Source organism: Primulina tabacum, chromosome 5 (assembly GCF_025594145.1).
Source record: "Primulina tabacum isolate GXHZ01 chromosome 5, ASM2559414v2, whole genome shotgun sequence".
NCBI classification, from domain to species: domain Eukaryota; kingdom Viridiplantae; phylum Streptophyta; class Magnoliopsida; order Lamiales; family Gesneriaceae; genus Primulina; species Primulina tabacum.
In genome coordinates, this window is record NC_134554.1 from 35,660,913 (window position 1) to 35,721,860 (window position 60,948).

At 35.5% G+C, this 60,948-nt stretch overlaps 3 protein-coding genes across 4 annotated transcripts; 2 read left to right on the forward strand and 1 right to left on the reverse strand.

Annotated features, from left to right (window-relative positions):
• The first annotated feature begins 7,105 nt into the window (after positions 1-7,105).
• On the forward strand, positions 7,106-14,809 carry LOC142547479 (putative methylenetetrahydrofolate reductase (NADH)). Its single transcript, XM_075655801.1, has 11 exons — positions 7,106-7,722; positions 7,830-7,890; positions 8,201-8,280; positions 8,393-8,566; positions 10,117-10,290; positions 10,388-10,488; positions 10,601-10,712; positions 11,403-11,483; positions 11,564-11,741; positions 14,059-14,396; positions 14,484-14,809. The coding sequence occupies exons 1-11, from the start codon at positions 7,309-7,311 to the stop codon at positions 14,565-14,567; spliced, it is 1,797 nt and encodes a 598-aa protein (XP_075511916.1). The 5' UTR covers positions 7,106-7,308; the 3' UTR covers positions 14,568-14,809.
• Positions 14,810-35,524: 20,715 nt separating this feature from the next.
• Positions 35,525-40,594, forward strand: LOC142547480 (uncharacterized). 2 transcript variants are annotated; one of them, XM_075655802.1, is made up of 10 exons: positions 35,525-35,738; positions 35,923-36,097; positions 36,198-36,365; positions 36,474-36,567; positions 36,745-36,815; positions 39,053-39,104; positions 39,407-39,455; positions 39,547-39,684; positions 39,982-40,101; positions 40,189-40,594. In XM_075655802.1, exons 1-10 carry the CDS (start codon positions 35,542-35,544, stop codon positions 40,322-40,324), a joined length of 1,200 nt encoding a protein of 399 aa, XP_075511917.1. In that variant the 5' UTR covers positions 35,525-35,541; the 3' UTR covers positions 40,325-40,594. The 2 variants fall into 2 exon arrangements, with proteins under 2 accessions (XP_075511917.1, XP_075511918.1); XM_075655803.1 differs by having other exon boundaries at positions 35,559-35,790.
• Positions 40,595-50,609: 10,015 nt separating this feature from the next.
• Positions 50,610-60,518, reverse strand: LOC142547481 (uncharacterized). Its single transcript, XM_075655804.1, has 20 exons — positions 60,197-60,518; positions 60,040-60,074; positions 59,804-59,925; positions 59,086-59,175; positions 58,862-58,981; positions 58,577-58,660; positions 57,617-57,694; positions 57,289-57,414; positions 57,128-57,217; positions 56,434-56,469; positions 56,285-56,340; positions 55,954-56,101; positions 54,614-55,058; positions 54,410-54,501; positions 53,455-54,001; positions 53,095-53,230; positions 52,806-52,847; positions 51,166-51,316; positions 51,000-51,083; positions 50,610-50,912 (listed from the first exon to the last, which is right to left on the reverse strand). The coding sequence occupies exons 1-20, from the start codon at positions 60,457-60,459 to the stop codon at positions 50,814-50,816; spliced, it is 2,844 nt and encodes a 947-aa protein (XP_075511919.1). The 5' UTR covers positions 60,460-60,518; the 3' UTR covers positions 50,610-50,813.
• Positions 60,519-60,948: the final 430 nt, after the last annotated feature.

Here is a 60,948-nt window from a genome sequence, read left to right on the forward strand (position 1 = left end):
AATTTTATCGGTGTTGGTTTTTCAACAAAAATACGAATTTTTTGGCAACCCGGCTTAATAAATTCACAAATTTATTTAAACAAAAACTTTGATAATATTTTATTAAATCTTAATAAAGACTAATGGGCCTAAATTAGTGGCTTAAGAGGCCTAGGCCTAGTTAGTAATTTAATTAGCATATAATATGTTTAAACCACTTCAAACCCTACACATTGTGACTCAATAATCACACGCCACTTTCTGAAAAATCCCTCCAACCACACGGCACACACACATTCAATATTTGAAGAGGAAATTTTCGAGAAGCTTCAAGGGAAATCGAGTTTGGGCCCTCTTCGTCGCCGTTCTTCATCGTCAACGGTTTTTCTTGCGTTTAAAACGCAAAGGCACGCCTATATTTCTTTCTTTTCTCATCTTTCACACCATAGTATTTATTTTATTATGTTTTGAATGAAAACAAATAAAGCTTTCAAATAATTTCGTTTATGCATCAAAGATGAGTTTTTAAATCATGTTTGTTGATCCAAGATTATGTTTAACATGATCCTAAGGAGCTGCCATGACTAGGTAAGGTTTAAGGGAGGTTTATACATGTTTTAAAGGGTCCTAAGTCACACAACACAAGCTGCACACGTACACATCAGAAAGCTGGAACCAAGTGATCATGAAAGTAGATGGTGGGGCTCGGTTGAAGGGAATTTGATACATGGGGGCAGGTGGCTCGACCAGGACTTGTAGTTGGGACCTAGGGGTCATGTTTAGGTCCTAGGAAGGGTCATAGGGGGGCTAGGGCTCGATCCTTGGGCTGGGGAAGAGTCCACGTGAAGTGGGACTCCTCCCCAAAGCTTGCGCAGAAGTTGGACGGGAAGTATGGGGTGTGCGGCTGGCCTGGGTGCTAGCCAAGTGGGTCCTACGGGTCTAGGGAGGTGGTCTAGGGTCAAGCTAGGGGCTGGTGCGGCTGGGTCGCAGCTGGCTCGAAGGAGAAGTTGGAACCGTGAGTGAACAAAAGAAGCGCGCAGGCTGCTGTTCTCTTCAGGAGGTTTGTGCGCTGGTTCAAGGGGTTGGGCTGGTCTGGGTAGGGTCTGGGCACGGTCCAGGGATGGTGAGGGTCGTGTGGGCTCGGTGGTGGCTCGGTTGGGAGAGTCCTAGACTAGTTAGGAGTCCTATGGTTCAAGGGATCTCACGCACACAAGCAGAATCTGATAAGGGTCAAGTTCAGTAGGCTTTTTGAGCGGGTTAGGGTCATGTTCTTTGGCTGGGCTTGCACAGTAGGGTCCCTAGGTGAGTTGGCTAGGTTTTGGCTCAAGGTGGCTCGGGCGTGGCCCGAGTAAATTGGGAGATGGCTCGGTGTGTTCGTTAGTGTGTCAAAAACAAAAATTTAAGAAGGAAAAATTGATCAGTGGGTCCACGGGGGTGGCTCATGACTTGGAAGGGTAGAATAAATCTTAAAATTTTATGTTTAAAATTTGGAATCAAAATAACGTGTTTTGGATTTATTCGGGATTTAATCGCCGCACAAAACGCTAATTAACGAGTTAATCGAAACGCCTAGTTTTAAGCTTTATAAAATTATGAAAAATTAGGTTTAAGCTTAAATAATTATTATAAGTCTAAGTTTTTAATTTGGGAATTTTATATCAAGGTTTGATTTAATTCGGGATTAAAACGCATTAATATGTTATATTTAAATAATAAATTAAAAGTCATCAATTTAAGCCAAATAAAAATATGAGAAAATTCTTGTAAGCTTAAATAATTATTTGAGACATGTTAGAGTCAAGAAATCAAGAAAAAAGAAGTCAAAATCGTAAAGTGTCAAGTCCAGGGGTAAAACGGTCTTTTTACACCGGAAAAATTAGTAAACGTTATGGCAGTGCCCTAAATGCTATTTTATGATATTATGACTATTTATGAATGTTTATGAGATGTTCATGATTAATTATGATTTATTTAAATGTCCATGAATTTTTTAAAAGACATGTTGCATGCTTGGTTTCAAAAATAAAATGTTATTTTATGCATGATTTTTATAAAGTGATGAGAATGTTAAATGTTGAAGGAAGTGAAGTAATTGTGACTAATTCGTTAATGTTGGAGATGTCGTGAGGGTGGCGGTCCCAGTGGGAGCCCGACGATCGTGTTTCCATTATTACGAATATGAGGTTATGAGGTTTGAGGTAAGAATGGGAATACCGTGAGGGGAGAAGGCCCCAGAGGGAGCCCTGACGATCGTATTTCTATTCGAATCATGATAGACCAAGGCTCAGTTGACCGGTGAGAGTGTTGTTGATGTCCCCGCCGCCCAGTACTGTGGTTTCATGTAGATGGATCCATCGATTTTTCATGTTCATGTCATGTCAGGAAAGTCACAATTAACGATTTGAATTCAACAAAAGGAAAAAGAAAAAGAAAAGAAATTGTTCATGATCATGTTAAAGGTTTATGTCATGTTGAGGAAAAGGAAAAATGTTAAGGTTTATGTGATGCATGTCATGAAAATGTTTATGCTTAAAGTTGATGCATCATTTTGAAAATGCTTCTATTTAAAGTTCATGCATCATAAAGGTTTACGAAAATGTTCATGTTTGAAGTTTATGATGCATCTTCATGAAAACGATATTTTAAGTACAAATATTTTTCAATGTTATATGTTGACTGTATTACGTATTACTTGCTATAAAGATGATGGTGTGTTAAGTCTTTAGACTCACTAGGTGTGATAGATGCACGTGAGTTTGAGGGAGGTCTTGACGGATGATTTGACTGGACTGAAGGTGCACACAACCCGAGGACCAGCGCTTCTATTTTTCCGCATTTACGATTATGACTTATGATTTATGCTAAAGATTTTAAGACTATTTATTTATGCTTTGAGAGATTTTTGAGAGGTTTAGTATGAGCTATATTTTTCAAATTTATTGTTTTTTAGATTTGGTAAAACATGCAACGATTTCATTTTTATGACTATTTCACTTGATTTTTAAAATGCTAGTTGGATGATGTTTTATTTTAAAGGAGAAAATATTTTTATGTGTATGGCCGAAAATTGAGTGTTTATAAAAAAAATTTCTAGTACTTTTTAAGCAATAAAAGGGCAGACCGTTTCAGTAATAGTTGTCTGTGTTATGATAGCAATGAAAACATATGACGTTTGAACTGATATATTGTTTAATATTTGATTTACATTGTTAGCACCGACTATATATTTTTTGAATACGACAAATATTGAATCCTGACAAGAGCTTGTAAGTTACTAACATGTACTAATTTAAAACCGAATCAAGTCAAATTTATTACGGAAAATTTATAATTTTTGCCTCTTTGTCCATAAGAATCAAATCAAACAAAATATTAATATCTATATTATTACAATATAACGTATGAGTGGTATGGAGTTTACCATCTATATATCATGGTAGAATCATAAAATTAGTATGCCACCATAAATATATAAAAAAAAAAGCTATAAATTTTAAAAATATAACACATAGTTATTTTACTTAAATAGTATTACTAATTATTTAATTTTAATATGTTTTTTTAATTTATATTATTTTCTAAAATTCGCTTAAATAGGAAAAAAATTGATATGCATAAGACATGGGGGCAAATTCCTGTGGACATGTGTCTTCCAAGACCCCAATTGAAACTAATAAATATATACACATTCTAAAGTGTCATATTATTTATACACATTCTAAACTGTCATATTCACATGTAATTAGAAAACTATTTGTCTCTAAAACATGCATTCTATTATGGTCAAAGATTTATAGGAATATGGACATGTTAGAACATGACATCCAATTACAAAGAGAGCGTATCAATTACAATGCACAAACTCTTATTTAATTTATCACTGCACCGGATTTATCAAATCGTGATTGTAACGATCATGGACTATTCCGATCTTGGGCTCCTTCGAGGGCCTTGTACCATCTTGGATTCCCACTGGGGTAATTTCCTTCACGGGTTTTCTCATGCGTCATTACTCACAGGACTCTCCACACCAGGTTGGTGGAGTGATACCTCCCAGTCTCGAACCCATGACCTCTTTGGTTATCCCGATCTTAGGCTCCCTCGGGGGTCTTGTCCCATCTTGGGTTCCCACTGGATGCGTCATTACTCATAAGACTCTCCACACCAGGTTGGTGGAGTGATACCTCCCCAAGTCTCGAACCCATGACCTCCTGGCATAACCAGGTGTGGAGAGTCCTATAAATAATGACGTATGAGAAAGCCCGTAAGGGAAATGACCCCAGTTAAAACCCAAGATGGGACAACATACTCGAGGGAGCCCAAGATCTGGATAGCACATGATCGTTACAGTGATCCTTAGGCAGTATGAAAACAAATCACAGTCCATTGTTCGTCGAGTAGAGTTACAGTGGTGTATTGGGGGGTATTGAGGTTTAATCATGCACAACTATAATTATAAATTATCTACTTGATTATTCAGGATTAGTGTAGTTTAGCATACTTATCTTTTAAGTACTTATTAGACTGTGGATACCCATACATCCATTATAATGGCATACAACACATACACCATACTCGAGCGAACTTGTTAATATCTTTATTTTTTTAGAGTTCATCGACCAGAAACTAATAACATTTATTATGAAAAACAAGGATTCTAAAATAAAATAATCATTACTTGAATATTATATATGTATATATAAAAATTAACTTGAAATCTGATTGTTTAAATATAATATATATATATATATATATATATATAAACTTAAAAAATTATCCACATTTTATTATTTTCCTAATTAATTGACCAAATATCTCGTGATATGATTATCAATATTCATCTATACACATATTGAACAAAGAAGATATTTTATTTTTTAACACTCGGTCAACTCTTTTTTTAAGAAGATGACATCCTCAAGTATATTTCAAATACAATTGAGGAGATCATTTTTTTAAAAAAAAAGAGTTGACTGAGGTTATTTAACCAATTTCCGAAACAATAACAAAGTGTATGCATCATCTGTCTCACACGGAATATATAGTTGGTTAACCCAATTTTCAAAGACAATTAATTAACTTGACTAGTCACATTAATTGACATCGTGACACGTTTTATTAAATTGTGGAAGTCAATAAATGTTTAATTTCTCCGTTTTCATAATTGACGGGTAATAGCATTGCAAAATAAATAAACCATTAAACTAAGATGGGTTTATTTTGTAAAAATTATTAAAAGTCATAATATAAGCTCAATCGAGGTCCCACTTGCTTAAAAATCTCATAATTTATCGCAAAAAAATTCTGTAAATAAAGGAGCGAAATTAAAAACGTTCTGATTTACACTCAAAACTTTGTTTATTTCAATTGGTTTTAGGCAGCGTTGACTTGAGCGTTATATAGTTTCCGTAAGGTATTTTTCAGCGCCTCTAACATTTATGTTTGCGACTCAGGCAACGATCCACCATCTTTGTAAGGAATTTGCTTGTTCGGTTGACCCTACCCCTGCGGGCACTGCCTGCAGGGGTCGATCCAACGGCTCGGATTATTTCGAGCCAATTTTTTTTTTTTTACAGGGAGGTGGGCCGGATCACTCATATGGAGTGATCCGGGCCGTTCATTGCCCGTGCAGGCAGTGCCTGCAAGGGTAGGTTGAAACAAACCGTGTTATATTGTGTCATTACCACTATTCTAATAAATGAAATATTATCATAAAACAACATAAATTTTAAAATAACTAAAATATCTTACTTAAAATAAATATTTTTTTAAAAAAATATTATTTTAAAATTATTAATTCTCGTGTAATTTTTTTATTTCTTTTTTAAAAAATCACTTAATACTTAAAAAATTAAATACAAAACTTAACATATGTATAAATTACCAGTAAAACTAGCACTAATCAACAGAGTCAAGAAAAGTAGGCAGGGGTTGTTGGGATTAACCAAGTGGAAGTAAAATAATACAACTTATTTTTATATATAAAATTATTCTCCATTTAATTTCTGTCACTATTTTTCTATCTATTGCTTATTTGATTTTTCCTCTCATATCTCGATAAGTTTTTTTTTATAATAGTTTATTAATTCTAAATCTTTTAAAGTTTAATTTAAAGTGAGATATAATAAGAGTTTCCAAGAGTCCATTCTCCGTTCTATATATTTAGACTTATTTGTATTTTTCACATGCATTAAAAAAAATTATAAAATAAATAAGTTTTACGGAGAAAGTTCTCGTTTTACCATTTAATGAATGCGATAATATGATATAAAAACTTGCTGGATACTATATTATTAATAATTGTGAGATTCTTAGAATAACTATATCAAAGAACACAAAAATATTTAAATCTATAATTATTTTTTTTACAATACTAAAAACCTCCCTAAGTCACTCCATATTTTACATAAAAAAATATAAACAAAACTTTCATTTTGAATCGAACGTCTATTATAAATCGAAAATAATTTCGTGTTAATTGTTTAGTATTACTTGATCAAATTTAAAATGATGAAAAACGCATGTGCATCTTTTATTAATCTATACTATATTATTAAGTGTGACTGAGTTAGAAAAACTGCTTGAGTAGGACACCAAAATTTCTTCCTTTTTTACCCTCCTCTTCAACACCACCTATAATAATTCCAACCACGTCAATCTTACGCCTAAAATCTTCTCCAAAAATGGAAGCCTTAACCGTACCAACACATTTGAAAACTTCTCAATTTAAAAAAACCTTACGGTTAGTATTTTTAACACAAAAAACCTTTCTTTTTTCTATCATATTATTATTTTTTTATTGAAATTAAGTTTAATAGAAAAATAGATTTTTTGTCATACACAACAATGTGTACAAACATTATTAAATGTTATGTTATACGAAATGTGTGTGCCTCAGCCGCTAGTATATATAATGAATGTGGTTAGATTGGTAAAAGAGTAAAAAAAATATTGAATTATATATTTAAAATAAATGGAAAAAATAAGATTTTTATAAAATTAACACGAGGTTATTTTACTTAAATAATATTTTAAAAAACAGTAATTTTCCTAAGTAATTTTAATAATTTTTTTTTTTAAAAAAATTCCTTTAAATAGGTCAAAAGAAATGGTAGGCACATGAAAATTTATCCAACCTACCGACGCCTATGGATCTCAATTTTCTCGCACGAAGCACGTCGTCTGACCTCATCCCCCTGAATTCAGCACATATACGCTAGTTTGGTTGCTGATCGCTGTCCCACCTAACTCCATTCCCCCATATATACATACATTGAGCTCAAGATCCTTCATTCGTGTTGATTCGATCCGTTTTCTTGCTTTTTTGAGATGAAGGTGATCGAGAAGATCCGGGAGGCGATTCCCGAGAATGGGAACAGCGATAAGGTTGTTTTCTCGTTCGAGTTCTTCCCTCCGAAGACGGAGGATGGTGTGGACAACCTGTTCGAGCGGATGGAGCGAATGGTGGCCCACAACCCTGCGTTCTCCGACATTACCTGGGGGGCTGGCGGAACCACGGCGGATCTCACGCTTGAGATCTCCAATCGCATGCAGAACATGGTGTGCGTGGAGACAATGATGCATCTTACGTGTACCAACATGCCTGTGGAGAAGATCGATCACGCGCTGGCTACCATCAAGGCTAACGGCATTCAGAATGTCCTCGCGCTCCGTGGTGATCCTCCTCACGGCCAGGAAAAGTTCGTCCAAGTCGAGGGTGGTTTTGCCTGCGCTCTCGATCTCGTAATGTCCATCGTTGCTTTCAGTTATTGTCTTCTTGTGTTTTGAATTCTTTGGATCCGTCTATAGTTAATTGTCTTCTGTTTGTTGGCTGTTTCGTTTGTTTCCAGGTTAAGCATATTAGATCCAAATATGAGGACTACTTTGGGATTACTGTTGCCGGCTATCCAGGTTTCTCTCACTCCTCGACGTGATCGCTTTCCACAAATAGCTATCTATTCTTCTTTTACTCGTTGTCAAGACCAAATGTTTAATCAACTATCACTGTTTTAGTAAGTGCATTAAGTCACACTAGACCATTTAGAGCTCATTGATAAATTTACTTGAGTCCTGCTATGTTTGAATTTTGTACTGAGTGATACTACTACTCCGTTAATGGGAAAAAGATGACATTTGCTTGTGCTCTGAATCTCTGTAAGTTTATTAACCATCCTGCTGGATATTTATTCATGCCCCCGTGCCCTTTCTTTTATCTACTCAGAGGGACATCCTGATGTCATTGTCGATGGAATGGCACCTCTTGAGGCATATCGGAACGAACTTACTTATCTCAAGGAAAAGGTTCGAAACAAAAATATCATTTCTTACTAGTATGTATGATTGGATTTAGTTTATCTCAATATTATGATATTGGGGTCAAGTTGTCATGCAGATTGTGATGTTCCTTTTTCAGATTGACGCCGGGGGTGAAGTCATTGTAACTCAACTCTTCTATGACACGGATATCTTTCTCAAATTTGTCAATGACTGCCGTCAAATTGGAATAACATGTCCCATTGTGCCGGGTATCATGCCCATAAATAATTACAAGGGGTTCCTCCGCATGACTGGTTTCTGCAAAACTAAGGTATGTGATGCACAGTGGAAGAGTCTAAGATCTTTCTATTTGATTGCTTCATAGTTTGTGGATTCCTAAGTTGTTATCATCCATGCTTTGAACTTGGTTCTTGGGATTTGTATTTTTGGTTTTTTTTTCGAACTATGAAAATACTTAGTGAGTACCCACCAGGGCATAGAAACCAATTCTGCTCTATCTGAATTTTATCAGTGAATTCATAGATTGGAACCAACTTTACAGAGCGGAATATCTTGAACACAAACTGAAAAAAGTTGGCGCACACAAAGTCAAAAGCACAATTTTGATTGTAAAAATAATTTTCTCGATTAATCATTTATATAAGAACATAGACATGACATGTGATCAAGGTTCCTTTGAAAGCTTACATAACACTATAAGACTAAAATTTCATATCTAATTGGTGAAAGAGTACTACTCTTCCTCTTTATTTAAACTCGTCTCTATCCTAGCTGTTTACCACTAGTTAGACCTGACAGAAACTGTTATTTGCACCTAATGCACAAGGGATTTGCATAACACCAAGGTATCCGAGTATATGATGAATTATTTATTCATAATATATGCTCGTATGAATTGGGTTATGATCACTTAGAGCCCTAAAGATAGTCAATAAATCCTCTTATTTTCGTTGTTAAAAAAAGATTTTCTTGTACTGCAGTAAGAAAGGACTACATGGTACTTTATATACATAAATTTTATTGCGATAATAAAAATGGATTGTGTGGTACTTCATATACATAATATCTCAGAACTTACCTTGACATAACTTCTTTCTCCGACTCTCGAAGAAATATCCATCATTATTTAGAATTGTCTCCATCTTTTTGGATGATGAAAGATGATTTATTCATCATTGAATTACAGTTTAGCCTCTTAGGAAAGTGGGAATGAGAATGAATTAGTTATTTTACAACAATCACACCAATTTTATCTCGCCTCAAGATATGTGTACGTTTAAGAAATTGATTTTAAAAAAAACATGGTTTGTAGGTTTCTTAAGAAAATTAGAATTCTGATTAATGAAGTCAATCATGCCATAATGATAACTGGTTTATTCTTCTGTAAAATAGAGGCAATGCTAAAAAAGGACGTCACAAAGATATTGGAGGCTTCAAACCATATTGTAGCTAAATGTAGCATATTACTGCATGCTTTAATTAAAGAATTTGGAAATGTTCAAAACTCATAAAAGAAGTTTCAAATATTTATTTAGGGTAAAGGGTCGGGGATTGACATTTGCCTTGTCATTGGAACTCATCCAAAATCTTGTCAATATTGTCATCTTATTTGATTTTGTATATTGCGATCAAGCTACAACTTTAGGGATAAGCATCATCTATTGTCGTTAACTTTTGCAAAATATAAAGCGTTGAAACTGGATATATTTATATATCAAATAACTTTTTTGAAAATATAATTTTCTATATTAAACTCGTGGTTTCCTTATACAAATTTTTGGTTCTTTTCTGATATTATCATAAGCATCCTGCTCAGAACACTCGTTTAAGCATGATATTGTATTTTATGTTGTGCAACAGATTCCCCCTGAAATTATGGCCGCCTTGGAACCTATCAAGGACAATGAAGAAGCTGTCAGGGCATACGGAATTCACCTTGGTACGGAAATGTGCAAGAAGATTATGGCTACTGGGATCAGAACTTTGCATCTCTATACCTTAAATATGGAGAAATCTGCATTGGCGATATTGATGGTTTGTTTTGAGCTTATTTTTGCAGTTTCACCACATGAAAGTATCACTATTTTGATCGGGTAAATTGAATGAGGCTTGTTTAAACTTTCATGTACAGAATCTTGGGCTGATCGAGGAGTCCAAGATATCAAGATCCTTGCCGTGGAGACGTCCCGCAAATATTTTCCGTGTGAAAGAAGATGTTCGTCCAATATTCTGGTAAGTGTATCATATGGAGGCCTAATCCAGGCTCTTCCGTCTTTTTACCTTAACTCTGTAGTTTATAAATGCTGATTTATACTTTTCAACTGTTATGGCTGATACATGACAGGGCCAACCGTCCTAAAAGCTACATTACCCGAACTATTAGTTGGGACCAATACCCACATGGTCGATGGGGAGATTCCAGAAATGCCTCATATGGAGCACTCAGTGATTACCAGGCATGCACTTCTCATTTAGTTATAAGTTTTTTTTTCAGTTCTTGTCTAGATGCAAGTACAACCCATGGGTTCAGCTCATGTGAAGACTAACATCCAGTTGGGTTTTCATACTATTTTCCGCCGATATTCTGATTTTGGCTGGTAGTTTCATTCTTGATCGATAATTTTATCGATGCAGTATTTTTCTCAGGAGAAAGGTACGTTTGTTTGGTACTATTAGTGGATATATGCGATCAAGAACATCCACAGTTGAGATTTTGGTGTGTTTAATCTATAAAACAAGTGTGACTATGATGTGATCATTGTCTTCACATCTGATTTCTGAACTGTTGGGGCTATTTATGCTGAGGAATTGGTAGGAAATCAGAAAAATATGGCAAATGCTGGTCAAGGTTGAATATCTGCAATTTTGTAAACTCAGCCCTCAATCTTGTGTTATTGTCTTTACTTGTATAACGATCCTGATGAGAGACTTTGCTTGGGAAGAAAAATAGTTAAAACTTGAATGGATAAAACCTAAATTGATAAAGGAATGCACACTATGCAAAATCTCATTCGAAAGTTATCATTCATATTCTTGAGTGATATCTATGATGTTTCTTCATGCAATTTTATGATCTATGCTTTGAAATTCTGTTTTGCTTAAATGACGATACAATATCAAATGACAGCCTGTAACATTCTTGACAGTTCATGCGGCCACGTTCACGCGATAAGAAACTTTCTGAAGAATGGGCTGGTCCTTTGAATGATGTTGAAGATATTAATGAGGTAAGCCTTCTGCTTACAGCTCATTATCTCAAAGGCTCAGTTATTGAAAGCTCAGTCCTCGTGAACTTTTAAATAATCAGAAATTTGTGAAATTCTGCCTTGGGAAGCTGAGGAGTAGTCCATGGTCTGAATTAGATGGACTTCAGCCAGAGACAAAAACCATTAATGAACAGCTTGGAAGCATTAACATGAATGGTTTTCTAACTATCAACAGCCAACCAGCTGTTAATGGAGCTAAATCAGATTCCCCTTCTGTAGGTAATCTCAAGTCTTTTACCTGTCACTTTGACTACGTGAATTTTTAGTTTCTAGGAGTTAATGGATGTGAACATACATTCCTGAAAAAACATCAATCATTTTTACATGTACTCTGGTCGCATGTGGTTAGGGAGGCGACAATAGGTTACAAGCCCAGGGAGGCTCAGACTAGGGATGCAAATGAATTGGATCATGTAGAATAACAGCCATTTTTTCATATTTGATCCTGACCTTGAATTTTATTTGTCAGCTTGAGCTTAACAAGCTGACTTGGGTTCAATTTGGCTTGAATCGTCGTTCAAAATCAAGCTCTATTCATTTGGTTTGAACTCAATTATCGAGCTCTATTAAGTAATTGCTTGAACTTCGGCTCGACCTCGTTGCTTGTTAAAATTTTCATATAATTTATAACAAACTGATATATATATTACAATTCATAAATGGTACAGAAGTTATCGAACGAATAGTTAGAGATCAAATTCGGCTCGAAATTATATTCGAACACGTTCTAGCTTGGCTCTAGTTTGATAATTTTTGGTATTGATTAAATAGTATTATATATGACTCAATTTGATTTCGTCCTTAGCTGAGATGAAGATGCTGTCATTGGTGTGGGATTTGTAATTTTTGAACATGGTGTCATCGTAATAAAAAATATGACTTTTCCTAAAGATGTCCATCCTTTGATGCATCTGACATCTACTAGGGCTTTAATATTCCTCTTTCTTTGTTTAAGCGTTAATACTTCCCTTAGAATTTTTCGAGATAGTTCCGGAATGTCCTACAGTATTTGGGTGTTTCTGTGTAGGAGAATGTATCAATTTGCTCACCATGCTCGTTGCAAAGATTCCAGTTAGTGAGTGATAGACAAATAAGCGTCAAACTAGCCATCAGTATTTTTTTAACTACTGGAGGATCATTTTCATTGAACTCCCACTTCCTGTTTTACATCATGGGGGTTTCCGAGTTTAATTTCTCGGTCTCTTTAAACAAGTCAAATAATATATTCTTGTTGACAAACGATACCACTTTAACTTCTCTCAATCTCCTAAGGATGTACTTAAATTCTCATAAATCTCTTACCATGAATTTTGTTTTCATGTTTATGGAGCTTCTGGATTTAGTATGATTCGTCTTTATTTATGATAATATCATCAACATAGACAATCATGATGAATAATTTCCATTTTCCCATTTTGATGGAAATAGTATAATCTGCTTGTACCTATGGAACATGGGTTTGCAGATTTTGAGATCATAGAGCGATTTTTTAAATCCACGCTCTTTTCTTTATCTTTTATGATCTAAATCCAAGAGAAATTCTCATTAACACTTACTCCTCCAATAACCATTCATTAAGTTTACATCAAGCCGATGGACTTCGCATGTAAATTTGTTGCTAAAGATGAGAGAACCATAGTTGCGTATAGCTTTTCCATTGATGTGAAAAATTTCTCTATGGTAAATATTTTATATTTGAGTGTGCATTCAGTCATGCCTTCTATAACTCAATGTCTCCATTTGCTTTGTATTCAATTTTAAACACCCCTACTCTCTGCAACTCTCTGATTTTCTGGACGATCTATAAAATTTCAAGTTCTATTCTCTAATAGGGCCCGCATCTCCTCCAAACTGTCTTTTCTGCTCCAGATTTGTTAGTTTTCGTGAATATTATAATGTATCTCTCCCCTGACAACCTAAATTTATGCCTCTAATCGTGGAGACTGTTTCAAGTATATCATTCCATGCCAAAGCTCCCTGAGTGTATTGTAGTACTTAGTGATAGTCATGTTGCCTTGACAAGTGTTTATAATCTTGTACTTGTAAGTCTGCCTTGATGAGTGTTTTTAATTTTGTACTTGAACTCAAAGCATTTGGATGTATCTTTTATGTTCATTTATATACACCTGTAGCTCAACTACCCATATTTCTCTTTCCATTTCTGAACCGTAAAGTTCTTCCGATGTTTGGCTCCATAAAATTTATTAGTCAACACATCCGTATTGACTTCTTCCGATGTTCTCAATTTATTGTAATCTGGTGATGTATCTAAGGTGGTTAACTAGCATAAGTTGAGTTGCCTCACCTCTTCCGCAAAATATAGGCTGCACATTTTTTCGTTCTTTAGAATATAATTCACTTCTGTTCATTTTACATTGAGTGATTTGTTAGGACAGTTTTTCAACTTTGAGTGATTTTGATTGGGTTTTGGAATTGGTGGATGTATGTTAGGTAGTGCATGATTCTCCTGTTCAGGTCATGTTTCTACGCAGACATGTACTTCTTTCTGTTCATTTGATTGTCATTTTACTTCCAGGATGGGGTGGCCCTGGTGGGTATGTTTACCAGAAGGCCTACTTGGAATTTTTTTGTTCCCCGAAAAAGTTGAATGCTCTGGTTGACAGATGCAAAGACTTCCCATCTCTTACCTACATGGCTGTAAATAAAGATGGAAGTAGTTGGATTTCTAATATCGAAAAAATTGACGTGAATGCGGTGACATGGGGTGTTTTTCCTGCAAAGGAGATTATTCAACCAACTGTTGTGGATCCCGCAAGCTTTATAGTGTGGAAGGATGAAGCATTTGAAATATGGTCAAGGGGATGGGCTAGACACTATCCAGAAGCCGATCCATCTAGAAAATTGCTTGAAGAGGTCTATGTTCATTATAGCATACCTTGTTTGAATCCGAAATAGTTTTGGTACTTAATTTTTCTAATCCTTTGTGGATGGTAAATGCAGGTCCAAAGCACTTATTACTTGGTCAGCTTGGTTGATAACGATTACATCCAAGGAGATTTGTTTGCTGTTTTTAAAGATATCTGAACTAATATAGTATGATGCAGTGATATTTGCTCTTTCTTCAATAAATTGAGTTAATGGAATCCCTGTTTTCTGATCACATTCTCAAAAGAGTAGGTGATTGTATTATTAGTTTGTTTTCCTATGTTGAACCTATAATATTATTTATCGGCATGTAATAGCATCTTTTATATTTTGGGATTTATGAGTTCCATGATTATGTTGTAAACTAAAACCTAACAATTCTATCGGATGTCTTGAGTTGTGTTCATTTTGTTTGATCATCACATTAGTTTCACTACTGTTTTCACTTTGATGTTAAAAATTAGTACTTGTTCAAATAAGTGTGGATAAAGAGCATTGTTTTCCAACTGTACAATGACAAAATTAACCTTCTATATGCACTTCAAAAATAGAATGTAACTCCTATATTAATTTTATCAAATAGCTCATCTTTATATTACATTTAAATGTTTTATCTTTTTAATTTTCTCTCTACATTTTTTCAATGATTTTATTATAATTATATTTTTAGTGCAATTTCTAATTAAGTAATAATTATAGTATCACAAAAAGATATATGAAAAATTTATAACTATATGTGCAACAGTAAAACAACTACCATATTTTATGGGTTTTTTAACAAAGAATTGAAAGTAAATAGTTTAATTTTGATTTTAAAAGATGGTACGATTTCAAAAAAATTTGAAAAAAAATCATTTATAACGAATATATATGTTACAGGCATAATTATTTTATTAAATTGTATAACTAAAAAATTACATGTATTATTTGTAAAATCAATCATGAATCAAAACTTTGAATATTCAGTTCATGAAAATAGATTTAATGAGCAATACCTATAAAAGTGTGGATAAAGAGCATTGTTTTCCAATTGTGCAATGACAAAATTAACCTTCTATACACACTTGAAGAATAAAATGTAACTCCTATATTAATTTTATCAAATAACTCATCTTTATACTACATTTAAATGTTTTATCCTTTTAATCTTCTCTCTACATTTTTTTCCAATGATTTTATTGTAATTTTGTAATTATATTTTTAATGCAATTTCTAATTAAGTAATAAATTATAGTATCACAAAAAGATATATGAAAAATTTATAACTATATGTGCAATAGTAGAATAACTAACATATTTTATGTGGTTTTTAACAAAAAATTGAAAGTAAAGAGTTTAATTTTGATTTTAAAAGATGGTACGATTTCAAAAAAATATGAAAAAAATCATTTATGACGAATATATATGTTATAAGCATAATTATTTTATTAAATTGTATCACTAAAAAGTTACATGTATTGCTTGTAAAATCAATCATCAATCAAAATTTTGAATATGTAATTCATGAAAAGAGATTTAATGAGCAATAAAAAGATTTTAAGTTATTTTCTACTGTAAAAACAATGTAAGATATAATCCTTATAAAAAATATAATTATAATGATCACTGATTAACATTTGTCAAAGTATCAGAATTTTTACATATGATATTTAATATCTTTATTTAATTATTTTGAAATCAAACTAATTAATTCAATAGATACAAAAATAACAATTTTTTATGGAAGTTTATTTCTTTTGTTATATTTCAAATTTTATTGGTGAAAATCATACCAATAGTTTAAAACCTATATTTAATAATTATTATATGAGTTTATTTGATATTTACCATATAATCTTATTTTAATGTGCATTTCTTTACATATGTTGATTTACTTATTATTTTAAAACTTATCAAACAAGAAATTAATAGTCATCAATGTTGGTCAACGAAATATCGATATATAAAATTTATTATCCATGATATAGAATTGTAAAAATAAAAAGTAAAAAAATTCTTTAGGAGGTTAAATTAAATATTATGAGTTATATTTTACTATCAATATTACTATTTTATTTTTAAAAAAACTGTTTTTATGAGTTAGTCATAGTGATTTTAAATTGATAATTATTTGTCTTTAGTATGCTTCGCTTTTGTAGATTATGATTTATACATTGATAAAATCTATAATTTGATTGATTTTTATGTTATTATGCCTTATACGTGGTGTTTGAATATATACTTTTTTAAAAAAATTTGTTTCGATTCATTTTGTTCATTATAACTTATTATATAACATAAAATCAACTGCTTGAATTTTAATTTAGGAAACAATTTTGATAGTAAATTATATAAGTTCTTATAAATCGTTTGATATTATATGAAATTAAGCTCAGACAAATAACCAAATGATTCAAATTGTTTTCTAAAAAATCAAATTTTTTTAGTTTTTATAATATAATTGATATTGCACGTACACCATGCTACTAACCTTATATGTTCCAAATTTGAGTAAACTGATTTGTTCTGTAGCCCATGAATTTGCTGGTAAACTATCATATTTATTCTATTTTACCAGCGCCCATTTGTACAATTGTTTGTATGTATGTGATGTTTTTTGTGTTTAATTTAATGTTTTTTATAATAATTTTTTATATTAAGAATGATATAATATTTAAAATTTCAAAGGTTTGGACAAGGACTAAAAAAATGTTTTGATGGTTTTAAAATTTTTGAAAAGATGGAAAAACAGTGATAAATGAATACATAAATTTACTAAAACAATTTTTTTAATACTTTTATTAAATAAAAATAATGTATTTTTTGTTGAAAATATGAAAAATATTTGTGTTGAAAATTATAATGTTGAATGTTGAAAATTAGGTAAAATTAGGTGTTGAATGTTGAAAATTAGTGTGTGATGATGTATGTAATGATGAAATTATTTTTGGATTGTTTTCTAAAGAAATCTTATAAATAAGTCTCAATTTGTAAAGATTTGATACAATTGAGTAGAGAGAAAAATACTATAAAGTGTGTAGTTTGGTAAATTTTGAGAGTTTGAGATTTTTACTTTTTACCATAAATTTTTACTTTTTCACAACACGTTATCAGCACGAAGCTCTAAAAGTCCTCCATATTTTTCCAAGCTCCAAAACAGAAGAAAAAGGTAACAAAAGTAATAATATTTATTTTACTGTTTATTTATTTATTGTGTATCTATTTAATATATAATATAATGTTATTCAGAAAAAACAAAAATAAATTTTTCAGAAACTTGTTATAAATCCTGGGAGGATGTTAAGACGACATCCCACACTCCCGGTGTGGGGCCCTTAGCTTCTAATCGTTATTACAATGCATTTTGATTAAGGTTAACTAATTACAGCGGAAAACGAGTTTAAAATTTCTTTACAATGAGCCCAAAAATATCTCTTTTATAATTTGAATACTGAAAATAGTATTTAATCTCAAATCATAAAACACGCCCACACGTAATCAAAGCCAATCACATACAAACAACTCATATCCTCGGGACATGCCCCGGTATATAGATACATACATATATATATATATATATATATATATATATATATATACATATATACTGGGAACAAAATATAAACCTCAACTCAAACTGTGACTCCCTCCAGAAGCACCCTCTCCGGTCTCCTGATATCCTGGAGTACCTTTCATTGTCCACATACAAAGACAACAACAGCCCCCCTTGAGGTGAGCAAAGCTCTGTATGGAACAACCATCATATATACCACAAGTATCTAAATAATGATATATGGTATGCAATGCATGTATGTCGTGGAGGTATCGGGTAATATGCCCATCCACTGAGCATATGTCAGAATCAAACGAATCGCTATCAAATCAATGCTCAAGCTGGCACACCGGCTTTAATAAGGGATACTCGTATGATAGCGTCGACAAAGCGCCATCAAATCCCAAATCTCATATCCAATCATCGGGGCCACAATTGTCTATGCTTTACGGGTCATATAATACCAACATAGCAATTGTGTTCACAAACCCCAGAATCCAATCAAATCATATCAGGGTATCCAAGGATCATAGCTCAACGTGCATGTCATGTATCGATGTATGCATCAAACGATGTGTGTTAACAGAACATTTATTTTATACATTGATATCTCAATCTCAATGTCATGTATGCCACATAAATCGACAAATAAGGCATATAGACATGTATTCTCATTCCAATCAATCAAATCAATCCAACATATATCATATAATACAGATACCTGTCGTATGTTACCCGGTCGCAACATACCTCAATTCTTCGTTCCAGTCGATGTAGCTTGAAGATATTGATATTACACTTTATCTACATCAATAACATACTCATTCCAATAAATAACATACTCCAAAATTGTAACGCTCCGAAAAATTTAAAAGTCCACGCGAACCACATGCATACGATTATTAAATTCTCTTGTATTTTAATTAATTGTTTTAATTGCATTAAATTAATTATGTGGTGCATATTGATATGTTTAAATTATATTTTTCTACATGGTTGCATTAAAATGTATTTTTAAAGGATATTCGAGTTGCGATCGAGGAACAGAGACGATGGCTAAAAAAAATAGAAAATATTTTTATGGAATAATTGTTTTAAAATTATTTAAAATATGGGTGATGATTTTTCTTATTTTTTTAAAATAAGAGGTTTTGAGATGGATTTATACGCAGGGACGTAATTTTTATCGGTGTTGTTTTTTCAACAAAAATACGAACGTTTTGGCAACCCGGCTAATAAATTCACAAAGTTTATTAATCAAAATTATTTTTAATAATTTCATTAAGCACTAATGGGCCTAAATTACCTAATTAGTGGGCTTAAGCCTTATTAGCAACTTAATTAAGTATTTAAAGTTATAAACCCCACCCTAAACCCATAAAATCCCACGCCCCACACCCCACAAATCTTCAAACTCTTTTCTATCCCTTCAAGTCACGGCACACACCTCCAATTCAAGAAAAAGTTAGGGAAAACAACAAAGAAAGCATCGATAGTTGCTGGGAAAATTCAAGCCGTCGTTTCCTCGTCGTCGTTCCTCAATCGTCAATGAAAAATCGTGCGTTTAAAACGCAAAGGCACGCCATACATCTCCTTTTCTCATCCATCATATCATATTATTGTTTGAATTATTGTATACATGAAGAACATGAAATATTTTTCATAATTTTCGGATTATTGCATGTATAGATGAGGAAACTTGATTTTTGAATCCAATAATTTGTTTATTGTTCGGTTAAGGGGCTGCCATGACTAGGGTATTGATCAAGGACGTTTTTCACAAGTTTTAGGGACCTAATAAAACACACAAAACGCTGAATTCATGATAGGAAACAAGCTGGAACCGTAGGCCAAAGGAAATAGAAGAAACGTGAGTTCATGGTATGTGCAATCTTCAAGTGGTTCGATCACTATGCATGGGGCTTAGGGATTCGACCAGGTCTCGAGGGGGGCTCGTTCTGGATGTGGCTCAGGGTCAGGAAGGGTCCTAGCATGGCTAGGACCCCTCACGCGCAGCCTTGGAGGAGTCCCATGGAGAAGGGACTCCTCGCGCGCGCAACCTGTGGAAAGGTGACAGCAGCCAAGGGGGGGCTCGCTGCTGGGGCTTTGGTGTGTTAGGTAGGTCCTATAGGGTCTAAGGAAGATGGGTAAGGTCTGGGATAGGGGCTGGTGCGGCTGGGTCGCTGCTGGCTCAAGGGAAAAGAGGGAACCGTGAGGGAAAGCCATCAAGCGTGAGGTTGTTGTGCAGAGTTCAGATGGCTCGTTGCTCTTGTTCAGGGGCTGGGCTTGGTTAGGCTGGGTCTGGGCGTGGTCTAGGGTCGGTAAGGGTCATGGGTGGCCAATGGGTAAGGGCTGGTAGTGTCCCAAGGTGGCTAGGAAACCTATTACACTTAGCACACTATAAACGCACACACGCATGTATTTGGTGTCGGTTTCCAGGAGTGATTGTGCGACTTAGGGGCTGGTCCTTGGGCTCGGGGTTGCATAGTAGGGTCACTAGATGATTTGGCTAGGTTTTGGCTCAAGGTGGCTCGGGCGTGGCTCGAGTAAATTAGGAGATGGCTCGGTACGTTCGTCGAAGGGTCAAAAACGAAAATTAAAGAAGGAAAAATTGATCCAAGGGTCCACGGGGGTGGGTCATGACTTGGAAGGGTAAAATAAATCTTAAAAATGTTATGTTTAAAATTTGGGATCAAAATAACGAGTTTTGGAATTATTCGGAATTTAATCGTCGCACGAAACGCTAATTAACGAGTTAATTGAAACGCCTAGTTTTAAGCTTTATAAAATTCTGAAAAATTGTATTTAAGCTTAAATAATTATTAGATGTCTAAATTTTTAATTTGGGAATTTTATATTAAGGTTTGGTTTAATTCGGGATTAAAAAGCGTTAATACGTTTATTTAAAGATTAAATTAAAAGTCCTCGATTTAAGCTAAATAAAAATATGGAAAAATTCATGTAGGCTTAAATAATTATTTGGGACATGTTAGAGTCATGAAATCAAGATAAAAGTCGAAAACGTAAAATGTCGAGTCTAGGGGTAAAACGGTCATTTTACACCTAGAAATTAGTAAACATCATGGCAGTGCCCCGAATGCTGTTTTATGTGCTAATATGATTATTTTCTATAGTTATGGATGTTTATGGAATTTTTTTATGTTAAAATGATATTTTAAATGTTTTAAGGAATTTTATATGTTTATGATTTAATATGTAAAAATGTTATTTTACATGTTTTGAGGGTAAAATGTCATTTTAAATGTTTATGAAATGTTCATGATTAAATTATGATTTTTAAATGTCTAAGGGATTTTTATGATTTAAGGAAGACATTTAAAAGACATGTTGCATGCTTGGTTTCGAAAACAAAATGTTATGTTATGCATGATTTTTATAAAGTGATGTGAATGAAAAATGTTGAAGGAAGTGAAGTGATTGTGACTAATTCGTTGATAATGGCGACGTCGTGAGGGTTATGGTCCCAGTGGGAGCCCGACGATCGTGTTTCCATTATTACGAATATGAGGTTATGAGGTTATGAGGTTTGAGGTAAGAATGGGAATATCGTGAGGGGAGAAGGCCCCAGATGGAGCCCATTTATGGGAAAAGGCCCCAGAGGGAGCCCCGACGATCGTATTTCTATTCGATCATGTTAGGCCAAGGCTCAGTTGACCGGTGAGAGTGTCGCTGATGTCCCCGCCGCCCAGTACTGTGGTTTTATGTAGATGGATCCATCGTCATGTCATGTCATGTCATGTCAGGAAAGTCATAATTAACGATTTGAATTTAACAAAGAAAAAAAAAAGGAAATGTTCATGATTATGTTTAAGGTTTTATGTTATGTCATGTTGAGGAAAAGGAAATTCATGTTTGCATGTTATGAAAATGTTTATGTTTAAGTTTTATGCATCATGAAAATGTTTACGAAAATGTTTATGTTTATGCATCTTCATGAAAACTATATTTTAAGTATAAATATTTTTCACCGTTATATGTTGACTGTATTACGTATTACTCGTTATAAAGATTATGGTGTGTTGAGTCTTTAGACTCACTAGGTGTGATGGATGCAGGTTATCATGATAATGCTAATGAAGGTCTTGATGGTTGATCCGACTGGACTGAAGGTGCACATGACCCGAGTACCGACGCTAGTTTTCGCATATATGTTATGATTTATGTTAAAAGATTTTATGACTTTTATCATGAGTATGAGTGGTTTTTGAGAGGTTATAGTATGAGCTATACTTTTCAAATGTCATTTTTAGATTTAGAAAAATGTTAGTTCGTTGTTTATTTTAAAAAGGGCAAAATATTTTATGAAAATATTTTAATGTGTGACTGGAGATGGCCGAATTATTTAGGAAAAACAAAATTCCTAGTACTTTTAAAGCAATAAAAAGGGCAGGACGTTTCAAAAATCATTAATATTAGTTTCAAATATCATTTGAAACTTCAAAAAATTCATATCAAATCAAAATCATATCATAATTCAATTTCGATTTCGAATATAAGTTTCTTGTCGGTTATTCTACTACATATAGGAAATTCAACTTCAAATACATGCTATTCCAGCACTTTGATATTTCGAGCTGTTGGAACTAGAGGAAAATTACCTCAGTCAGAAGCCCTCGACGCGACGATCACAAATATATAATTTGTTTCGCGTTTAGACAGCATTTCAAAGTCAATTCGGACGAAGGAATTTCGAAATCTCGTATCTTCTCTCGAATCCTCGAAAATAGAAATGAAGAAAGAAGAAGAAAAAGCTTATTCTTATCTCCACCGTTTCGGCGCTCGGGCGGTAGAATTCTCGCGCCCGAGCGCGAGACATTCTGTCCCCGAGAATTGTTTATGCCGCGCTCGGGCGGTCAAAAGTTACCGCTCGGGCGCGGAGTGTTCTGCCCGAACACTAACATTTTCTACCTTGGCGCTCGGGCAGTCATTTTCTACCGCCCGGGCGCCACACAATCTGTACAAAATATTTATGTTTGTACTAAATTGGCTGTCCGGCCTCTCCACTCGAGCTCTTACAACGTCAATTCATATTCAATATTCATTTTCTCAATTTCATTGTCATAATATACATCAAATGTATAATCACATATCAAATTCCTGAATTATCGATAATCATATAAGATTTACGATAATACGATACACGGTCCTTACATTTCTCCCTCTCTTAAAAGATTTCGTTCTCGAAATCTCAAACATCTCTATATATATAACATTGGCAAACATACATATGCCACCAGTTATAGTACTTATCAAAACTAAAATCAGTAAAAGGATCAGAATACATCGAATACAATGGAACAGATGGACTAGCATCAAATAAATGCGGATATGATTCTCGTATTTTGCTTTCGAATTCCCACGTCGACTCTTCAACACCATGCCGTGTCCATTGCACTCGAACTAGAGGAATCGATTTATTTCTCAGTATCTTTTTCTTTCGGTCCATAATGCGAACATGTTGTTCAACATAGGAAAGAGAAGGATCCAGTTCAACCTCATCAGGTGCAAGCACATGTGATGGATCTGGTTCATATTTTCTCAGCATAGAAACATGAAACACATCATGAATGACAGATAGAGCTGGTGGCAATGCCAAACGATACGCAAGATCACCAACTCGATTCAGAATCTCGTATGCACCAACATAACGAGGAGATAATTTCCCTCGCATGCCAAATCGAACAGTGCCTCTAAAGGGAGATATTTTTAGAAACACTCTGTCACCTTTCTGGAATTCCAAGGGTCGCCTTCGTTTGTTCGCATAACTCGTTTGACGATCCTGAGAAGCTTTCATCCGCTGCCGAATTAACTGAACCTTATCATTCAATTCCTGTATCATTTTAGGTCCAGTCAATTGTCTCTCACCAATTTCATCCCAAAATAATGGTGATCTACATCGTCTCCCATATAGAGCTTCAAACGGTGCCATACCGATACTCGTCTGAAAGCTATTATTATAAGAAAATTCGACCAATGGTAAGGCATCTTGCCATCCCATTCTGAAGTCCATCACAACAGCACGCAACATATCCTCTAACGTTTGAATCGTACGCTCGGTCTGGCCATCAGTTTGAGGATGATAAGCAGTACTCATAGCCAAACGCGTACCCATCACCTCCTGAAAATTACCCCAGAATTTAGAAGCAAATCTGGGATCACGATCAGATACAATCGAGACTGGCACACCATGCAGTCTCACAACATTCTCAATGTATAAACGGGTCATTCTCTTATAAGGATAAGTCCGTTCATACGGAATAAAATGCGCAGATTTGAAAAGCCGGTCAATAATCACCCAAATAGCATCACAGCCTTTGGGCGAGCGAGGTAAATGAGTCACAAAATCCATAGCGATATGTTCCCAATTCCATTTCGGGATTTCAAGACTATGGAGCAATCCTCCTGGTTTCATTCTCTCGGCTTTTACTTGCTGGTAGACAAGACATTTCGAAATAAACTCAGCAATGTCCTTCTTCATACGTTTCCACCAGAATTGAGGTCTCAATGTCAAATACATCTTTCGACCTCCAGGGTGAATACTGTATTTTCTACAATGTGCTTCACGAAGAAGGCCAGATTTCAAATCAGAATCATCAGGAACTACCAGCCGACCATTAAGTCGTAAAGAACCATCAGAAGAAATTTGAAATCCAGACTGATGTCTGGCAGATACAAGTTCTTTCGACTTTTGGATCTGAGCATCGCTTCGTTGGGCCTTTCTTATTTTCGATATCAAGTTCGGCTCAATTTGTAATGCGGAGACAGTGACAGAATTCCAATTCGAGTGAAAAGTCCAACCAGAAGTACAAATATCCTCGTGTACTTTGGTGACATTGACAGAAGCTAACACATAATCATGAACTTTACGGCTCAGGGCATCCGCAGTAACATTCACCGATCCAGGGTGATATTGAATCTCACAATCAAAATCCTTCAGGAGATCCATCCACCTGCGTTGCCTCATATTCAAATCAGATTGAGAAAAGAGATATTTCAGACTCTTATGGTCCGAATAGATAACAAACGTTTCTCCGTACAAGTAATGGCGCCAAATCTTCAAAGCAAACACAATGGCAGCCAATTCGAGATCATGAACAGGATAACGTGTTTCATGAGATTTCAATTGACGAGATGCATAAGCAACCACTTTGCCATGTTGCATCAGAACACAGCCCAAACCTTTACCAGACGCATCTGTACACACCACAAATCCTCCGGTACCTGAGGGAATAGTAAGCACAGGTGCTGTGGTCAATCTCGTCTTCAATTCAAGAAAACTAGCTTCACATTCATCTGACCAAATGAATCGCTGATTCTTCTGTGTCAGTTGAGTAATAGGTTTAGCTATTTTCGAAAATCCTTCAATAAAACGACGATAATATCCAGCCAAACCCATGAAGCTACAGATCTCAGGAACATTCGTAGGTCTTGGCCAATTCAATACAGCTTCGACCTTAGCAGGATCAACAGATATGCCATGTCTCGAAATGACGTGGCCCAAAAATATCACTTTGTCCATCCAGAACTCGAATTTGGAAAATTTAGCATACAAATGACTAGTACGAAGAGTTTGAAGTACCAGTCTCAAATGTTCAGTATGCTCCTTTTTCGATTTCGAATATACCAGAATATCATCAATAAAGACGATAACGAATCGGTCAAGATAATCTCGAAAGACACGATTCATTAAGTCCATAAAAACAGCAGGAGCATTCGTGAGACCAAAAGGCATAACCAAGAATTCATAGTGGCCATACCTCGTACGAAAAGCAGTTTTGGGCACATCTTCTTCTCGAACTCGTACTTGATGATAACCAGAACGAAGATCAATCTTAGAGTAAACAGAAGTACCCTGAAGCTGATCAAATAAATCATCAATACGAGGTAGTGGGTACTTGTTTTTCAAAGTAGTCCGATTCAGTTGCCTATAATCAATACACATTCGCATCGTACCATCTTTCTTTCGAACAAATAAAACTGGAGCTCCCCAAGGTGATACACTCGGTCGAATATATCCCTTATCGAGAAGATCCTGTAATTGTTCTTTCAATTCTTTCAATTCCAGAGGTGCCATGCGAAAGGGAGCTTTAGAAATAGGCGCAGTCCCCGGCACAAGATCAATACTAAACTCAACTTCTCGATGAGGAGGAAAATCAGGAATCTCATCGGGAAATACATCCGGGAATTCTTTCGCAACATGAATCTCAGATAAAGAAGACTCCCTCTTCGAAATATCAATAGCGTAGATAAGATAACCCTCATCTCCACTAGTCAACAATCGGGACATTTCCAAGGAAGATACCAATGGAATTTTGGCTTGGGAACCCTTGCCATAAAAATTCCACTTGGGTCCATCAATCGGTCGAAATCGAACCACTCCATGACAACAATCAACAGTAGCTCGATTTGTCATCAAGATATCCATGCCAACAATACAATCAAAGTCGTGCATTGGGAGGACAATCAAATTCAGAAATATCACATTATCCTCATATATCAATACACAATTATGTACAACTTTCTCAACCAAAATAATCTTCCCTGCTGGCGTGGCTATCGATAAAGTATCATACAACGGGGTACACTCAATATCGTGAGATGCAACAAATGCATGAGATATGAATGAATGAGATGCTCCTGTATCAAATAAAACACGTGCAGGATAATCGCAAAGCGTGCAAATACCTGCAATCACGCCTCCAGGAGCTTCTCTCGCCTGATCCTCAGTCATGGCGTACACTCTCACTTGGGGAGGAACTTGGGCACTCTGACCACCCGGTCCTCGATATCGTGGGACACTTGACTGCGTATGTCTCGTCATACCAGGGCCACCTCTAAATCCTGGCTGGGGTTGAGCAGAAGTTGTACCCCTGTTCGGACATACTCGAGAGAAATGACCTTCCTGCTCACATTGATAACAAGTACCAAACATACCTCGACACTGCTCGATAGTATGTTTACCTCCACAATGACTACAGTAGGGAGCAATCACAGGACTCCCTCGTTGTGATCCACTCGAACTCGAAGAAGACGAAGAAACAGAACCAGTCTTCTTGAACTTCTTACCTCTCGGCCGCAAAGTAGGCTGCTGAGCTGACACCGGAGGTGGAGGAGTATACTGTGGACCTCCTCTCCTAAGTCCAGCCTCGGCTGCCTTGGCTCGTTCCACTGCCTCTGCGTAGCTGGTAGGCAATCCAGAAACAACATAAGTATATAAAGCAGGATGTAATCCATTTACAAACCTGTTATATTTTGCCCTCGCATTCCCAGCTACGTGAGGTGCATACTTCAACAGAGTAGAAAATTTCGAAGCATACTCTGCAACAGACATCGTTCCCTGCTGCAGATTATTAAATTCATTCTCTTGTGCAGTATAATAAGAAGGAGGAGAATACTGCTCCAAAAACTGGGCCTTGAAGACATCCCATGTGACTTCAATCACGGCTTCTTTCAGTCAAATCTCAGCGGCTTCCCACCAAGATTTAGCTCGGTCTTTCAACTGATAAAGAGCAAGTTTCAGTCTCCGAGCCTTGGAATACTCAACAATAGTATTTAATCTCAAATCATAAAACACGCCCACACAGTAATCAAAGCCAATCACATACAAACAACTCATATCCTCGGGACATGCCCCGGTATATAGATACATATATATATATATATATATATATATACACATATATACTGGGAACAAAATATAAACCTCAACTCAAACTGTGACTCCCTCCAGAAGCACCCTCTCCGGTCTCCTGATATCCTGGAGTACCTGTCATTGTCCACACACAAAGACAACAACAGCCCCCCTTGAGGTGAGCAAAGCTCCGTATGGAACAACCATCATATATACCACAAGTATCTAAATAATGATATATGGTATGCAATGCATGTATGTCGTGGAGGTATCGGGTAATATGCCCATCCACTGAGCATATGTCAGAATCAAACGAATCGCTATCAAATCAATGCTCGAGCTGGCACACCGGCTTCAATAAGGGATACTCGTATGATAGCGTCGACAAAGCGCCATCAAATCCCAAATCTCATATCCAATCATCGGGGCCACAATTGTCTATGCTTTACGGGTCATATAATACCAACATAGCAATTGTGTTCACAAACCCCAGAATCCAATCAAATCATATCAGGGTATCCAAGGATCATAGCTCAACGTGCATGTCATGTATCGATGTATGCATCAAACGATGTGTGTTAACAAAACATTTATTTTATACATCGATATCTCAATCTCAATGTCATGTATGCCACATAAATCGACAAATAAGGCATATAGACATGTATTCTCATTCCAATCAATCAAATCAATCCAACATATATCATATAATACAGATATCTGTCGTATGTTACCCGGTCGCAACATACCTCAATTCTTCGTTCCAGTCGATGTAGCTTGAAGATATTGATATTACACTTTATCTACATCAATAACATACTCATTCCAATCAATAACATACTCCAAAATCATTAATATTAGTTTCAAATATCATTTGAAACTTCAAAAAATTCATATCAAATCAAAATCATATCATAATTCAATTCCGACTTCGAATATAAGTTTCTTGTCGGTTATTCTACTACATATAGGAAATTCAACTTCAAATACATGCTATTCCAGCACTTTGATATTTCGAGCTGTTGGAACTAGAGGAAAATTACCTCAGTCAGAAGCCCTCGACGCGACGATCACAAATATATAATTTGTTTCGTGTTTAGACAACGTTTCGAAGTCAATTCGGACGAAGGAATTTCGAAATCTCGTATCTTCTCTCGAATCCTCGAAAATATAAATGAAGAAAGAAGAAGAAAAAGCTTATTCTTATCTCCACCGTTTCGGCGCTCGGGCGGTAGAATTCTCGCGCCCGAGCGCGAGACATTCTGTCCCCGAGAATTGTTTATTGCCGCGCTCGGGCGCGGAGTGTTCTGCTCGAACACTAACATTTTCTACCTTGGCGCTCGGGCGGTCATTTTCTACCGCCCGGGCGCCACACATTCTGTACAAAATATTTATGTTTGTACTAAATTGGCGTCCGGCCTCTCCACTCGAGCTCTTACAACGTCAATTCATATTCAATATTCATTTTCTCAATTTCATTGTCATAATATACATCAAATGTATAATCACATATCAAATTCCTGAATTATCGATAATCATATAAGATTTACGATAATACGATACACGGTCCTTACACCCGGTAAGGGATACGACAAGATAAAAGCCTATAAGATTTTTAAACAAAATAACTTGTGACACCGCATTATAATAATGTGATATGATATACACAATTATTTAAACATGACTAATATTATATACACCATATTATTACCATAAAATTATACAAATACATACATTTATTTTTTTGTACACCAAGGGTCATAAACGGTAACAAAACGGCTAGTTTTTGCCCTATAAATATGATCTCACAAACTCTTTCAATCACTCCAACTTTCTCCTATTCTCTAAAAATTATTCTTCATCAAATTTTCGAAGAAAAAAGAAGATGGCTTTCTTAAGGTTATTTTTAATTATTTTGGTTATTATACTCACGAGTCTTTTATTTATCGGAGAATATCCTCCTCGTGTGTTTTCTTTATTTTTACAAATGCTTGTACTTGTTGTTTATCCATTACTTTGTATTGCAATATTCATTAACTAATAAAATGCATCGTAATTTTTTAGAACCACCATGTCAAATTTGACAAAGCTCGAATTTGTTGCGCTCGACATCAGGGGAAAAAATTATATGCCATGGACTCTCGATATAGAAATGCATCTTGAGTCATTGCGTCTAAGCGAGACCATTAAATAAAATGGTATATCTTCATCACAAGAAAAAGCAAAAGCTATAATATTTTTGCGTCGACATCTCGATGAAGGTTTAAAATGTGAATGTCTCATCGAAAAAGATCCCATGGCTCTGTGGAAAGGAATTGAAAGAAAGATTTGAACATATAAGGGAAGTTATACTTCCGACCGCCCGTGATGAATGGAATATATTAAGATTCCAAGATTTTAAGAAAGTCAGTGATTATAATTCAGCGATGTATCGAATAATCTCGCAGCTAAAATTTTGTGGACATGAGGTTACAGAATCGGAAATGCTTGAAAAAACATTTTCCACGTTTCACGCATCAAATATAACTTTACAGCACAATATAGAGTGCGTGGATTTGCGAGATATTATGAACTCATCGCCTGTCTTCTTGTGGCGGAAAAGAACAATGAGCTATTAATGAGAAATCATCAGTCCCGACCCACTGGATCAACAGCATTTCCAGAAGTAAATGTTGTGAGTAAAAATGAATTTAAACCTGAAAACCAAAATCAAATCCAGAGACAAGGTTTTGGTCGAGGTCGAGGTCGAGGTCGAGGTCGTGGTCGTGGACGTGGACGTGGAATTGGTCGTGGTCGTGGTCGAGGTCGTGGTTTTGAAAACAATAGAGATAGTTATTTTTATAACTCATCTCAAAAGGGCGTCACGAACCATCCACAGAAAAGGCATCATGAGAACATGAGTATTAATGAAAATCACTCGAAAAGATTTGAAAGTTCTTGTTTCAGATGCGGCACTCCAGGACATTGGTCTCGTATTTGTCAAGCCCCTGAGCACCTTTGCAAGCTCTATATCGATAAAGGGGAAATAAAAAGAGACCAACTTCACTGAACGAAGTGACCGTTTGAGTGATTCAACTCATTTTGATGCTGCTGATTTTATGAATGATTTCTCTGGAAATGATCAATATGTTGGTGGGATAGAAATGAACAATATTGATGCTACAGATTTTCTCAATGATTTCTCTGAAAATGAACAATATAATGGTAGAATATAAATGTACAATAATTTGTTTTTCATGTATTCATATAATAATGTTTTATTGTACAATTATGATATGTGTTATATTTACATATGTATTGTCAGTAATTTTATTTCATTGCATATTTTTTTGAAGTTCAAATATGGAAAATGCTATGAGCAAAGCTGAAGTTTGCATACCCGATAGTGGTACAACGCACACTATCCTCCGAGATAAAAGATATTTCTTGGAACTAAAACCAACAAAAACAACGGTGAATACAATATCAGGTCCTGTAGACTTGATTAAATGATGTGGTAAAGCACAATTTTTGTTACCTAATGGTACAAAATTTTTGATCAATGATGCTTTATATTCACCACAATCGAAAAGAAATTTGTTGAGTTTTAATGATATATATTCACATGGTTATGATACTCAAACAATGAATGAAGGGAATGAGAAGTATATGTGTCTTATCACATATAAATCAGGAAAGAAATATGTGATTGAAAAACTACCAATGCTCCCTACTGGATTGCATTATACACACATAAGTCCCATTGAATCAAACATGGTAGTTGATAATTCTTCAATATTAACCAATTTGCATGATCGATTAGGACATCCTGGTTCAACAATGATGCGAAGAATTATAGAAAATACACATGGTCATCCGCTGAAAGACCAGAAGATCTTTCAGAATAATAAGTTTCAATGTAAAGCATGTTCTCTTGGAAAACTTATTATAAGACCATCACCAGCCAAAGTCCAAACTGAATTACCAATTTTTCTTGAACGTATTCGGGGTGATATTTGTGGACCAATTCATCCACCATGCGGACCATTTAGATACTTTATGGTATTGATTGATGCATCCAGCACATGGTCACATGTATGTTTATTGTCAACTCGAAATGTTGCATTTGTAAGATTACTTGCTCAAATAATAAAATTGAGGAATCAATTTCCCGATTATACAATCAAAAAAATTAGACTTGATAATGCTGGTGAATTTACTTCCTAGACTTTCAATGATTATTGTATGTCTATGGGAATCATTGTTGAGCATCATGTTGCTCATGTACATACACAGAATGGATTGGCTGAATCATTGATTAAACGTCTGCAAATGATTGCTAGACCAATGATTATGAAAACAAAGCTCCCTATTTCTATATGGGGACATGCAATTTTACATGCTGCTTCATTAATTCGCATCAGACCAAGTGCATATCACAAATACTCCCCATTGCAGCTTGCATTTGGTAAAGAACCAGACATTTCTCATCTGAGAATTTTTGGATGTATGGTGTATGTGCCTATTGCACCACCGCAACGAAAGAAAATGGGACCTCAAAGAAAGGTTGGAATTTATATCGGTTATGATAGTCCATCAACCATTCGATATCTTGAACCTCAGACAGGAGACGTGTTCACAGCATGTTTTGCTGATTGTCATTTTAATGAGGAAATCTTCCCAATGTTAAGGGGAGGAACAAAAACATACCGAAAAAGAATTTACATGGTATGTATCATCATTGTTACATCTGGATCCAAGAACAAAACAATGTGAAAAAGATGTACAGCAAATTGTGCACTTGCAAAGAATAGCAAATCAAATACCAGATGCATTTGCAGACACAAAAGAGGGTAACTAAATCATATATACATGTTGCAAATGCCCCTGCTCGAATTGAAATTCCGAAGAAACAAATTGAAGATACTCATGATGTCATTAAACGCCTGAAGCGTGAAAGGCCAGTCGGTTCCAAGGATAAAAATCCTCGAAAAAGAAAATTCATAGAGAAACACGATGATCACAAAATAAATAATGATGTTCCTGAAGAAACACATGATGATCACAAAATAGAGAATGATGTTCCTGAAGAAACACATGATGATGAAAATGTTCTGTCAGAACCACAAACTGACGAGAATCATGAAATCTCTATCAATTATATTAATATTGGAAAAATATGGAACCGAAAAGATATAGAAGAAATTCGATGATATATTTTCTTATAATGTGGCAATCGACATCATAAATAATAATGAAGATCATGAACCAAAATCTTTTGGTGAATGTAAAAATCGGCAGGATTGGATAAAATGGAAAGAAGCCATCCAGGTTGAATTGGATTCGCTAAATAAACGTAATGTTTTTGGACCTATAGTCCTTACACCTGAAGGTGTAAAACCTATTGGATACAAATGGGTTTTTATTCGAAAGCGAAATGAGAAAAATGAAATAATAAGATGTAAAGCTCGACTTGTTGCGCAAGGTTTTTCTCAAAAGCCTGGAATTGATTATGAAGAAACGTATTCCCCGTGATGGATGCAATTACGTTTCGGTATTTGATTAGCTTGGCGGTATCTGAAAATTTAGAAATGCGTCTTATGGATGTTGTTACAGCTTATTTATATGGATCACTTGATAGTAATATATATATGAAAATCCCTGAAGGATTTAAGATGCCTGAAGCACAAAGTTCAAAACCCAGATAATGTTATTCTGTGAAATTACAAAGATCATTATATGGGTTAAAGCAATCCGGTCGAATGTGGTATAATCGACTAAGTAATCACTTGATGAAAAAGGGATATGTAAATAATTCAATATGCCCTTGTGTTTTTATTAAGAAAACAACATCCAGATGCGTAATTATTGCTGTATATGTTGATGATTTAAACATCATTGGAACGAATAAGGAAATTCAAGAAGTTGTGTCATACTTGAAGGAAGAATTTGAAATGAAGGATCTTGGAAAAACCAAGTATTGTCTGGGTTTACAAATTGAACAAAAAGAATGTGGAATATTTGTTAACCAGACAAAGTATACAGAAAAGATCCTTAAACGTTTTAATATGGATAAATCAAATCTTTTAAGTACTCCAATGGTTGTTAGATCATTAAACATAGAAAAAGATCCATTCCGTCCATGTGAAGATGATGAATATATTCTTGGTCCAGAAGTACCATATCTAAGTGCTATCGGTGCCCTTATGTATCTTACAAATTGTACAAGGCCTGATATATCTTTTGCCGTAAATTTGTTGGCAAGATTTAGCACATATCCAACAAAGAGACACTGGAACGGAATTAAACATATATTCTGTTATCTATGAGGAACGACAGACTTGGGACTTTTGTATTCAAAAGATGCTAATCCAAGTATAATTGGTTATGCCGATGCTGGATACTTATCTGATCCACACACAAGGCACGTTCCCAAACCGGATATGTATTTACTCGTGGAGGCACTGCAATTTCTTGGCGTTCACAGAAACAAACGCTTGTAACAACTTCATCAGATCATGCCGAGATTATTGCACTACATGAAGCAAGCCGTGAATGTGTGTGGTTAAAATCAATGAGCCAACATATCCAAATCTCATGTGGATTATCATTCGATGAGAAGCCTGTGATACTATATGAAGATAATGCTGCATGTGTTGCTCAAATGAAAGAAGGATACATAAAAAGCGACAGAACTAAACATATTCCTCCTAAGTTATTCGCATTCACCAAGGAGCTTGAGAAGAATAAATGTATTGATGTTCGTCACATTCAATCAAGTGAAAACTCATCAGATCTCTTCACAAAGGCACTTCCTACGACAATATTCAGAAAGCACATATATAATAATGGGATGCGCAATCTACGAAATTTGTGAAGAATTGTTCATGTCAACATGAGGGGGAGTTTACGTGACTGCACTCTTTTTCCCTTACTATGGTTTTTATCCCAATGGGTTTTTCCTAGTAAGGTTTTTAACGAGGCAGTACAAAATCATGTAATGAAGACATCATCGTATCATGATCATCATCACAAGGGGGAGTGTTGAAAATATGAAAAATATTTGTGTTGAAAATTATAATGTTGAATGTTGAAAATTAGGTAAAATTAGGTGTTGAATGTTGAAAATTAGTGTGCGATGATGTATGTAATGATGAAATTGTTTTTGGATTGTTTTCCAAAGAAATCCTATAAATAGGTCTCCATTTGTAAAGATTGGATACAATTGAGTAGAGAGAAAAATATTATAAAGTGTGTAGTTTGGTAAATTTTGAGAGTTTGAGATTTTTACTTTTTACCATAAATTTTTACTTTTTCACAACACTTTTATAATTTTAAAGACATATTTTTAGTATTTTAAAAAATTTATCACGACACTAAATTAATTACTCCAGTACATCAAACTTAATAAATAATAAGATATAGATAATATAGATATATATTTAAAATTAATCGAATTTTTGAAATAATCTATATTTTTATGACAGGCTCAAATATTCAAGTGTATATTTTTTTTTTGAGAGCTCATCAACCAAAAACTAAGTTAGATATTATAGTCACTAAGAGCATCTCGAACCCAAATCTTCGTTTTTCTATTTGAATTTCTCCAAAATATAGCTATATTCTTTATTTCAAAAATCTTTAACTCTTATTTTTCTAAATGTTATCAATTTTTTTATTTTTTATTTTTTATTTTTTATTTTTTATTTTTAACCATTAAATATATATATATAAATAAATAATTACATATATTTGACATATTCAACTCAAATTGACGGCTCGACCTTGATATTAAATGGGCCAAAAGTACCAAGCCAAAAACTAGCTTATTCAACCAAACTTTAGATTAGATTAATAGACAAAAAAAAGTATTAGGGTATTATCGTAATTACAGGCAACAAGAATTTTTTTTATTATTATTAAATATGAAATATATACACACACACAGAGTCAAAAGAGGCAGGCAGAGGATGAATTTCACCGTGAAGGCCGCATGGGGCAGAGGGGGCGGTCGGGCTGGCGTACTGCAACTGGGCAGCTGCTCTGTAGAGACTCCGGCTCTCCTTCTCACCACCCGCAAGGGCCTGCCCGTCTTCATCTCCCCTGACCTTCTCTCTTCTCTCCCCACTCCCGATTCTTACCTTCTCCAATGCAGCCCCCTACACTTGTATACTCTTCCTTAATCCTCGCTTCTTGCTTTGCTCCATAGTGTAGAATAGGTGTTTGTGATTTTTCATCAACATGAAATATGAGTTTTTTGGATTTGTTTTGTTTTGTTTTTTTTTTGATTTTTTGTTTTATGAGGTTGTCCATTGTTCTATTTGTTTTACTGATGGGACTTTTTCTTTCAGTTTGGAGGGTATTTCCATGAAAACTATCTCGGAAATGGGCGGGCTGCACAATGTGGTTGGTTTGAAGGATCACATATTTTTCGCCGTTCCCAGGGATTCCATAACATCCCTTCCTGATTATCAGAGTGCGAACAAGATGGGAGCTTCCTTTGAGACACCTTCAGGTCGCCGCCTGGTTAGTAAGACCCACCTTTGCTCTTTCACTGGATCTCCCAGTTCAGTAATGCATACAGTACTTGCATTGTGTATATGTGTGAGTCTTTGAGTTATGTCAGATGAAGCCAGTTCAATATATGGAAATGGTTTCTTCAATGAAGCCCAATATGTGGACCACATTGGCTGATGAAGTCCCTGCTTGGGTCTCTGAGAAGAGGAATACAGCCTCTGTTGACCGAACAATCAGATGGCTTGACGACTGCATTACGTCAAATTTGGCTACCTTAGTATGTGTTCTCTGTGATTCTTAACGCAAGATAGTGGGGAATTTGGTGTAATTATTTATTAATGGTTTAGTTTATTCTTCAAGTGCGTGCATAATTGTTGATACATAGACAGGTGGGGCTTGTTTTGGTTCCATTGTAGGAAGCTCTAGCATTGAAGAACGGAAACGCTGTGCTCAAGAAGTTGCAAAGCGTAATGTTGCAGGTATGTTCACTTATTGCTCAGTCTTGTTTGGAGTTCACAATGTGTTGTATATGTTTTATGGTGTGATATTGTTACGATGTTACTTTGTTATCTGACTATAAGCTTATTAAAGATTATTTGCACATTCTGTGTTCTAAATTATCTTCTGAATGTTGAGAAAGAGGTGGGATTTTTCAGGTTTCTGCATTAGTGGTTTTGGCCTTGGGGAAAGCATGGACGAACGCCCTGCTCTGCTAAATGCGATTACTGTATGACTTATCATTTTTCAGCTTTGTTGGTTATTATGCATTCTGTTGATTTCTATTGTTATGTCAGAATGTATAAAAACAGTATTTATTCATAATTGCTGTAGTTTGTGCTGCATTCATAACTTCCAGTTTAGGGAGAGACATTAATCCATTCCAGCTATGAGTGGAGCTCAGAGGCGAGCTTTAGGATATTTAGGTGATGCTTTTAGGGTTTTAGGTTCAATTCAAAGGTACTTTCGAGGAAAAAAATTTATATAATTTTGAAATGTTTGAAAGTAAAATTTGAATGTTACTGTATTCGTATCAAATTAATGTTATGTAAATGATTTGGTGAAAGGTGAAATGAGATAATGGTTCTTTGAGAAATTGGAGATAAAAAAACATTAGCATGTGATAAATTTGGTTTAGTTGCTTGATTTAAAGTGTTAGATAATGATTTCATTGAAAAGTTTTGAGAGGAATACAGTTAATGCAGTTCATATTAATTATTTTAGTAAATTATAAATTTTTGAGTTGAGTTATGTTGGTGGCATTTGATTGGGCTTCCATTTCAATTAATCTCAAAAGCTTTGAGAAAATTGTTTGTAAAAATATTTGCGACAATGCTAGGATATAAATTATTTCATTGAAAAGTTATGAGAATAATACAGTTCTTATTGATTATTTTAGCAAATCATAGACTTTTGAGTTGAATTATGTTGGTGGCACTTGATTGGGCTTCCATTCCAACTAAACTCAAAAGTTTTGAGAAAATTGTTTGTAACGATAGTTCTAGGATGTAAATGACCAAATGCCTAACTCTAGGAATGACTTGGGGGAGGGGCAAGGGAAATATAATAGGAGGAAGTAGTATAGAGTTAGGCATTCGGTCATTTTATTACTTGACTGTTTACTAGCTTAGCTAGAGTAAGGTGGAGAGAAAACCTGTACAGAGGAAACACTTGGTTATTTCCTTTTATATTTCAACACACAATCAATTTACATTTTAATGGCTTCTATTTGCTTTGTTCTTTCCCATTCCACTGACAATTTATTTGAGGAGTGCAACATCCATAGGATAGGAACTAGTTATATTGGCTCCAAGCTGTTCCGAATTCGAAAACAATTTAGGGAGCCCACCAAGCTATGCGCATAAACTAGAGAAACTGAAACAGGATTGAGGCTGTGGGCCGGATGCTCCACACAGTTGAGCTCACGAGAAGGAAGGCCCTGCGATTTAGGGAAATTTGGAACTGGACTAGCCGGCCCTGTGACACAAAACCATTTAAACAAGGAGGTGAGCTATTGGGCTCTAAGGTATGGACTGGGAGAGGCCGCTAGAATTACCAAACTGCTGCGAAGAGTTTAAACTCAAGCTGAGTGAGAATGGATTTTAGCCGCAGCACTCAGACCAACATAAGTGTAATCATCAAGCCCAGAAGCTATTGGACACTGGCTAATGCCTCTTTGCTCTTGATATAGTTGTTAAGTTATTCTTGATGCTCGTGCTTGAGCATTTTAGCTACGAGTCTTGTCTTAGGCTTTGCACGTCAACATTCTTGTCTTTCTTGTAAAGCCTTCATTACATAGCTAAAGTGACTTCTATGAAATATTTGCTGGAATCAGTTACTAATAACTTTCTTCCAATCTTTTTTTACTATTTGAGTCAATTTTGACTCGGCAATTTAATTGAATGTAATATTAAGTAGGAAATCTACCTGCGTTGGCAACTGCTGCATTTTTTAGGTTAAGAACTGTGTTTGTGCAATTCCTATCACGTCAAATCTATCTATGCATGTCAGCTAATGTTTCAAATGCACATTTTATATCTACAATTGTAAGGGCAAGGACAAGCACACTCATGCTATTATTCGGTGACCTTAGGTATGAAGCTAGATTGCCGTTAGACTGCATCAAATGTCAATCCAAATCAACATCATAAGCAACAGAACTACAAATTCTGTTAAAGTTTTTTTCTTTCGACAATATTCTGATGAATATTATATAGCAAAGAAATTTTGTGAAGAAAGAGAGCTGTGTAATTTTAACTGCCTTCTGCTTTAATGAAGGGTTGTCTTACAGTTCGATAGCGAAAAAAGGAGCTTCATGGATATTGGCAATTGTCATTGAGTCCTTTATTTACTTCATATGATTTTGTCATAAGTTTAATGCCATTTTTACTTTCTCTTCAAAATGGATTATTTGCTGAACTGTGTATTTTGTTTATTGTGAAGTTCCTTATTATGTTTTAACTTCAGGAGAATTTACCAGAAGAGAAACCACGACAGATATGTGGTCTCGGACTTCCTGGTATTCACTCATCCAGATATATTGTCCTTTCTCTTTGATGCTCCATCCGTCTTCACATTTTCGTAGTTTAGTGGATTAAAGTTTGAGAAATGATATCACGTGCTGATTGGTGATCTTTGGGTTGCTATTAATTTGAAATTTTTGAGCTATGTTATGTTTCATCCGCCGAAGATGGACTCTTGTGAAACCTCACATCTTTCCTGGGATTAAATTAAATTTTCTGTCGAGCAGTCCTTTTATACCTTGTGAATGCATCAGTAGCTTTTTTCAGTGTGTGTCTCATTTTATTTTTGATAATGCAGAAGACGTTTTGCAGGGAGTTGCTGCAGGTGTCGACCTGTTTGACTCGACGTATGTTTTTAAACTCAGCAATCCTCATTAGCTTTCTTTGTGTATATCATTTATTTCTTCTGCAAAAACTGTAAGCTGAAATTTTATGTAGGTACATATATCATCTTACACTTGGAGGCTTTGCACTTACATTTTCTTCAGAGAAAATTTTGAGACATGGTTCCGTTGATCAGCTTACTGATTATGGTAGTGATGGCACAAAGATCAATCTGAAGGCAACCATTTATAGGCAAGTATCTCTAAATTGCTCCATGAAGGTATCTTCACGGTTTTGCAGCATACTAAAATTACCGTTGCTGTGTTGGAAGATGTAGTTCCCTTTACGTCAATTTGTGTTACGTGAAACACTTGATGTTGTAGAAACTAAGTAATCATCTGTCGAAACATTATTTATGATTGCTTGTGTGTGGTTCAGGAGAAATCAAGTACTTTAGCTTTGTCCTTTTTCCATTTATCCTGTTACTTGGTTGTAAATTGCTATTATGTTGAAAATTAAGCTTCTCACATTTCGTTGATTTGATTGCAGAAAAGATATGTCGCCTATTCTCAAGAGTTGTAACTGTTACACATGTCAGAATCACACTAAAGCATACCTAAACCATTTGTTTAATATCCATGAAATGTTGGCACAAATTCTATTGGAAATGTATGCAGAGTAATTCTTTACCAGATTGTTGTTTCAATTTTCGCTTGTTTGAATTGCTAACAAAGGCTTTTCACCCTGTTTTACCAGTCATAACACGCACCACTATCTGGGATTCTTCCGGTCGATAAGAGAAGCAATTAAGGGTGGGAAATTTGATCATTTTCGAACAGCTTTTGTTGAAAATAGACGTAACCATATTTTTGCTGCTGCCTTGAATTCATGATTTATTTACATATGGCCCTTGGATGTGGCGCTTGACAAAGAAGGATGCACGGAGCTTGTATCAAGTCATGAACAGTTTCCATTATTTAATAGAAGGTGAGATTCTTTTCAATGCTATTCTTCTAATGCTGCTCAAACTAGCTTTACCTAATGTGGTAAAGTGAATTTAAATTAACAAGCAGACGATCATGCTTATTTAATGGAGCTCAATTGACATGTAGGTGAAACATGTGAGATACTCTGCTCTATTTAGTGGCAGCATTTTGTCTTATTTTTTTATGTGGCCATCTTTTTTTTTTTTTTTTAATTATCTTTCCTGTGTTTGTATATTTTTTAGATTGAGATTGAGATTGAGAATAGTGAGGGCCTATAAGATATTTAAACAATTTGATTTAAATATATATGTATATGTAAATATCATTTTCCATATTTATTTTCAAAAAATTATCTCTATCGAAAACGAAAATAAATATTGCCCGACTAATTCCATGCGAATGTCTTTCATTGTGCTTTGTGTTGCTATTAACAGGGAGAGGTCACCCCTTTTTGTCTATTATTTGTTCCATAGATTTATACATTTTTATATGATACAAATCGACACAAGTACAAGTTCACTCCCCAAAAACTTTACAAACTTATATCTTAAAAAAACATTTTCAAACATCAGAATTTTAGTTGTCTTATTACGTGAAAATCCTGATATCATTTGGTAAAAAAATCTTGATTTCCTTGAAGAAGACATTTTATAGGTCGAAGAAAGATCGATACAAATTTTTGTTCGTTGAAAAATCATTTTTATAAAACTTATAGGATGTGAGGTCCCTCGTTAATCTTGTGTTAATGATCATACATACATAAACAACGGAAGAGAGTTTTAATTTCAATATTTTTAACTTAAAAATTTCAGTATGATCTCATCGCACGTGATACTGATCTGCGATTAGATACTTATCAAAATAAATTCCAAAATTTTCACAGCATTCACAAATAACATCCAAGTGCTCAACCACATCTTAATATACCAAATAAATACTCAGTGTTTTTAATATATAAAATGCAACTTTAATACTCCTCAAGCTTTGAATAAGGAGAGCATTCCAAGCTTGGACTATGAATAAGGGTGCTGTTCCTCGAGGCTTTAGTAAACAACTTTGCATGTTGCTAAACGCTAGTTTTTCAATAAGCTTTTCTCGAATTTTCTTTCGAATCAAATGACAATCAATTACTATGTGTTTTGTGCCCTCGTGGAGAATTGGCTTTGCAGGAATGTGAAGGGTACGGGTACCATTGCTATCACAATATAACTTGGTTAGCAAATTCAGTTGCACCCACCTCCCACTGGTAACACAAAGGCCAATAATCTAAACCATCTCACACGTAGTGTTAGCAATAGCCTGATACTCAGACTCTACGGTGGATTTGGAGATTCTAATTTGCTGATTGATCTAACAAAAATCAATGAATCCACGAGCTTTGTGCAATAACCAGAAACTGACTTACGAATCATTAGATAGCTTCCCCAATTAGAATCACACGAGGCTATAACTTGGCTTTTAAAAAAGAACAGCTCAACAAGCAAGATTGCTTGACCGAGGGAACCTTTCAAGTAAGACAAATTCGATATGCCGAATCAATATGAAACACCTCAGGTCTTGTAACAGTAAGATAGATCAAATGCCCAATAATCTTCGAAAAGAACCAGCATCTTCAAGCAAAGGATTATGCAATGCTGATATTCCAACACTTCTATCATATTCTTTGGTGGTTAGTATTAAATTTTGCTCCACAGGAGTATCACAAACCTTTGCAGGAGATAAACCCACATCAGGGATAAGTTCCATGGTATATATCCTTTGGTTTGATTCTAAAACCAATCAGACTCAGACCTGCCTGTTAATGGCGACTAGAAGGATTCCGATCGCCAACCCGTCGTGGCACTTATTGAAATGGTGAAATCAAGGAGATAAATCCGTCTATCTATTATCTGGAGAGTAAAGTGCATCTTGCGAGTTAAGAAAGACACCAGAACAAAACGTCGTAGGCTGAGTTGTAAACTTGACTCTCAGTTGGACTGCCCTATATACCACTCGCTAATGTCTTGCAAACTTTATGCTCAGTTGTTCGTTCCTGAGCATGATGTGAGTGTTTTAGGTGTTCCACATCGGCTAGATTACCTTGAACCAAAGTAATTTTTTTATATGGTTGATTTTTAAGTCATTCCAAGAGCCAAAGAGCAGTCTAAACTGTGTTATTTTTTCAGTTTAATTTGGCTTCTAAACACCACTGCTACCAATTTTTCTTCAAAAATATTCGAAAAAGAAAATGTGAACGTAAACCACAATGTTAGTGCATGAACTGAGAAAATCAAGAAAGATTGTAACAACACATGAAGGAGTCTCTCTAGATTTTCTATGAGAATATGGGTACTCACTCTTGGTCATATCGCCTACAGTGACAGTTTCGTGTCTCAGTTGATTAATCTCTTCTTATACCTCCGAGTTCTCATCGGCGATGAACTCCGACCTAACGTCCGGCCATGACTAAACCATCAACGATCTTGTGGGTGGGATCTTACATCAATGGAGTTCTTTTCATCTCTCTCATAGCAAGTGCAGAGATGGTCGACAAAGGTAAATGACTGGTTCAAATTGGATTGGTAGGCAAGTTGCTCACTGCCAGACTAGTTAGCAAAACAGCATTCATGGATACCATTAGTCAACTCTGGCAGGTAAAGGGATTGAAAATCAAAGCTTTTGCTCACAACCATTTTATTTTCACATATCTGGATGCAAAAGAGCTCGATCGCATGCTTGATATAGAACCCTGGAACTTTAATCGATCGCTTTTTCTCCTTAAATGTTTTGAAGGCTTTCCTATGGGTGATCTTGGCCCTTTTTTCACCACTTTCTTCTGGGTATCTCAGATATTGGTACTCTTATTGGCAACAAAATCGGGGAATGAACCTCGGTGGAATCAGATGAAAATAGCTGCTGCTTGGGACCATGTATACGGTTTTGGGTGAAGTTTGATATATCGAAATCTCTCATGTGGCTAATAAAACTCACATTGGGTCCAAAATATCCCTCTGTAGGCATCATTCTATGTTATGAAAGATTACTGGAGTTTTGCTATATTTGTGTTCTTATTGGTAATCAGAAAAAAGACTGTCCATCATAATACTACATGCCCGGAAGAAGCCAATGTAAATCATCCCTTTGAGCCATGGTTACGAGCGGAAGAAGACATGGTATCTTTATCCCCTGTGGACTTCTTGATTAATTCTCTAGCCTGTCAAATACTTCCATTAAGCCAGGTGGTCACAAATGCAGCTCTCGGATAGATGGTGGAATGGAATCTAGTGTTGATATGGCCATAGATAAAATGATCCATCAGTTCACCACATAAACAAACGAAGATCTACTTAAAATACTAGCAATGCTAATGCTCAAGCTGATAACAATTCGATGATTGAGCTCATCATCTCTAGAAAAGAGGAGGTTGCTCGGCAACCCCGCCAAACACCGTCAGTATCCTTTGTTGGAATGCTCGGGGGTTGGGGAACCCCCAGACATTAAATCGCTTCCGGATGACAATCAGGAAGTTTTCCCCAAATATAGTTTTTTAATCTAAAACTAAAGCTTCGCGTATTCGTATTTCGTTCTTAAAATATTTTTTGGGGGTTTTGAATGCTTTTGGTGTGGATAGTATAATAGCCGGAGTGGGGGATTGGCTATTTGGCTTTATTTTGGCATGATGAATAGCAAGTAGCTTTGAAAAGTTTTGGTCTAGGACATATTGACACGTTCATAACTGATACGATGGTGGTTCGTGGCGTTTTACAGGATTTTATGGTCATCCTACTCGGGGTCTTCGTAAGATGTCATGGAATTTGATACGTTGACTTCAATCCATGTTTACACTTCCTTGGCAACAACTAACAGGTCAAGTCTTGGTGGATGAAGTGCGAGAAGCACTATTTGACATTGTTAAGGATAAAGCCTCGGGATCAGATGGGTTCGGCTCCTTGTTTTTTATATCATCTTGGAACATTGTTGGTGAAGATGTTTGTGCTGCTGTTCTTGAATTCTTCTCTACTGACAGACTACTCAAGCAATGGAATCACTCCCTCATTGCCTTGGTACCGAAACAGGTTAATGCATCCACGGTGAATGACTACCGACCCATATCTTGCTGCACAGTATTTTACAAGATAATTTCGGAAGTGTTGGTTAACAGAATCAGGCAGGTCATTGGTAAACTGGTAGATGGGTCACAAGCTGCCTTTATTCACGGCCGTTCAATTGTTGACAACATACACTTGACACAAGAGTTACTTAGGAAATATGCGAGAAAGCGTGGTTCGCCGCGTTGCACATTGGAAGTTGATATCCAAAAAGCTTATGACACAGTGGATTGGGAGTTTCTAAGGGAGGTTCTAACGATTTTGAATTTCCCTTGCAGATTTGTTAACTGGATCATGGAATGTGTATCCACCACATCATATTCCATTGTTCTTAATGGTCAATACCATGGGCATTTTGGTGGCCAGAGAGGACTTAGGCAAGGTGACCCTTTATTCCCTTTCTTATTTACAATATGTCTTGAAGTTCTATCTCGCGCTTTGAAGCAAATGAGTCGATCTCCGACATTTGGGTTCCACCCAAAGTATCAGAACTTGTGTATTACTCACCTTGCATATGCGGATGATTAGTTGTTGTTCTCTCGAGGAAATGTTGTTAGTGTTTCATTGATTATGAGGTGTCTAAATGAGTTTGGGGATATGGCGGGTTTGCGAGTCAACCAAATTAATTCGAACATTTTCATGGCGAGCATAGATGGGGAAACCAAAAAGGAATTACTTCAACTCACTAGGTTTGGTCAAGGTGGTCTCCTTTTTCGATATCTTGGGATTCTCATAGCATTTACACGATTGAGAACATCATATTACAGTCTTCTGGTTGATGCAATTGCCTCAAAGATCAGTTCTTGGCCTCGGAATTTGTTATCATATGTAGGGAATGAGGAGTTAATAAGATCATTTGTGCAGGGTGTGGACTGTTTTTGGCTCTCGATCCTTCCGCTACTGTCCAGTATCATCCATCAGGTTTATGCCCTTTGCAGGAAGTTTGTATGGCCAACAAAACACCCACCAATTGCTTGGAAAATGTTATGCAGACCAATTAAGGATGGGGGGCTAGGAGTAAAGAACTTGGAAGCGTGGAACAAAGCGCTAATTAGCAAAAACATTATGGAAGATACACATGAATAAAGATAGCATGTGGATCAAGTGGGTGAATCACATGTATAATAAGTTTGGGAATGTCTGCTTTGCATTGACACGAGATGGTTCAAAAACAGGGCTCGGTGGAAGCTGTTATCAGTGCATTACAAAAATGGTTTGGTGATAATGGTGGGATGGGTGGTGCGTACAAATTTTTTATTGGAAGTGTGGGATTATGGCCATGGAAACCACTCCTAGCAAAATCAAGTATACTACCTAAACATCGATTCGCATTATGGATGTTTGCACACGGTAGATTCCTAACACGAGATAGGCTCGAATTTGTGGAAGAAAAAAATTGTGTGTTGTGTAATGTTGCTGATGAAAACATGGCGCGTCTGTTCTTCATGTGCCCAATTTCAGCGGGTATTTGGAATGGAATTCGTCAATGGCTTGGCATGGAAAAAATTATGGGTTCAAAAACGGCGGTACTCAAGGCATTTAGAGGTGTGTATTGAGGGAGCTCGACGTTGGCAAAGATGAGATGCTCGGCTCTTGCAGCTACGGTTTACCATGTCTGGAATGCAAGAAACCAAGAAACAGAATCATGTTTGAGAAGGAGAAACTAGATATTGACGCAACAATTAAGAAGATCAAAATCCTCTTACTTCGATGTTTTCCATATTCTATTGATGTACCTTAATTGCAGTTTAATTAGTTTGTTTGATTAGGAGTGATTTGTTGGGTTGTTTTATCTCCTGGAGTAGCCAAGCGTGGTTGTATAATTACTCTATTTACCTTAATAATGGAAGTAATTTCATTAAAAAAAATGAAATAGCCCATTTCTCTTAAGAGAATAGAGGATCAACTCGATGTCATCAATCAGTGGCAAATTTTGGCGAAGTTCTTGATCAGTGTTGCCTGCTGGACCTGGGTTACGATGGTCCAATTTTCACTTGGAACAACAAACAAAACCTGTGTGCTAACATCCAAGAACGATTGGATCGATTCCTAGCAAATTTACAATGGAAATCAGAGTTTCTGGAAGCTAGATTGACAAATCTAGATTAATTTGGATCGGATCATAAAATGCTAAAGCTTGATCTTTATTCACCAACAAGTACTGGTTTTTTTTCGCATCCCCGTAGTCACTCATTTAGATTTGAACTATTTTGCCGTATAGAGGAAATTTTTAAACAAATGCTGACAGATATTCGGAATTCAAATATGCCTTCATCGGCGATTACCACAAAAATTTCTGGATAAATTATCTGAACTTGGTGGACATTTGCAAACTTGGGGGAGTAGCACATTTGGCCAATTACCAAAACGAATCCGAAATCTTCAGACCAATATATCCCAACTGAATTCTACTCAAGTCAATGAGGATACTTAGCTATCTTTCCGTAGTATGGAAAACCAACTTGATCACCTACTGCTCTTAGAAGAAGCTTATTGAAAACAACGTTCCAGGGCGGATTGGCTTGCCGATGTATACAGAAATACAAAATTTTTTCATTATAAAGCTTCCATTCGTCGCAGAAACAATCGCATTAGGCTGACAGAAGCTGCTGAGGTACAATCAATTTTTATGCAATACATTCCATCTATTTTCACAACTCCCAACCCTTCGATTTCTACAATTGACATGGCATTATCTGGGATTGATGATCAAGTTACCGAATCCATGAGAATGTAGTTGGATACCCCTTGTACATCTGATGAAGTTCTTAAGGATTTATTTGGAATGACGCCATGGAAAGCCCCAGGTCCCGACGGATTCCATGGAGGCTTTTATCAAGAGAATTGGACTCTAGTTGGTGAGAATATTTCTTCTTTGTGTCTGAGGATTCTTAATAGGGAATTTTCTGTTGATAATTTGAACAATACATGTTTGGTGCTCATCCCAAAAATTAAGAATCCTCGTCTGGCTGCAAATTACAGCCATATTAGCCTTTGTAATGTGAAATCAAAAGTTGTGGCAAAAGCTATCTCTAATTGACTCAAGCCTTGTCTTAAATCCATTATTGATCTGGAGAAAAGTGGTTTTATTCAAGATCGCATTATCACTGATAATATAATGGTAGCTTTTGAATGTCTTCACACTCTGAGACGTAGAACTCGTGGGTGTGCAAGTCTCATGGCAATCAAATTTGATATGAATAAAATCTACGAGATGGTGGAGTGGAAGTTCTTATCAGCCATTATGCTCCGGATTTGTTTCTCAAACCAATGAACTTTTCGAATTATGGACTTTGTGCGAGCCACCGGATTTTTGGTACTCATAAATGGACAATCATCATCTTTTTCACACCAACTCGAGGCCTAAGACAAAGCTGCCCTCTGTCTCCCTATCTTTTTTTTTTTTACTATGTACGCTAGGAACCATGGCCGTCACAATGCTCCTACTATTTAACATCTCTTTTTTGCTTATGATACTCTATAGTTTGGGAAAGTTGATCGTGCTACCTGAGAAAATCTTCAAGAAGTCCTTCACATTTATGAAGTGGAATCTAATCATTTCATAAATCTAAATAAGTCCAGCATTGCATTCAACCCTGAAAGAATTATTGCGCATAAAGTAACAGGAAATACGTATTAAAAATGGTATATTAGAATTGGGTGTTGTGCTCGGTGTTGTCAACACGGCACACAACACAGCAGCGGAAATTTATTACTTAACACGGATATAACTTTACTAAATAAATACTTGGGTTCAGATCATGCACAAGTACAAAGACTTGTGCGATGCCTCATGGCAAAAATTTCACTAGAAAACTTATGTAAATCGTTCACACCACAAACGATACTAGTGAAAGAAACAAAGCTAAATTCCTTGACACTCCAAGGAATCAAAATATGCATACAAAAACTCAAATCAAATCTAGATGCATAAATCAAACATGTATTGCTTGAACATCAAATGAAATCACTCTTCGATCAACACTTTGCGTCAGTGTTGTTCTTGAGTGTTGGCAACACCAATTGACAATACGATCACACGATAGACGAACCACCCTTGCTTCGTATGCAAATCTCCAAGACCTGAATATGTTCCACCAAAGCTCCGGTCGCCGTCAAGGTATATTTGTGCCACACCCATTATTGATAATTAATTGACCCTCATATATATAGTCTCTTCTTTGACCTAAATCTTCATGGATCCTTCACACCTATAAACAAAGAAATTAGAGTTTAATAGGAATCAAACTCTAATTTAAAGACAATACCTTATATCTTATAGATAATTTTCCAACTAAATTGAATCATGATAGGATATATTATTTTTTGGAAAACAAATCTATTAAATTTGTCGTGCAAAATCAAAATAATATCTTAAATGAATTCAGAATACAATATTCGTTTCAAACCCAAACTCTCTCTTGATATGCAAGAGATGGCTTTCTGTACACTGGCCATGCGCCAGAATATTTTGTGCGATGCTCAAGCAACAACTTTTTGCGGAAATTATGCACAGTGTGGCGGAAACTGCATGGATGGAAAAGTAAGTTATTCTCCTTAGGTGGACGCGAAGTTCTGATCATGGCTGTTGCACAGGCCATTCCAACTTATACAATGAGTTTATTTCGACTCCCTCTATCTCTTTGCAAAATTCTTTGGAGTATGATAATAAATTTCTGGTGGGGAGCCACAGGTAATGAGAAGAAAATTCATTGGCACTAGTGGCAGCTCATGTGCTACTCAAAATCTCAAGGCGGTATGAGATTTCGTGATTTCATATCTTTTAATAAAGCTTTATTGGCAAAACAAGCGTGGCGCATTCTTAACAAGCCGGAATCTATGGCAGCACAGATTTACAAAGCCAGGTACTTTCCATTGGGATAATAGGAAGTGCCGATTGGAAATAACACATTGTGTATGGCGTAGCTTATTATGGGGCCGAGATCTCTTGTTGAAAGGGATACGCTGGAGAATTACCAGTCCAAAATTGTTTAGACCTATTGTGAACCCCAATCATGATCAATCCCAGTTAAAAGTTGATCTTTTGACTTCCAATGGGGACTGGAATTGGCCAATGGTGGAAAGCATTCTTTGGGAAGTGGATTGTACTAAAGTTAAACGATTACCGATTTGTAGTAGATCAGGTCAAGATAAAAATTTTTGCAACTATGCTCTTAAAGGTTATTACACAGTCAAGAGTGGCTATTTTCTGGCGCAGGAGAATGATGAATCGGACAGCAACGGCCTAAGATGCGGACTAACTACAGGTCTTGGGAAGATGTGGAAATTACTGCTGCCAAACAAACTCAAGATACACATGTGGTGTATCCTTTTCAATGCTTTGCCACGGATTTAATCTTGTTTGCCAAGGTACAAATGTTGATTGTTTGTCCCAGATGTAATTCACAACCAAAAGATATTATCCATACATTTTGGTCAAGTATTCATGTTCGGAAATTATGGAAGTTAACCTCGATTTGGTCAATCATTCAAAATTTTCGTAGGGGTTCATTTTGTGATCTATTTTGTCTTATTGTTGAGCATGGCAAAGGAACCTTGGTTCATGTGTCGATTTGTTGGAACCTATGGGTAGCCCGAAACAGCATGGTCTTTAATTATACAAATGAATCCTTTGCTGACATTCTTGATATGGGTGGATCGAATTGGGACCAACCGTGGAACTCTAAAGGTTGCAACAGTCTTGAATTCAAAGGATTACTTTGGGATTGGCATAGGGGTCGGGACTTAAATAGCCATGTTTATTTTGCTGAAGGGAGATGTTTGTCTGGTAGGTTCTCTCCACGCATAGCTGAACTTATCGCGATGCAGGTAGGAGTTGAGAGAGCTTTAGCTTCTATGACGTCTGAGTGGATAGTGGAATCAGACGCTCTCAATGTTTTTCTTGCGATTCAGAACCCTGCTCCATTCTCTCTGGATGAACCCATCGCGGAGTCTATAAGTAAGGAAATGCACTCTTGCATCTACAACTCAACTCCTACACTGTCCAAGATCTGCAAACAATGTTGCTCACGCTTTCAAAGTTCTTCTAGCGATTGTTAATGCAATGCGTATTCTGCTAAAAAAAAAACAATGCAAGTGCATGTACGCGATGAGATATTCTCATATGGGCCTCCCTCAGTCGGTTTTCACTGTATGCTACAATGAATGACAATTTTACCACAAACATTTGAGCCTAAACATCGAAGTTTTTGAAAACCAGAACGATAATTTAATCGAGCATCGTATCTAATGAAAGTGTCATCAACTAGGCCATCCCGAATCAGAAACGGATGAATTACTAAGACAGTCACATAATATAGTACAATGATGACAAAAATATCATCAAGTCGATTAGAACAAGACCGACTGTGTCGAATACAAATTTTGGAGCAAATAATCCCCACACCTGCAACAAATAAAAGGTTCAAATTTCGTTATGAGTAAACGTACACACATATTAAAGTGCAAGAAAATCCCACATAGGAGAAAATACCATCAAATGCCGCCGGTGAATTGTGACGCATAACATTGTCAATGTGAATGTCACCGCAGAAATTAGTCCATATATTAAATACACCTGAAACATGATTGGAGCTGTAAGCAATTGCATAGAACCAACTAAAGTAACTTAAACTTAAGGTTTTTTGCTAGACATTTACTTGGCACAATCTCATAGAAAATACTTGTTTGCTCTGCCCCTTCTGTGTAGCAACAAGAAGCGGAAGCCCACAAATAGGTAAAATGTGAGAAAAACCAAATGTCTCGATGGTAAGAAGAATAGCTTGACGGATAAGGTTGAATTCATCAAACCTGGGACATAAGAAAATTGTTGATCACAAATTCAATACAAAACTAACCTTTTCCTCGCAGAGAAGAGATATGGCTCTTAACTTTTGTGAAGTGCCACATCACCACCCTCTAAAATTGTTCAAATCAAATGATACAAGAGTAATATCGAAATCCGATAACATAGAGCGCCAAAGTCACAAAATAGCTAACATATAAGACCAAAAATGCAATTTTTCCTAAAAGACGACAATATAGTCCATTCATAAGTGTGTTTCACTAACATCACCAGACACAGATTTGAATCACACTTAAATCGATAAATTATTAGTCTCTTTGGTGCTCAAAGAAGTAAAAACACAAAATAGAGATTGGAACAGACTATAAATGCTACAAGTTACATAAATTCTTAAAATAGTCCAAAATTGAGAAAATAATAAGAGACGATTGCAGCGAGTAAATAAAACTTCTAAACCAAAATAAAAAATCTAAAAAGCAATAAATTAAATTAGCATAAAATTGCAAGTGAATCAATTTTGTTGGATGTGATGAACCGATTTAAAATCTTAAAATGTCTATATAAACATAAAAATTAAAATGCTAAGTTACAATAAAAGGAATAAATATGTAAACAAATTAAATAAATATAAATTTTCTAATTATGCAACAAGCAACATAAATTCTTTCATTTGAGCATGAAGAAAACTGTCCCCGAATTACCATATTAATCATGCATTTTATGAAATATATTGAAAAAAAATTTAAACTCAATTGCACTTTCAACATATTTTATTATCTTAATTTTTGGATAGTTTAAAGAATTCTGCAACACCTTGCATACTTTCAAGTTTCAACGCAATTTAGATTTTCCCATCTAATTTTCCAGAGTTTTTTTAACTTTCCGTTTAATATAATTGATAAATTTCAATCAATTTTATATTTTTAATCACATTCAAAGTTTCTTTCAGCATATCTCAACCGTAATATTTCAGTTGAATCAGTTGATAACCTGGCATTTACACCTGCTGATGACTTAATGTCACTTCTAATTATTTACCAAATGTCCACCCCCTTTGAGCGTCTTTATTCTGTTTTAATTATTATGATATTCTTCATTATTTTCGAGTCCTTTCACATATGCCTTCAGCATATTTGAGATCTTTCTTCATTTTTGGCATTTTTGAAAATTGTTGTCATATCATTTCAGCCATTTTTTTATTTTTCCAGTCAAATATCCATATGAACGAAACTGAGACATGCATTACCTTAGGGAGTAAACCGAAACCAATATTGAATATCAAGAATCATAGTGAAACATTATTTTCAGAAAAAGAAAACGTTGCCATAAGTCAATCACATGCGTGTCACAGCCTCTTTACCAATAATAAAAATCGACAAAGTTGGAAAAAAACTAACAGCAATAAATTATTTAGTGCAAGGATTGAATTGACACTAGTTAATGAACAACAAAATTGATTTACCCTTTGAGAAAGGGTACATAGAATGTGCTTACCCAATAAATGCAGCAGCATATCTAAGGCCATCAAAAGCACACCTGCATCAAGTTTTTTGCAGGTGAATATTATTAAACCCAAGTATTTGTTAACAAAAAACAAACTATAAATCAATTACAGATCATGAATCAAAGAAAACTAGCAAAAAGCTCGAATCATTTCTTTCTAAGAATTAACAAAGATGCTGCCACACCGCTGAACTTTAGTAACCATGTAAGCTTATATCGTCCGGTATCCGGTATATTCAAATATGTGCTCGATTCTTTAAAAGAGTGTAAAGCATCTTACCAATGACCTGTACTGAAAAACATGCATACAGAAAAAAGGCTCCATTGGGTGACGGGAAGTGCATAAGAAATCGAAGATCCAGAACAAGATTTATCTGCCCTCTGTTCTAATGTCATCAACCTGGTCAAACACCATCCTGTAGAGAACACGTTTAAATGCAAACATATCGGTAACCCAAACGCGCAGGGAAAACTTTCAACAAACCATGTCCACAAATGGAGAATACATTTAGCAAAAACAGCCCATCAAATCATAGAAAATACAAATGAATTGGATTACATAATCGCAATGTAGTTCAACCATAAAAGTTGGTTAAACTTTGTTATTTCCAGAAATAAAGCTGTATGGATTAACATTCACCTCCAATAAAAAATGCTAAGAAAACCAAGGGGCCTTGTTTTCCAGATAGAACGATGATAGTTGGACTCCATACCGACAACAAGGCCAATGCTTTAACAACTGTTCTTTCTTCCCAATTAGAAGTTCTCTTCCTATCAAGGAGTAGACTAATGGCAACTAATGACAATTGCAGTAGTCCAGCAGCATAGGTCACCCGAGGAATGGAGTTTCCTTTCATAATCTCAGGCACCATTTGCAGATTTACCATGCTGCTCTCTGAAGCCCAATGTAAGGGTATGAGTATAAAGTTAAATAAAGTTCCTATAGTAACATACTTCAAGATCCCCTGAGAGAAGTAAGCAATGCTCTTGTATTGCAGAAATGCCAAAACTATTAAACTAAATACTGGCAGAATTTCAGACACATGCACCCATATCGGAGAGTCGTCGCCAATTCCTGTCGTCTTTGAAGGATCTAACTTTAAGAACAAAGAACTGACAGCCTGCTTCAATTGCCCGAGTTCGATGCCAATTCTGATCAAAGGAAGTAAAATACAAAGAACAAGTGCCTGCAGGATTAATTAACAAATACTAAGCAATCATTCTAACTCTATCCTTCTACAAAGTGCAAAACAAGAAGAATAAACATGAGAATAGTTATTGACAAAGAATATCGATCTTATGAAACAGGATGAAACATTATCCATGTCTTATCAGCAATCATCACAGTAAGCGCATATTTCATATATTGATGGGACATAAACAATGCACATACTTTAATTAACAAATACTAAACAATAATTCAACTCCTACAAACTGCAAAACAAGAAGAATAAACTTGAGAATAGAACAGAAGCTTATTGAAATGAAGAAGATCGATCTTATGAAACAGGATGAAACATTATCCAAGTTTTATCAGCAATCATCACAGTAAGCACATATATCTTATATTAATGAGACATAAACAACACACATACTTCAATTAACCTCATCTTTTTCATTGCTGCACAGCGTAACTGAAGAATTACAATAGTTGCCAAAAGAAAACCAGCCACTCTGCCTTCTTCCACTGCATCTCAAAGTGAAATAAAATGAGCACAAAATCCAAAAACAAGACACAGGTGATTTCTGGAAATAGATGCCCAGAAAGCCAAAAAGATTGCACCAGATTTGGAGCTTACAAATGTAACTGTTAGAAAGAAAACTGCATGCACGAATCAGCACCAAAATAATAGCAAAATTCACTCCAAAGAAACTCTTAAGATCACCGCAGAATTGAGAATGAAGTTCACATAGCTTTTCCAATCTCTTGATGAAAAACGAATGCAGAAAAATCGAACACAGCATGATGCCGAAACCTATGCCCATCATCTTCAGATTAAACTCGGTCCAGCTGGATCGTGCTAGTTCAGCAACGCTTGACAAAAACAGCGAATATGCATCAATCTGCTTTTTGACCGAAGGCAATGATGCAAAACATCCCTGACTCTTGTCTATTGAAGAATTCTTTGAAGTGACTGCCCAAAGCTCTTGCGCCTTAGCATACAGCTCTGAGACATGCAACAAATCTTTGTCCGAAAATCCAATTAATGACAAAGACGAGTAGACATCAATGTATTTTTTTACCTACATTAGTAAATCCCGTGTCAAAGAAGAAAGTTTCAAATTCTTCCTTACAAAGGCTATAAATATAACATTTTTTCTTCCAACTTCAGGTAAAGTTCGCATGAATAGAGTAAACCAGAAAACTTATCTGAAACCAATGTTGCGCGAAATCGATAAACCTACTACTTAAACAAACAAAAAACAAGGCGATGACCCACTTGTTTATGCATATGTAAAGTAAGGTCCTGTGTATCCTTAATCACTAATCTTGATCTAAAGTGAAACAAAAACGAAACGAACAAACATTTATCAGATAAGAGTTCCAAACTTGCCCGTTAAGTAGAGCATCAGCATAGGTCCTCATGAGCACTAAAATTTCTGAAACTGACAATTTGAGAGATGTTGTGATTTTGTGTATTTGTACAGCAGACACATGGGATAAAAGAACAACTGCATCCTATAAAAGTATTATGGCAAGAAAGTATGATGATAACCATCCTGTCAAACAAAGGTGCACCGATATGCATCATACACATGCTCGTTTCAAAAAGGTGGACATTTTAAAGAACGGACGACAAATAAAAAAATTTGGAACAAATGTTAAAAAATGTTGATGTGTATTGGACATAAAAGTCAAGTTTTAATAAAGGAAATTGTTTATTCAGTATGATCTTACACAAGCAAGTCCTACTAAGCAGGTGCTTTCCATAAATACACGGTAGCTACACTTGGACTTAAGTCTGTCAACAGATTCATAGGTTCATGACCACCGTAGTCCAAAAGTTAAGTTGATGGAAAAGAAATATTTATTTGTTTGAGTTAATTATAAGATCCTAAAGCTAAACATAGTTCTGGTATTGTATGAAGAGTAAAAAGTGTTACAGTCTGAAGACAAAAAGAGTGAAGAAAGCTTTACCTGCCAAGAATTAATGCAGAGCACATTAACATAATTTTGCATCCAAGTGTCAACTTCTGATGCCCTTTGATCACTGCAAGGCATTGAGTGTGGCATATCCCATGCACTTCCAGCTAAGGAAAACAGTTCCGAGTCAACTCGCCCAATGCTGAAGATAGTAACGGTCAACCTTATCATTAACTGTTCAAAAAAAGAACTCTCTAAACCAACTGAATATCGTAATACGCAGCACAACTCTAGCAAGCTACCACGTTCTCGTACATGGATACAATATCATAAAACTTTACCAACGAAGTTTAAAATAAAATAGAAAAACCATATAGCACTATACCTTCCAAAAGGAAAGGGAAGACCAAGAAGAGCAGAAATTGTGACTGCAAAATCAAGCTGAAAAATAAAAGAGTGGGATGAGTGAAGTTCCTAGGATGAAGTTGTGCTTAGGAAATCTTGAGCACATGGAGGTGAATCAAATTAACAGACCTGTTGAATGGAGTAAATGCAAATCTTCTTTTCATGCTGAAATTACAACAAAAACATATAAATATGCAGGATTATATATTCTCGCATTTATGAGGCTCTTGAAGACGTTAAAATAATTGATAATGGAGAAAGTTGAATATGACAGTAAGCAACAATGAATCCACATTTTAAGGGTTGGGAAAAAATATGTCAATGAGATTTTGGCCTCATAATTGGACCAACTGAGTTGGAGAAAATATATGGCATACTTCGTACTCAGACCCATCAAAAGATCGGAGAGGGCTGATGGATGTTCTTTTCTTTTACAGTTGATAAATGCAAAAAAGATCCTTCGCTTTTAAAAAATATTGTCAAGTAATTTTGGTGAACAGGAGAACAAGTTCAGAAGTAGAGTTGAGGATGCCCTTTTTATGTGCTGATTCAAAAAGATACAAGGTTTTCTTAATTTTACATTTGAAGACATCTCGGAAAATCCTTCTACCTAACAGCAACATAATTATGTGGGTGTTGGGAAAATGGTGGTGGAAGGATTCAAACATCAGGCGGAGAATATGACCACGGTAGTTTTACTGCGCTGCATGATTACTGTAGAATAAAGCTCATCCACAAGGACTGATCATCAGCTTTGTAAACTTCTAGTAAATTTCAAACTGTTCATCCTATACCCAAATTTTCTTCAGAGAATATTCCATACCGTGTCTAATTTGCATGACAAACTATCAACTGCCGCTTGCTGAGGAGTTGGAGGCTTCTTTAAACTCAGTGCAAAAATCGCTGTTTCCACCTAAACAATGTTCTAAATAAAGTTCTTGATGGCTATAATTAATTAGCAAAAGATTTTAGAAGATGAAATACCTCTTCAGCAGTGCCTCCACCATGATCACCATTTAAGGTTTGCCCATGATCACCCATGACAACAAGCATTGTATTTTCATGTAATCCACCTGGTCTACTTTCGTTCTCCAGCACTCCAACCACTTCCTAAATTAAAATAAGAACTTTTTATTATGGTCTCAGAAGAAATGTCAGAAAATAAGGGTTGCCCTGAACATAGTTTTAGGAATGTCGAAGAGCATGGCACTTGAATTGAAAGACAAGGATTATAAAACAAGAGGCACTATATGCGATTCCATCCGTTTAGTCGCACTTCTGTAATTAATTAAAAATTAAATCAACTAACTACCTTTATGATTTCGTTGTACTGCTGCAACTTTTCGACCATTGGGACAGAGTCAACACCAAATATGTGCCCAGCATGATCCTGGATCATATACAACGAAACAAAAAAAAAATCAAAACTATAGGTTGATGGTCTCATGAAAATCAAAAGCTGAGTTTTTCAGTTATGGCACAAATTTATTTCGATGTCAAAATAAGAAAGATCACTTATGCAGGCCAGTAGGAAATGGATTCCAAGTCACATTGAGATCGTAAATGAAACAGAGATGATAAATGCAGCAACATCATAAAATATTTATTGTTGTCGCAATTTTTGCAAACTTGACAGCTTCCATTCATGCAAAATTTAGTACCATGGCCTTGGGTGTTCAGGTCTTTTAGCTCCTTAAAACAAACCAAGTTCAGGTCTTTTAGCTTCTTAAACCAAACCAAATCTATAGATTAGGTGCAAGGTTCTGTTGATGTATCTAGCACTGAAAATTAAATTAAGAACAAATTTCATCCCAGGGAGAGCATAAAAAATTTAAATATCAGAATTATTATGAACACTCTCGAAATTCTAGACAAATGCTGGTGAGAGAGCCTGACACCAAAACATGTGAATAACAGTGCTAGTAGAAATCTATGTTTGAGGTGCATACATTGAAAAACTATGGGTTGCACCTTTTAAATTTTCCTTCCAATAATTTTTCAGTAAGCAGCCACAATAGGTGGCCCACCTGGGTTATCCAAGCTCTGATTATTCCCTAGATAATTAAATATTATCAGCATTTTTAATTTATACTAGATAATTATCAGCATTCTTAGTTTATATTTTCTATCTTCTCCTACTTAGACGAGAAATAGAAAATATATGGGCTTGATATAGAGTTGAAAATTACAACAAGATATTCTCTCTCCTGAACTAACAAAACACAATAGGGAAATGGAAAATTGAAGAAAAATAATGGAGAAAGAGGCTTACCACACCTAGAAAATGAGCTATCAATACATCCCAATTATCTTCATATAGGGAAGGAAGCAAGTTTGTGATGCACCCATTGTCCACCTGGCATAGAAAACAATATGAAGAATTCAAAATCCAAGAAGAACTGTGGCAAAAAAAATCCAAGAACAAGCAGCAAACGTGGGCAAAAAATTAACTCTTATATAGGAATTTAGATAGAAGGTCAACTTTAACAATACAAATACATCTTATGACCATAGTGAATGTCTGGATAGGTATGAAGGTTTACCAAAAGAAAAATACCGTGTGAAGATCTTTAACATTAAACGAAGGGAAGGGATAGGATGAGACAAAATGGTCAGGAAATAATTGCACCCATGTGTCATCCCCCATCACTACTACTCGCTTTCCATTTTGAACCATCTACAGAAGATAATGAGGAGCTGAGGTGATTGCAAGAACAAGAAAAAAAATGAATAAAGCATTCCCATCTCGTGATAAAAACTATGTGCAGCATAGGGGATGACCTGATGTATCAAGTTATCTTCAACAATTGCTGGTGCACCAAAGCTATTTCCTACGTCGATAAACGTTGGAAGTCCACCAGTGGTCAAGCCCTAAAAGGGAAAAAGAACGGTAAATATTACGTCAAGGTGTATTTCAAGTGTAAGGTACGGAGGAACCACAATTTGGCTACTCTGGTAATTTTGCTCGTCTGAGAATCAAATTAGAAATTTCAAAGTCAAAACTTTGTTCTGAACACAATACGTGGATGATAAATTTCAATATGATAGATAGTAGATAAACCGGACAAAACAAAGATATCAAAATGATGCTACAAGATAACTTTTACAAGGCAGCAAAAATCCTTGAGTAGATAATCAAGGATTCAATTTCAAAATAACAATTGAGGGAAGGTTCATTGAAGTTCTGTTTAATTAAAGTTAGGAATTAATATGAAGAAGTTAAGTGGCAAAGTGCATGTGATTCATTGAAACCATATTCAAGCAGTTGAACTCCGGTTCCAAAATCATAACCATGGCAGGCCTCCACATGTGGGCCATTCATAACTATGTTCAGTAAGAAAAATTTCAAATGAAATTTTTTTCATTTCGTTCCACACATATTCCTCTCCTTTTTCTGAATTTCTCTTGATAATCATTCCTTTATCACTTTACCACTGCAGAAATGATAACCATATCCAGTCATTGCTTTTCCCAAAATGTAAAACAACATAGTTTTCACCTTTAGACGCTGCAAACTGGTGGTAGGCGGGTCTGCTATAGCCTTGAAAATTTTGGCCGTAGATTGGTTCTGACTAGCATATTCATGAAGAACCTGTAACTTATCCATCCATGGTTTCTTCTCTGGTATAAATAACAGAATTAAACAAACAAATAAACAACAGGAACAGTAGCATCAGCCAACTCAAGCACAAAAAATCAAATCCAATTTAATTTCGAATTGTATAAAGCACTTGCCTGGAAAAAATGAACTTGGAGCGACAAAATCAAACCTGTTTGGACGAAGTTCGAGCTTAGATTCAAATGATGGCTTTCACAATCATAAAACCAAAATTTAAAAAAAACAAAGCAATTTTCGTATCATTAAATTGAAAAGATGGATCATACAAAACACCTTAGAGCATCAAGAACGATAATAACAAGGCGATTTACTGCAGGTTTGTTCCAACAAGCACTTCCATTTTGCTGTGGAGGAAAGCAGGGAGACTGGAGAACGTCACCGCATTGGCTATACTGAGAGAGCTCGGAGCGAGTAAGAAGGAAACCTCGCGTAAACAACAAAATGGCGAATCCGTGAATCACCATCATACTTAGGAAGACGCAGCAAGCCCATTTTCGGCTACCCCGATTCTCCGTCCTCTCAAATGCAGCCGCCATCGCGTGAGAGCGTCTCGTAATTTTTTGTTTTAGAGTACTTAACGAGCAAGAAGCATAGAAAATACATGTAAACAATTATTTGAAAATATATATATATATATATATAAGTAACAAATAATATATAATATTTATATATTATTATATTACATGCCACATCGCTAGCAGCTCATTGTACATTTTAAAATGATCAATTCATACTAAAAATTATTCTAATTTTATTAAATTATTTTTTCTATCTTTATTAGTATTGTTTAGAATATAAATCATTTTAAGTTTTGGTAATGACAATATCAGCATCGAGCTGTTTCAAGAGTTCATTTGTTAATTTGTTTGACCGAAATAAGTTCTCAATAAAGTACACAAGTCATATTGCAACCGGTCAGATATTAACAAATCAATGTGAATACTTTAACTTGAGTTGTTCAAAGACTACAGTTTTCGTACTTAGTTATGTTCAGTGGTACCGTGAAACTATCATTCAATAATATT

Bases quoted from the DNA above. Each gene is read 5' to 3' on its own strand.
- LOC142547479 (XM_075655801.1), top strand. From the start codon at position 7,309: ATGAAGGTGATCGAGAAGATCCGGGAGGCGATTCCCGAGAATGGGAAC. The intron at 7,891-8,200 runs GTTTCTCTCACT...TTATCTACTCAG, and splicing joins TACTGTTGCCGGCTATCCAG to AGGGACATCCTGATGTCATT. The intron at 10,291-10,387 runs GTTTGTTTTGAG...TTTCATGTACAG, and splicing joins CTGCATTGGCGATATTGATG to AATCTTGGGCTGATCGAGGA.
- LOC142547480 (XM_075655802.1), top strand. From the start codon at position 35,542: ATGAATTTCACCGTGAAGGCCGCATGGGGCAGAGGGGGCGGTCGGGCT. The intron at 35,739-35,922 runs GTATACTCTTCC...TTTTTCTTTCAG, and splicing joins CAATGCAGCCCCCTACACTT to TTTGGAGGGTATTTCCATGA. The intron at 39,685-39,981 runs GCAAGTATCTCT...ATTTGATTGCAG, and splicing joins CTGAAGGCAACCATTTATAG to AAAAGATATGTCGCCTATTC.
- LOC142547481 (XM_075655804.1), bottom strand. From the start codon at position 60,459: ATGGCGGCTGCATTTGAGAGGACGGAGAATCGGGGTAGCCGAAAATGG. The intron at 59,176-59,803 runs GTGAAAACTATG...TTTCCCTTTTAG, and splicing joins CCAGTTTGCAGCGTCTAAAG to GGCTTGACCACTGGTGGACT. The intron at 56,470-57,127 runs GTATGGAATATT...TTGTAATTTCAG, and splicing joins TGTCATGCAAATTAGACACG to CATGAAAAGAAGATTTGCAT.